This window comes from Amphibalanus amphitrite, unplaced genomic scaffold (genome assembly GCF_019059575.1).
Source record: "Amphibalanus amphitrite isolate SeventyFive unplaced genomic scaffold, NRLGWU_Aamphi_draft 001972F_arrow, whole genome shotgun sequence".
Taxonomy (NCBI): Eukaryota; Metazoa; Arthropoda; class Thecostraca; order Balanomorpha; family Balanidae; genus Amphibalanus; species Amphibalanus amphitrite.
Window position 1 is genome coordinate 1 of NW_024883465.1, and position 72,089 is coordinate 72,089.

The 72,089-nt window shown below is 48.6% G+C and overlaps 3 protein-coding genes across 3 annotated transcripts in view; 1 reads left to right on the forward strand and 2 right to left on the reverse strand.

The window, feature by feature from the left end:
- Positions 1 to 2,980: 2,980 nt before the first annotated feature.
- Positions 2,981 to 26,925, forward strand: LOC122375969 (the record flags this gene model as incomplete). Its single annotated transcript, XM_043355587.1, has 6 exons — positions 2,981 to 3,285; positions 10,173 to 10,372; positions 11,399 to 11,531; positions 11,901 to 12,037; positions 21,784 to 22,003; positions 25,978 to 26,925. Coding segments are annotated over 6 exons (1,075 nt in total), but the record flags the coding sequence as incomplete, so codon positions are not given.
- Positions 26,926 to 40,713: 13,788 nt separating this feature from the next.
- LOC122375970 lies at positions 40,714 to 42,701 on the reverse strand. Its single transcript, XM_043355588.1, has one exon. It carries the CDS (start codon positions 42,270 to 42,272, stop codon positions 40,815 to 40,817), a length of 1,458 nt encoding a protein of 485 aa, XP_043211523.1. The 5' UTR covers positions 42,273 to 42,701; the 3' UTR covers positions 40,714 to 40,814.
- A 10,789-nt stretch (positions 42,702 to 53,490) lies between these two features.
- LOC122375971 overlaps positions 53,491 to 72,089 on the reverse strand; it is a 22,076-nt gene continuing 3,477 nt past the window's right edge. Inside the window, exons 5-7 of the mRNA XM_043355589.1 lie at positions 70,796 to 70,968; positions 68,115 to 68,167; positions 53,491 to 65,861 (exon numbers count right to left, since the gene is read on the reverse strand). Of these exons, the coding sequence (XP_043211524.1) occupies positions 54,125 to 65,861; positions 68,115 to 68,167; positions 70,796 to 70,968 (11,963 nt within the window). The 3' untranslated portion in view covers positions 53,491 to 54,124. The remainder of the gene's footprint in view (positions 65,862 to 68,114; positions 68,168 to 70,795; positions 70,969 to 72,089) is intronic.

The following is a 72,089-nucleotide window of genomic DNA, read 5'->3' on the forward strand; positions in this document are numbered from 1 at the left end:
CAAAAATTATTTCATCACTTCCTTTCGAAAGCTCCAAATAGGCTAGGCTATTATGGTAAAATAGCAAACTTATATAATATCGAAACGCGAACGCCTGTACCAATGTAATGAGATTCCTGAATTGATCTCTGCCTTGCATGGGGCCACTTACCGACTCCGGCTGAATCCCTCGACACCGACCCCGCGTCCAACTCGGCGGAGTCGACGGTATCATGTCGCTTGACGCTGAGCTGACGACGCTCTCTCTCTCTCTCTCTCTCTCTCTCTCTCTCTCTCTCTCTCTCTCTCTCTCTCTCTCTCTCTCTCCTCTCTCTCTCTCTCTCTCTCTCTCTCTCTCTCTTTCTCTCCTCTCTCCCTCTCTCTCTCTGTCCCTCTCTCTCACTCTCTATGTATCTCTCTCTCTCCTTTCCCTCTCTCTCTCTCTCCCTCTCTCTCTCTCTCTCTCTCTCTCTCTCTCTTCTCTCTCTCTCTCTCTCTCTCTCTCTCCCGGCGCCACCATCTCACTGATTCCGTCGCCAATTAGTCGCCAACCCGTCCCACCCGGCGACCATGCGCTGATATAGGAGCGGCGCCGAGTCGCGCGCTTTTTCCTCCACCGACCCACGCTAAATCGGCGGGAAAATTGACGGCCGCCGCGTGCTCTGAATCGATACGCGGCCAACCCCTCCCCTTTGGCGACGAGTTGTCGGCAAACAATGTAGGACTGATGTTTCTCTGAGCTGGGGTGTGGTGACTCGTGACCCCCTCCCCCACCGCGTCCCTCAGTCTTGTTCCGCTCAGGGGTTGGGACGACTGAAGTAGTGGCGGTTCGACGAAGGGGGAGAAAGAGAAAGAGGGATGCTGGTCAGATCCAGCAGTGGCGCTCTCAGGACAGTCCTGGGGGGAGCTGAAGAGGGGGCGCACGCAGATGGCGAATGACTCCATGGTTGGTGCGGCAGATGACAAGAGTTAGATCAACTCGATCTGAAATGCTCTCAGCCCCAGTGAGTAAGAGAGCAATTGTGGTGGTGAGTTTGGAATCCAACCGGTCGTTTATGGGACATTTTCTGCTGAAATGGCGCCGTTGGATCATAGATCGATAGACAATCGCCAATGTGAGCTCTGCGGCCCGCGCCATGGTATGTACAGATCGACAATAAAGGCTGATGCCCGTGATTTGTGATTAAGCCCTACAGTCGAGCCATAACCAGTTATAACGTTAATTAATTACAGCTACAGGTATTTAATTCTGACCTGCATTGTTGCAAGAGATTAATAGATACAAAGCATAAACAGCATAATTTCATGTTGATGACACATGACTGCAGAACGGCTAGGAGTAAATTTGAGTGAAGGTCATAAATTGAAATGAAAAGAGGTAATGTTGCATAGCTCAGTAACGTCATCTACCCCACCTTGCAGACCCCGCCTTGCAGTGCCGGAAGCGGCTCCCACTCCCTCGCGTCTGCGGTGCTGTCGCGCCGGTTAATTAGAATTCTGGTCAAGTTTTGGGTCTAAGCCCGGCGTCACCCATAGTGCGGCTGACGGAGGCGGTGTCGGCCCGACAGCCGGCGACCTGTCAGCGGACCGCCGCGGTGACAGGCGCCGTCACGGCGGTGACAGGTGCTGCTCAGCCGACACGTCATGGTCCACCCAGAGAGTGATGAGTTCCTGGGAGAGCAGCCCAGGGTCGGGCAGCTGCCCCGTTCGCGTCTTAGTGAGCCAGGACTCACAGGACGAACACGTAGAACTTTGTTTTGCAGATGGGACCGCGCTGAATGAGAACCGTTGATAGTCGTCATTCGTCTGGGTAGAAAAGCAATCATTCGGTGTTTCCGTAACATTTGCAGATTCCGAATCATTTTTACATCCATATTGGGTGAGAGTAGGATATTCGTATTCCATCTCGGGCCTGGCTTCTAGCCGTATTGTTGCCCATCGAGTTGAAGAAATGGTTGGTTTCCGTAATTCCAGAGGGCTGGCAGGATGAAAACGGTGGCTGGCGTGTGTGACCGAGCACTTTTATGTTATGCAGCTGCATTGCAGGACGCAATGGAGCCGTCTGGGCCAGACCGCAGAGCTGTGCCTACTTTTCAATGACACACACTAAGCACAACCACATACCTATCTTCATAAGATATGTAATTATTGCCCATTCTCTTGGCTCATTTCGTTATTGTTGTTCAAGTAAATACTCAGATATTTCTCTAAGTTATTTGTCATCTTTTATGCCAGTCAAACAAATTTTGGATTTTTGATAATTAGAGTCCACTGTAAAGAAATGACCCGTCGCGAACGCAATGAGCTCACTTCCGCTGTAGTTTGAACCTTTTTAAGAAGACGTCGCTTGAAACTTCAGCGATATCATCTTCGGTGACCACTGAGCTGGATCCGATGCTGCTCCGGCCAATAAAACGGCCTTGCGATCCGCAGCATTATCGTAAAGCTCGCGGAGACACTGCCACATCTGATCAGAACTTGCGACGTTTGCAACTATCCTCCTCTGGCAAATAGACGAAAGTCAGATTGACGACGACTTTTGACCCCAGATGACCACTGGAGTGGAATTCTTGTTCTGTCGATTACTTTGAGATGCCAGATAGGACACGAACTGGTGCTCGGGCATTGGACAATGATAGTTATTGACTGACCTCAGTTAGGTTTCAGCTTAATCAATGCTGGGTTGTTGACACACATTTTTATTTATTGAGCATTAAAACGTTCCGCTCGACTCAGGAGCTCGCACGAATCTTTGGCTACAAATAATTATAAAAGACTTTCTTATGTGGCAGTTATACCGCCCACTGTGATCTCCGTGCTGGTCAGCGCACTGGTCATATCCCAAGCTCGATACTGCATCGCAGTGTATGGTGCTGGCACCAGACACAATCTCTCTCGGATACCAAAAAAAAATTAAACTACGCAGTAAAAGTCATTTTCGGCCGCAAAAAGTACGATCATGTCTCCGATTTGATGCCAGTTGCCAGTTGCGCTGGCTCAGCGCGGAGAACCTCGTCACCTACCACTCTCTGTGCCTGCTGCACAAAGTGCGGTGTCACGCCGAGCCGGAGGTGCAGGCGGGTAGTCTGGCCACCGTGGCGGAGGCGCGCGGCCGGGACGCTGCTGTCAGCACGAGGCAGGACACACTTCTGCACGTGCCGCGATCCCGCACGGAGATGGGCAAACGCCGGTTCACCTGCCGAGCGCCGGCTGCCCTCAACTCACTGCCATCGGATTTGCCCCGACTGCCCCCGGGGGCGTTCGGGCAACGCCTACGCAGGCATCTGCTCGAGGAGCGGAGCACTGGTAACTAGTCATCATGAGTGTCTCTCTGTATGTGTTCCCCTTTCATCTTTTCTTGCATTTTATCATCGCCTGTTTTACTGACGACGGGCAGTAATAGCCACATGTTCCAGTGGAATGTCCTAAATAAATTGTCTATTGTCTAATTAATCGTGATAAAAGCAAACGTTTATCGGCTTGCTATTCAAACAATGATTACCAAGTCATTAGCAAGTCATAGGTATTGGGTATACTATCATTTTTCATACCAGAAACTTAGATATATCGCTTCTTCATTATTTGACATCTCATAGTGGCATTGGAGCACGTGTCACCTCTCTTATCATTGGTTTATCACGTGACCTGTTACAATAGTACATGGTAGTGTACGTGTGTCTGTCATCATGGTCACATGTCCCGCACCGTTGTCGCGTGCGGCGACACCCAGTCCCACAGCAGACAGATGATCAAACGACAGACACGGGTCAGTCCTCTGGGGAGTATGTAGATTGTATAACAACTGGACTATGGATTCAATCAAACCACATGGGTGATTATTAAGGGGACGAGGGTTGGTGGGTTGGTCTTTGTTGGGAATTTTGTATTTTCTGCCTAACTGAATCAAAGAGACGCTTTGAAAGATGCGAATGAATAAATGATAGAAGAAACGCATTTATTCCTTAACCCTCGCACGACCAGGCCATTTCTCATAACACGAACGACCGGGGGGGGGGGGGGTTGTTACGACCCCCCCCTGGCGTTTCGAAACGGAAGGTCGTAGAGCTTAGCGGAAAAAACCAACGGATTGCTCTCAACGAGATATCGCGATTGGTGGTATATTTTTTGGTCCTAGGTCAACTGACCTACTTTTGACCGGTCAAAGGTCAAATTTTCGGCAAAATAGACCTTTTTCAACTTTCCGCGGCGATTGCGGCAAAACGGTGAGAGATATCGACTTGAAACCTTCACTATCGTGTTTCTTGATCAATTCTCTATCGTTTGGTATGTATTTCGTTTCCCTAGCTCTAAAAATGGTGCGTTGGGAGCGCCGGAAGTCGGCAAGGTCACAGTCGGCGGCAGAAATTCGAAAAATCAAATTTAAATTTTTCAAATCCGATTGTATTTTTGGATTTTGGAGGTCCATTTGCTCCCTATAGAAGCTAATTTTGTTGCATATTCCCATTGAGGTGACAAGAATTAGCAAAATAGTGGTTCGGGCGCTTTTCAAAAATAGTACCGGACGCTGTTCCTCTTGTGACGTCATAGCTCCGTGACCTGACCTGACCCGGTCAATTTTCTTGCACCACACGATAGCCAATGCTTGCCCCAACATGCATGGGAAGTTTCATCCTGATCCATCAAACAATGTGGGTATCACCGGCAGAAAACCTAGGGATTCGGCGCACACGTTTGGTAACTGTCGGCCGGAGGCTGTACCTCTTATGACGTCATAACTCCGTGACCTGACATGACCCGATCTATTTTTTCGGCAAAAGATGCGCAAAGGTTGCCCCAGAGGGTATTGAAAATTTCAGCCCGCTACGACAAGCCGTTTAGCGTGCACTTCGAAAAAACCTCAGGGGGGGTTGATACAACCCCCCCCCCCTAGGCGTTCTAGGGTTAACAGAATATGCCAAAGACAATTGAAAAAGTTTATCAAAAAAAAAAATAGGCTGTATCGTTCAACATAAAATACGTGGCCACTGGCCTTACTTAGAAAGTGACAAAAAAATGAGTGATAGACCCAATCATCATCTTATGCATCGGTTGACCATCGCACACTTTGCGTGCCCGTCATTTGTCAATTATTTTGTGCACGCCTCATAGCATGCCTTTCTATTTAAACAACACATTTTGATAAACACTCAATGGCGATATAAATTTCCTCAAGCCAATTAAAGTGATGGACACGACACAAGGCAAGAAAGACACGTTGCAGCATAACTGAAAGGTATTAAAACTTATACTTAGCTTGAAGCGGTGAGATAGAGACCACCAATTGAAAGCCAAGCCCGCTTTTTTATAACAGGGCCCGTTGAAATGGTTTTATAACTTCTCTTTAAGCTGTGTTGTATATTGCTGGGGATTAATTATTTCATTGACAGTACCTATCTTTAACAAGGTTTCGGCCGAATTTGGATCGACTACCAGACAAAACTAAAGGATCTTTTGACGACTGAACGTTTTAGTCTCATTCAGAGTATCAATAAAAGACTCTGACAATGGCTAGGCCGTGTGGAGCACTTGGTCTGAAGAAAGCATCTATTCCAATGTACGAGTATGTAGTTAACCAAGCATTTGAAACGTTGTGCTGCACGTAGATTCACATTCGGTACACCATCCCTAATTTACCACATAGCTGAGGGTGTTGAGGGGGAGAACAATACGACTTCTGCCCGAGGAGCCAGAATCTACTGGGTGTTTGCTTGCTGCATGTTGAGACCAGCAGCGGTCTTACGCCTAAGTCAGTGGAGCCTTACGAGTTGAATGTTTGTATTCCGTCAGTTCTTTAAGTTGTTATAAAAGGCAGGCTGACTGTAGTCGCCAAAACTTTGTTTATATTTACTTTTTACAATTAAATCATTTCAGGCGCCGATTGTGTAAAATGCACCTTTCGCACTGCTCCAAGGAACCTCAATTATGAGCACTTTGCTTCTGTAGCCCGAAGCTGAAACGAAGGTTGTTTGTCATCTGATCGGTTCGTATTACTTGCACCTACATGCGTCGTTTTGCTCAGCCACTGCACATTCAGAACAACACACATGCCATCCACCACTCGGTGACAGCAGCGGCGTGTCACCAGCGACGGTCCGTCGTGTGGCACAGCCCCGAGCGGCGGCTATCACCCGTCCAGTGACATATCGTAACCCGCAGCGGCGGCCGCAGCCGACTGATCGGTCCCCGGGGACGACCAGTGGTCACCAGCCGCCGCCGCCGCCACCGCCGCCGCCCCCGCCCCCGCCCGGCCGCCGTCGCCCCGGCGCATCGCTGAAAACAATCGGCCCGACCGCCTATGGAAAATGGTTGTTTGTTCGGCAGCTGGCGTCGGATCTATAGGGATGTCATTATCCGCTCGTGCCGACAGCAGCGGCGGAGGCAGGGTGCGTCGGGAGAGCGATCCCGCCGGACGGGCTAGAGAGTGATCCGACCGCCGGGGCTGCTGATCGGTCACGAGCTGACGACGAGGCAGCTTCCCGAGCGGGACGGAGGTCAGGACACACATGCCGCTGCATCGCTCAGCTACTGTAGAAATGGACGGACAGATATGTGGCTATCGAGCAGTGGAAGATCGGCTCTGTAAAAGTTGAATTCTGCTGGCGCCGAGTTTTTACGATGATGCGTGAAACTGAACAATTTTATTTTGGTTGTCTTTTGCTACAATACCGATAGCGTGGAAGGGTGCAGTGGTCTTGTAGTTGGCGCCTGGCGGCACTGATATATATTTGCATACGTATGGACTGTCTTGACGTGCCATCGATACCAATTGTTTTAATCCATTAAGCCATCAATCATAAACCGGTCTTAGCCTGTATATAGTGTTCCCTTGCATTCGCTCTTTCACCTCTCCTCATTCACCGAGGTTTCATCCGGCCCTGGAGTGGGATCGATCGACTATGCAACAGTCGCTGGCCGGTCCAAATCACAGCTCCGTGATCACGCCGGCTCGCTGTCTAAACTGATCGCCGCCGCCCGCAGATTGGACCAGCGCACAAATTGTGTTTGCCCACCGCCGATTTGACGCGCCGTGTGAACGAGGTTCCGGGCCGCACCCCACCGACGTCGGGCGGTTAAACCGCACCAATGATGTTGATTTGAGATAGGATCGAATGGGGTGAGCTGCGACGAGGAATGAAGTTTCTTTCCGTGTGGTAGTTGGAAGTGGATGTGCTGTTTTGAATGTGTAGAACGTAGATAGTGGCCAATATGTTCCCGTGGATTGTTCTCTATGAAATGAAATTGTGCCTGATCATAAACGGATTATACGTTTTGTCCTGTGTTACTTATCACAGTCCGGCCTTCAATGAGGTCAGACTAATCACATTATATTACACAACCCCAGGAGACTTATGGACAGTCCAACTTTTGTTGTGATAAAGCCAGCGATCCCTTTCGGCCATTACCGGCTGGCCGGGCGGTGACACAATGGTGGCCTGGGTCAGCGGTGGAAGGGCAGTGGTCGTATCGTGGCCGCCGCCGGGCCGTCCAATATCACCGGCTCAGACGGATGGCCGTGCTGCTGGTGGACCGTCTCGGTGGTCTCTGCCGGCAGATAGTCTCTGCTGTGTTACAGTGCAGACGGCAGCGGACAGCGGCGGCCAACCACCGCCGGTGACCTGACCCAGATGGCGCGGAAATATGACCGTCGTCGCATGGGCGTAACCACCGCGCTGGAACGCTGGAAATTCCAGCCCATTTTTGGGATGCTGAAATGCCGCCCCTGGTAGAGGAAGCCTGCAATTGCGGGACTCGCGGACTTCAAAACCAAGAAAAAACGGCACTGCTCGGTCCACTATACGCCTGACCTCAACGTGCCGCTCCTCACTAAAATAACTAGGTGCCCTCTACATGCCGCCCCTCCCAGATGTCCTTCCGCCCCTCCGCACCAGCTTCCCCTCAAGTTCCTCGGAGCTCTCTAAGTGCCGCCCCTCACAGAACCCCGCCGCACTCAATGTGCCGCCCCTCCGCATATAGGTCTATCGCCGTCTGTGCCGCCCTCCCCAGAGTACCTCGGCGCTCTCTATGTGCTGCCCTCGCCACAACTTCCCGCCGCCCTCAATAAGCCGCCCCCCCCCCCCAATGCTCTATCGCCATATGTGCCCCCACCCCCGAAGTGCCTTGGCGCCCTCTATGTGCCGCCCATCACCACAAACCCCGCCGCCTCCAATGTGCCGCCCCTCCCCACACCGCTTTACCACCGTCTGTGCCGCCCTCCATAAACGCCTTGCCGCCCTCCCCAGAGTATCTTGGCGCCCACTACATATGTGCCGCCCCTCGCCACAACACCTCGCCGCCCTCAACAAGCCGCCACTCCCCACAATGCTCTATCGCAGTCGGCGCCACCCTCCCAAGGCACCTTGCCGCCGCTACGTACCGCCCCTCCCCAGACGCCTTTATGCCCTATGTGCCGCCCCTCGCCACAACACCCCCCGCCGCCCTCAACAAGCCGCCACTCCCCACAATGCTCTATCGCAGTCGGCGCCACCCTCCCAAGGCACTTTGCCGCCGCTACGTGCCGCCCCTCCCCAGACGCCGTTCTGCCCTTACACGCCTCCCCTTCCCAGAATGCGTCAAAACGTTTAATGATTCGCCCCTCCCTATAACGCTCCATCGACGTCTGTGCTGCTCTCGTCAGGCGCTGTACCACCTCTCCCCGGAATGCTAGCCCTCGCTGGCCCGGGGGGCGTTTTTCGCCCCTAACCCTGGCGAATATTTGCGATAGCTCAGTCAGGGGTGCTTAAATTGCTGCTGTTTACATATAATAACTACGCATTGACTTCGCGAATAGTGCTGAAACGTCTCCGATAGGCGAACATCGTGCGGACCGGGGGATTCATAATTCCATGGCTAGGTATCACAGTTTGGTTGCTACTCTTAACGTGCGCAAATGAAGGACGTGCGCACGTTTTGGCGGGCTCTGTATGCTGCCCAACACAAAGTGTTACATTTTGGGCTCGATAAGTCTAAGGGATTCGCCTATGCGAATTCAGCCCATGAGAGCGTCAGGTGAGACGCTCTGATCGCAAACAACCATCGAAGTCGCGAAATGGCCCTGTATGATTGCTTGATGTAAACATTCCGAGCCAACAAGTAGTGCCCTGAGCGCGCAGCAAGACTCAAGAGTTAAGCTGAGCACTTGAAAGAGTCCTCGGTCTACTGTGGGGCCCTTGAGTGGGTGAGGTCTTTGGCTGGATCCCGTCCTGCAGGCTCACGCCTGGGATGGGTCCTCTTTAGGCAGGCTCGAAAACTTAGGGGCAATCAGAGGCCGGTGTGGGGCTCTGAGAGTTAAGCGTGACTGCTTAAAAGTTGCGCTTTCAGAAGGCCTGTGCGTTGGGCACCCAAAGACCAGCGTGGTGCCATCGTTTTATCGTTTTATCGTTTCGTTATCGCTGTTAAAAAGCAATTATCGTTATCGTTTTATCGTTTTATCGCTATCGCTGTTAAATTTTTGAATATTTTTATCGTTTATCATTTATCGTTATCGCAAACCTTTCTTATCGTTTTATCGTTATCGCAGGTTCGAAAATTAGTTATCGCGTAAAACACTGAAAATGACCTGACCTCATATGACCTTTAGGAAAAATCCGAGATATACAAGTTGTTAGTCTCCTAATGGATACTAGGTCCTGCAAGTTTCATTTCCCTGTAAAAGCTCCTCTGGCAGTGAGGGCGTTGCGAATTTGCGACATCCTGAAGACCGTGCAGAGGTTCACTTATGACGTCATAGGTCAGTGACCTGATCTGACCCGAAAATGCGGTTGGTGTCAAAAGATCCAGCTTGGATCAAAGGTCAGGTATGCCAAGTTTCAGCTCTCTATCGCCGGCGTGTTCGGAGCTATCGCGAAAAACCCCTATGGGGGGGGGGCGGCACCCGCCCCCCTCCCTCGGCCGGCGAGGTTTAATGCCGCCCCCGGAGGGAGTTATTTCCAGCCCATTTTTTAGGAGTGATTACGCCCCTGCGTCGTCGCCACACCACGAACACTTGACATCGTGTGTGTCATCATGTGTGAATGGATTGCACAATGCTGAGGGCTCAATAGAGTTTTATCACGAATGTGGTCGTTGAGACACCTGATCGGTGAAAAATAATGTTGTAATGTTAAAAACGCTCTCTTCAGATCATCATCACTTGTCTCAAAGCACATTTACCAGATATTGCGGTCGGTTTGATTGCTGTTTTTAATTTGTTTCAGGTGTTCCTGGTCTTCGACTCATCGATTCGCAGTTTCCGAGCCATGTGCTACGAGGCAGTTCATTCAATATCTCCTGTGATTACGACGCCAACGGACAGCAAATCTACCAGGTCAAATGGTACAAGGGCGAACAGGAATTCTACAGATACAACCCAGCAGGGAAGGGAAGGACGTTCGACACACCAGGCGTCAACGTCAATGTGAGTTCGGAATGAGTTTAGCATAGTATTAGGCTGTTGCAATTTGCAAACACTGTAACATACGTGCTTGTTAATGGCAAGGCTGTTTCTATCAAAGGCCAAATCATGACTCACAATTGAGGCTACAAATGGTACAAATGAGATGGTCCGTAAGTTTTGTTTTCTTCGGTGTTATCGATAAATAACAAATCATGCCTTCCGATAGTAAAAGCAAGCACGAATGTTCAGATTATCTCATTCTCATTAATTGAACAAATGATAATTTGAAATGGGAACAGGCAGACATTTAGCTAATCCATCCTTCATGCTCCCATTCTTTCCCTGACTTGATCCCGGGCAACGAGCAGGAGCAATCTTACCATGGTCTGTAGCTACATATCTAATGTGATCACGACGTAAGGCATTTAACTACTCTTTCCTCGACTGCGTCGCGTCATAGCCCTGGCCCTAAGTTGACGCCTCGGAGCCCGTCACTGGGTTGATACACGAATCTCCTCTCAAGCGGGGGCGGTAAAGTGCAGCGTGCCGTGCTCCTCAGTCGGCTCAGGCGCACCTAATCGATCACCTCGGCGGGCTAATGCACGCCCTGCTGGCGGTGATAACTAGCGCCGTAAGCGGCCGGCCCGTCCCGGACGGCACAGATATACCGGGGTGCGGCGACAGGGGCCGGAGGTGGTCAACACATGTGGTGAACGAGGAACGGCGCTTATGTAATCGGCACAGAGCTCTAAACAAATGCCGTTTTTCTTTTCTTTTTTGGGTTTTTAAGTTCTTTTCATATCATTTTAAGAACGTTTTTCGAGATATGCTATGTGTCGCGGAAATCAAAAACAAATAAAATGCGAAGAAAAAACGTCTCCAAATTTCCGTAAATGATTATGTAGTTGTCATTTTCTCATTATTTTTGTCATAGTTTGGTTTGGTTTTGGTTTTCCATTTGTAAAGATTTGCCATCACTATGCGCATTGCCTACCACGCCCTGCCCACGGCACCGTGCCCACCTGACATGTGTTCAATATCTTTCAGGTGGACCGGGCTACCAGTCGCAGTGTCCTGCTGGAGGGCGCCGACAGGGCCACCGAGGGGGTCTACGGCTGCGAGGTCACCGTCGAACAGTCGTTTGACACCGTCATCGCAGCCGGTCAGGTCACTGTTGTGGGTGAGTCGGGTCACTGTTGTGAGTATGTCGTGGCACTGTGCTGGTGTGTCGGGTCACTATTCATGGTATGTTTCCCCCAAAACACATGATCGAGAATTGGACTAGGAATGCTTGGAGCATGCTTTTGAGTTTTGTGTATAGAGCAAAGCGACACCCTTGGGAGAGAACTTACCTCTTAGCTTGAAACGTGCTCCTAGAATCTGAACTTTACTCCTGAGTTCAGCAGAAGCAAGGTTCAATAAACGGACTCCAGTTACTTGCATGGAAGAACGTCCTGTCTACAAACTATTAAAGCCAAATCAGAAAAGTGACAACAATTACATAAAAAAACATACAATGCCCGTATAACGCGGTTATATTTTGTTGCAGATTTGCCTCAGGGAGGTCCGGTGATCAGGGGCCTGTTTCTGGACAGCATGGACGAGGGTGACCGAGTCTGGGTCAACTGCACCTCGTACAGGTCAAGGCCAGCCGCGCAGCTCACTTGGTATATCAACGGTGCTAGGGTGAGTGAAAAGAACTACACAAATGGTGCAGACATGGCGTCGGACCAAGTAGGCATACGCCTACAAACGCACGGGCAAGACACATGCAAGTAGGGTGAGCGTAACAACACTAGCTGAATAGTGGTTACAGGCTGGCAAATATACACCAACCATGAACCAGCTTATAATTATTTCGGATGCTTTATTCGCGACCGAAATGAATTGTTTTGAGCTTGTGACCCATGGAAAGTCATCCGCAACCTTCCTCTCTTGCCTTGCCGCTGGACTAGTTTGCAGCCGGGGTAGGTCATCCAATATTTGCCCTTCAATTATTGTTGCTATATATAAATGTCGTCTCATTAACTCATTAACGACGATAATTCCGTGGGCAAATTTCGGCAGTTTTTCTTGATGCCCTGTGCTTCTACATGCACTAGAAATGCACATACGGTGTATTGAAAAATAAAAATATTTTTAACATATATTTCTGGACTGGCAACTATAGTTGCCACTCGGCGTTGGCGTAGTCAAAAATTGCCGCTATCGTAACTTTTCATTAAACAAATACTAATCGCCGGGATGCATTGAATCTATTTATGTCCCAACTTATCCCACACGAGCCTTAATCCAATTTCCAAACAGAAAAAAGTGGTTACGCCACTTCAATATAAATTTTTAATAAGATAATTACGTCTAAGTAGTGGAATCTACACTATGCCCTATGGTATAAGCCTGTAGCCTGTGCCCAAAGCAGCTGCAGTCCTTGGTATCCAGGAAACACAGTTCATTTATCCATCAATAAGTGTTTTTCTGTACCAAAGCAGATGCTCTTTACCAGTCCTTTTTAACCATTTATCTTGACATGCATAAATAAAATCTGCTCGAAAACAATTCAACAAAGAATGCATATTATCTCATACGTAGTTCTCACCAGATCCCTATTTACTCGTACATGGTTGATGGCAGGTATACCGTCCTATCACAAAACTTTCTACCGGGTATGATACATTTGTAAAAACTCGGGGTACAAAGCAACTCGATTATTCATGCCTATTTGCGAGCACGCTGATTACAGGCCTACCGGAGCCATGGAATTGTATAGTATATTTCTGATTCCCGCATACGTACGTACTTCTGCTGTCCTTACCTAACCAGTAAATCCGTTCGCCTTCGAATGTTTTTTAGACTGTTCGGACGAGAGTCTGGACAAATTGGATCCCTTTCGTGATCACGACTCGAGCACACACTGGCGGTTGTACTTCAGAATAAGAAGGGGGATATGTTGATTGACGAGTAAAAGTGGTGTAAGTACAAGGCGACCACCACTACTTGCACTTGAACACATTCCACGTGTCATAAAAATATAGTTCAATTTCATCTAGTTTAGGACAACTGAACAGGCCCACATCTATCTATATTACTATTTGAGGAGGGCGTAGTTTCTGTCTATTACGAAGGTCGCGACATGGTGCTACGTAGCGCGGGTTACAGATCACACCGTTGCACCTACCGCGCTGAAATTTGCGCAAGTTATAGAACAGGGATTGACAACGTGCCTTTGAGCGGTCTCGGCTCGATCGGATCGATAGCGAGCGCGTGGCGCGTGCCCAAAAAGTGCAAATTCGCGTCATAGACTTTACATGTATAAATCGGCTGGCAAAAACGGGCGAAAATGGCTAAATTTGCCCGACACGGGTCCGTTCCCCGTGCAATATCTCGGTAGCCGTGCGCCCGATCGGCACGGGGAAAACAGCATCGTGTAGAGAATCGAACGGGCAATCGAATAGTGTGCGGTGCAGGGGTGGCACGCGCCACGTGCAAGTGTGAGGGCAATTTCATTTCAAAAAGTGCCATTTTAAACGGATTTTGGAATTTATATTAATTTCAGGTGATCGTCAGACGGAATGAGTTGAAACAGCGCCTATTAGCAATAAAAATGTACCATCGCTCATGGAAAAATTGTGAAAAGCTAATTGATCAAAAACAATGTGGAAAAAATCGCTGAATTAAATGGTATTTGTCCAAAATGTGCCACTAAAAAGTTACACGGGATTTGCTGCTTAACCTGATACGCTTGACAATTGAAAATGCTATCATTAGAAAGAGCATTCAATTCTCTCCAAGATCCAATCATCACGTTTGCATGACAAGCAACAGTATTCTTAAAAATATAAATGTTTTAAACCTCTGCAAAGCGATTTTTAGCGAAAAATATCTACGCCTTTCATTTGTCTGAAAACTACGCACCTCAATTATAAAGCACATTTGGCAGATTCTGAAGTGGAAAGCATGCTTATCAGACACGGGCATCTCGATGCGGTGGATATTTTTCCACAAACCAAAACGTTTAGCCGTCAAAAAGCAATCGACCGAAATGGATAGATAACCCAACCGACACAAGAACAACCGAACACCCGCCGATCGAAAATATCCCTTTTCGCGTTGCGGAGCACGCGGGTCACCCTAGTATTTTCTACCACCTGAATCCCCATTTCCTCGTTTCCAGCTGGCAGTGCCAGGAATCAGCACTGCCCCAAGTCAGGCGATGTCTCGCCTTTGGTTCACAATTTTCATTCAGTCCCATGAGACAACATCAGCTACGTGATCGTAACCTAAAGTTTCGTGTGCTGTTATCCTCGCACGAAACCCAAAGCACAAAGCCGCCTCCACCGTCTCATTCAGCTGAATCACCAGCATCTGCTGTGAAAGTTCAGATAGCAAGCAGCTTCATCGGAATCAATTCGGTATCACGACTGTGTCAAGGTCATAATCGGCGTCAATGGGAGCTCAGCGGAGGAGGTGGGGGAGCTTTCGTTTATGGGTCCCTGTTTGTAAACGTCATACAGCGTCTTTACGATGCTAAAAACTTAATTTGTTGATGCAAATAGGCTTAACAAGCGGCTGCGCCACTTGCTTCGCGACGTAGCCAGAAAATACGCAGCAGCCCGTTTGCTTTCGAATGGTGTTTGATTCATACCGATGAGCCATCTGGAAGCAGATATATAAAGGAATATTCTGATGGCTTAGTTTGATAAAATTTGGGTCATACGGGGTCAAGTCAGGTCAAGTCGGTCATCCCTGGTCACACTGGGTCAGGCCAGGTCACCTTCGGTCAGGCCAGGTCGTATAGGTCACCACGTCACATTGTATCGGCCTGTGCCACACTTCTACTAATTCTACCCATACCACTACTCCTACCACTACCCCTACCACTACCCCTACCACTACCACTACCACTACCCCTACCACTACTCCTATCACTACCCCTACCCCTACTACTACCACTACCCCTACCACTACCCCTACCCCTACCACTACCACTACCCCTACCCCTACCCCTACTACTACAACTACCCCTACCACTACCCCTACTACTACCCCTACCGCTACCCCTACCACTACTACTACTACTACCCCTAACACTACCCCTACCCCTACCCCTACCCCTATCCCTACCCCTACCCCTACCACTACCACTACCCCTACTACTACCCCTACCACTACTACTACCCCTACTACTACCCCTACCACTACTAATACCCCTACCACTACCCCTGCCACTACCCCTACCACTACCCCTACCAATACTACTACCCCTACCACTACCCCTACCACTACCCCTACCCCTACCCCTACCACTACCCCTTCCCCTACTACTACCCCTACCCCTATTACTACCCCTACCACTACCCCTACCACTACCCCTACCACTACCCCTACTACTACCTCTAACACTACCCCTAACACTACCCCTACCCCTAATACTACCACTACCCCTACCGCTACTCCTACCAATACTACTACCACTACACTACTGCCACTACCACTGGGTCATGTGAGGTCACAGACCATCAGATAAACTGATAAACTAAAAAAGAGTTCCTAACCGTGCTCCTACTCGTGTAATTCCATTATTCTTAATCGTATTTGGTTGAAATGGCGCCTTGTGACAAATGTGGCGCATTGCGACAAAAATGGTGCATTTGTAATTGTCGTTTTGCCATGCTTCCTTCCACCGATTTGCACCTTTATCGGACCATATTTGACAAAGCTGTGCAATTTGCGGCAAAAATGGGGCCTTTTGACAAATGTGGCGCATTACGGCAAACGCGGCGCATTTGTGTTAGCGCAGTGAAAACTGTCTTTATTTACCGAAAATCAACACCTTCATTCGCCTCTGTTTATCAAAATAAATAAGCTGTCAATCTGCAAATGAGAGGCACCCGCCGCCGATCGTCATGCATTTTAGTTGCAAAGTTCGTCGAACCCGGCTGCCGATGCCTTGAAGACCGAGCAAATATGGAGAAAATGCACCTTTTTCCAGCGCGTGCCACGTGCGAACCATCCACCCCCGGGATTCGAAACACGACACTGCACGTGCCCGTGACGTCATCAACACCGTGTGCAAATTTCAGCCCCCTCGACCGCACCGTTTGACCTGCGCACGGCGTCAAAGCACCCCTCTGCAAGGTGCAAACAGACAGAGTTTCATTTCACAAATAGTATAGTAGATACCTACGTGCCCCTCCAAATTGAAACACGAGCTGGTCACACGATTTAGCATCATGGCACGGTGCCTGCAGATGAGCATGCCTGAGTTTGGTTATGCATACTGCAAGTGGCGCGACTAACGAACGCTAGGAAAAACCAGCAAAGCATAGTCTTCGACATAGAAAGCGAGAGCGACTCTGGTTTATCCAGAAAGGTGATAGGTGATATCACACGCAGCAGGGTTTGAAAATTCTCGTACCTAAACTTCTCGGATTTCGGTTTGTTATAAATGCATTACTGTGCAATCGTAGGCAATCTTTATCGTATAAATGCCGTTTTAGTTCTCTTTCTTTACAAAGAAAACGAAACAAAATCGGGCAAGTCGGACTCTGTGAGCTATGAATGTCCGTAATGTTTCCTGCATCCGCCAGTGGAGGAACAGGGAAAGAGAGCGAGAGAGAGAGAGAGAGAGAGAGAGAGAGAGAGAGAGAGAGAGAGAGAGAGAGAGAGAGAGAGAGAGAGAGAGAGAGAGAGAGAGAGAGAGAGAGGAAAGAGAAAGCGAGATTGCATCCCATTCCACAAAAATATCTTCAGTAGATGATAAACATAAACAGATTTAACAATGTCGAGAATAGACCAAGAAAACAATGGATGGGGGTAGGGTTCACTATGGTAATGTATAGACATGCATGTATTTTTTAATTAATTTCTGCCTTAATTGTTAATTTATTTGCAAAAGTCCATGTAACTATGTCCCAAGGTATACACGGGGACAGTCTGGTTGAATAACATATGTTTCGTTACAGTATATCCGTAAATACATTTATTTAACTATGAACCGCTCATATTTTTGACTACGCTAACGCCGAGTGGCAACTATAGTTGCCAAGTACAAATCTAGTACAAATAACTACAAATGAGTAGAGTGCTTTCAAGTTTTGAGACACTGGTAGCCTGCCTACATCCTTTCTGGATCAAAATAAGCCGAAAATGCTCGGAAATACCGGACACTCTGGAAAAACAGCGTCGTTTTCTTCGGGACCGTCAAGCCAATATGGCGGCCGTCTCTGCAACGTCTGACTATTTCTTGATTTGTGAAGCATGTTGCGCACAGGACGTGACTAAAACCGTCTGATCATGATGAGAAGGGACTATGCTGATTAGGCATCCCACAAATGCTGTTCTGACGTCATTAACTTGCCTTCAGCAGTAGGTTTTTGTAGATGGCAACTATAGTTGCCACTCGGCGTTAACCCGCGACCTGGTGGGGCGGGGGGGCTATTTTTTGCCCCCCCCTCCAGACTTTTCGATATATCTCCAGAACCACTGCGCCGATCGTCACCAAACTTTCAGTACCCTCCCGGACATCAATTTTACACATTGTGACCAAAAATTTTTCCAAAGGCTATGATAGGTTGGCCGGAAATGACGTCAGAGTGACGTCATGTTCTGCCGTTTTCGACCAAAAAAATGGTTTCGCGGGAAGAGCTGTCAGGCCTATAGCTTTGCAAATACAGAAAAATGATACAGATATAAAAGCTGTAGAATGGACAGGGCTACAAAACTGCTATCTCGGATTTTTGAAATTTTTGGATTTTGACCCCCAAAAATCAAAAAATAGATTTTTTGAATATAATAGCCAAAAAATCCAAAAAGTTTTTTGAACTTCGAAAAAACCGGAATATATGTGATAGTCCTTACCGCCTTCTATCTGCATACCAAATTTGAGATCGATACCTCTTTTTTTGGCCAAGTTATAGCGAAAAAACTGTTCAAAATTGATGACGTCAAATTTTCAAACTCAATTTTCAGCAATTCTAGACCTCGTAGCGCAAAACAAAGACCACCATTAGACTCCCCGTGACGAGCTGCATCGAATCAATACCCATTTTATGCAAAAATATCAACTTTGAAATTTGACCTTTTTTGACCTGACCTTGACCTGACCTTCACCAGAAAGTGACCTAAACCGTACCTGATGGTCTTATAACCAACACCATTGAGTTGGAAATGAAAAACTGGCCATAAAACATGCATCGCATAACCTTAGTAAAGTTGGGTTCATGTGGTGACCCTTGGTGACCTTTGGTGACCTGACCTGTGACCTGACCTGGTATGACCAGTGACCTCTAACAGCAACATATCTACTAGGCAACTGACGCCCTATCGCTGATTCCCGACAAAATGCGTTTTCCTCGGTGTTATAGCGCATTCCCTAGAAGACCCGTGAACGGTGAAACATTTCATCTTTGACCTGACCTGTGACGTCATCGGTGACCCCAAGGTCAATAATATCCCTCGACAAATTTGACAGGCCTTTCGAACGCCGTTTGAATTTTTCGGATCCGTCCAGTAGTTTCGGAGATACGAGGGGGGCAAAAAATAGCCCCCCCACCAGGTCGCGTTATAAACAGACCCCACCAGGGCGCGGGTTAATGAGGGTAGCAGAGATCACACTGTAAGAGCAAGTCACATTTAAACCTGCGCTTTGGCAGAGCTTTCTGGCCGTTTATTCAACGCCTTTAAATTGCAAAGCTTTAAAAAATTAAATTGAAATATTAATCAACTGAACATGTTTTACGCAATTGTCTATGCATTTCGATTATCTAATTTTTATATTTTGCAATTTGAAATCGAAGTTATTGTCATTCTTGATTGCTTTGAATTGATTTGAACCAGCCACGAGCTGCCATTTGCCGTTAGGATGAGAGTGGCTTAGCATAAATGGCTGTTTTGATATGGTTTGTGTAATTGATTTATTGGTCAAACTTTGTCAATAAATAACATCGATGAACTGCTACTCGATGGTGAATGGTAGCGATCGGCGCTCACACAACAATATTAATGGGTATTCTAGTCAATTTAGTCTAATACATATTGGAGTAATCGAAGTACATTAATCAAAACCTGCTTCTATTAGCCATACTTTTTCTTAATGATTATTTAATCTCTATACCTACCCATATAGCCGTTGCTCGTCGAAAACTATACCATTCTGTTTGGGGTAAATTGTGTTCAGGGAGAGTGCACCCTCATCTTTATATCTGGGTGCGTCATTGAACCCTGCCTGATGGAGTGTTTTGAGCCGCTCCTGTTGACCCTCCCCGAGACGCTCACAGGCGGTCGGACAAGCTAAATTATCGATGTAGCCCGTTCAGAAACGACATATGGTTATAACGTATGGCATATTTATTTTCATTATTCCGACTTACCTTTCACATAGTATACGATTTGTTTTTTTTTTCTAGGTGATTGAAGACATTCGGATGAAAAAGTAAATGAGCATTATACATATAGTACCGATCTTCATGTGCTATATCTGACACATGGCAACTGATCAGCTACCACAAGAGCAGGTTATGCCAACTATAGATGCGTTATTTGGGTGAAATACATACAAAAGTCAGACGTTACTTACAGAACCTACACCATGGTACGCCGTTGTCTACTGCCTTGGTCTCCGATAGTCAGGTGGTTTCCCACATCACACACGCTTGTCACCGTCCGTTGGGCTCTGCGTCTCACCTGCTGCGAGCCTAGCTAACCTACTCCCCTGTTCTCAGTGATCTCGCCCCTCCCTCGCCCTCCCAGTTCACACCTCAGCTCACCCGCCATCTGCCTTTTGCCGCTCGACCACAAAGAGCGGCCGAGTCCCGGCGGGGACGCCGCTGACCAGCGGAGAGCGGCCCGCTAATGACCGTCGTCCATTACCCCAATTGGTCGGCGGCCGCTCAGTGGCGGATCATTCGCCGCGACAGCCGAGTCGTTCGGTCAACAGATGACTCGTCAGGTCGCCGGGGAGCAGCCGGCCGGCCGGCCGCCGCGCCGCGCCTGCCGCCGACACGAGCGCGATTGGGCCGCGCCGGGCCCTGAAATATGGCCGCGCATAGGCCCGCTTTGCTAGATCTGCATCGGCGCTGGTATATTTATTGTGGTGTAACAAACACCCTCGTATCGCCAGCCGCGCCATGATTTATGCACTCGGTATATTTGCTTTGTGTACCGATGACTTGCGTGCTGATGGCCTGTTGGCTCTGACGATGGATGAAATGAATACCCAGCAATGGTGTAGCGAATTAGAGGGCGTTTAGCATAAACACAGCACACAAAACCATGAACGAAGTCGCAAAAAGGGGTAGCGATGATTCAAGCTTGTTTCTAAAATGTTCCATCTTCGGTTGGCAACTTAACAAATTATCGTTTGTTAAATGTGCCAACTGCAGCTCGCGTGATCTGCCCGCCATCACTTTGTCACATGAAAACATTTAGACGGCATCAAACCCATCACAGTTTATGAGTGTCACGTAGTGTTTTCTCCTCCTCCCTCCTCTCTCAAATGGAAGGAAACTGGGTGTTCTTCTTAATTCATTTCTTCCCCGATTTTCCAAGTCACACTACCCATAGGAACCCAGTGTCCCAGCGGAAAGCTGTGTCAGTTGTCAGCGCCACATCATCCTGATACTTCACAGTTCCCACAAAGCCGGTTATCGCTAACAATATTCCAGACGTTATTTCTCAGTACCTACCAGTATAACGCCTTTTGGGCGACTAACGGAGCGAGCGAGAGGGTGGGCCTTGCACGTGCGAAATTGCGAGGGGGTACCTCCAACTGACTTGTGCACGGCACCCTACTAACTGGTCTCTAGCGATGTGCCAAATTTGGGCACAATCGGCCCAGCCGTTCTCGAGATCTGGAAGCGGCACCCTGCACGTGCGCACGTGCAAAATGGGTCCCAACTGACTTGTGCACGGCACCCTACTAACCGGTCCCTATCCGTGTACCAAATTTGAGCGCAATCGGTCCAGCCGTTCCCGAGATCTGGAAACGACCCCTGCACGTGCGCACGTGCAGCAGCACCCCAACTCTGGCACATGGATATGCAGTGCCTAGTGGGTGCCTACCTACATGCCAACTTTCAGCGCAATCGGCCAAGTAGTTACCGAGATATTGCAACAATTACAAAACTGACACCTCTTCGTTTTGCACGTGGCACGTGCATAAGGGGTCACCCACATGCATCGGGAATAGTCCAATACTTGGTAGCAGGAATGAAGCTACCCTACAAAAATTACCGCGTGTAAATCGGTCAAGTGGTTGCTGAGATATAAGCCTCGCAAAAGCGTGACCACGGCCGGCCGGCCGGCCGGCCGGCCGCTCATACTCAGAAATTTCCGTTAATCTAAGGAAAGACTACGCTCGCTTCGCTCGCTCCGTAATTACGTGAACACAGCATACCTCCAGAAGAATTATAACAGGCAGTTGCTCTCTTCCTCAGCCGGATGTCAGCCTCCTGCGGCACTACCCAGCGATGGTAGACGAGAACGACCTGCAAACGGTCACACTGGGGCTGGACTTCCGGCTGAGGGGCTCCCACTTCGGCTCCACCGGCCTGGTGATGCTCAAGTGCACCGCCGAGATCGAGACTGTGTTCTACCAGAGCGCCAACGTCCGCATCGTCAGCAGGACCATGGCCATGCGGTCCCCCTTCGGATCAGGTATAAGGGAGAAGTGCTTGAGGAAATCGTCTGTGGGTTGATCGTAGACGTAGTTAAGGATGTGTATGTACTTGTCCGATGGTGATTTGCATTCTTGCTTGGTGTTATGAGTGCATTTAGACCCTTTATGTGATACGGTAGATTTCGTATCAAAGCAAAGATACAAAATCTACCGTATCGCATAAAGGGTCTAAATGCACTCATAACTTCAAGCATTAGGTCATGAAGCGGAGAGATAAAGTAATATCAACATTGTCCGAATAAGATGAAATAATGGCATGACAAGTCAGTTTCCACAAGGAAGTTGACTTGCACTTCTACAATCACGTCGAATTGCTCCATCACTTTCAATCGGCCCTTTTATAAAGTGAAAGATTTATGACTGACTTCAGTTAAGCGGCACTATGCACCTAGAAAAAAAAAACGCTCCAACCTAAAGCTCCATTGACTCACCAAATCTAAATGTCCAAGTAATGAGTAAGCAAGAATGCACCGGCAGCCAACTGGCAATGCTCAGAGGAGTCACCGTGTCCTCAGCCCCCTCCCTGGCCTCCCTAACGTCCGTCCAGGCTCCAATATGGCAGCGGCCATGTGTCTGAGTGGACAGCTCGAATCTGTCTGGTCGTCGCGCGGATGGACGGAGGCTGAGATATGACGCGGTGCCAATACTGACGCCCCGGCGGCGATGGGCGCACATTTGTCAGACAGAGGCGGCTGGGCGCTATATGGGACAGCGCGCCACCGCAGGCCGCCACCGGGTGGTGTCCGAGGCCGGGGGGTCACCAGCTGCTGCCTGAGCGAACAGCTGCTGTCCGAAGGGGCAGCTGTGGACAGCTGTTGTCCGAATGGGTAGCTGCTGCCTACAGTTCGAGCGAACAATTGTCCAAGCAGTAGGTAACTGGCTGTGGTTGTGTGGCCGGCTGGCTACCACCACGCTCGCTGGACTCTCCATGGCTGTTTCCCATTTTGTGCCCTAAAGAACATCCTGTTGACCCTGAAGTAAGTTGTATCTAAACAGAGTCGTAAAAGTTTTATGAGGTCTGTGGCCTCTAGTGCTGTTGCCGCTTTAACCTTGCTGCCCTTGTCCAAAAACTCTCCTTCTACATAGTCTTTGGCATGCTACTTCGCATGCCGCCTCTGTCGGTTCAGATGTGAACAGAGCTTTGACATCAGATGGTATCATTGCCTTATCGTCAGCGAGTGTAGCCGCACGTAAACGCTCTATAAAACCTGACATGATGCTCAGAACTGCCCACAAGAGAAGATAGGATGCTAGTTAAATGTTTGGACAGCGCGTGCGTTACGCTGCTTACACTGTAAACTCATTTCATGTGTAGCATATATATATGCTACACATGATGGGTCGTAGCGGTGCTACCTGCTTAGTGCTTATGCACCGTCGGATAGCCCAATAAGGCAATGGCGGTTGGGTCCAACGGGTACAGCTTCAGATACGTTTTCATGTCTACTTTGCGCTGTTGCTCTAAAGTCTAAACCCTTTAGTGCCCTCTCACCTCTCGTATTTCAATGAAGATCACAACTTTAACGAATAGTGATTGCTCATTACTGAAAACTCCAACCTTTGGATACACCCCGGACAGATGAACCACTCGCTTATCTCCATCCTCCCGTCCCCGGCCACGGCTCCTATCCACCGGTTTCCTCCTTCAGATCGTGCAAAGAAATTTAAAGACAAGAAAAATAAGGTGTGTTACAAAACCATTGACAATGACATAAGAAAACATCATACAATGACACCCATCACCAGTTTCTTATCCATGTGGGATGACAAAATGTGGCCATCGCACATCAGTCGTCATCGCCCGAGGAGTCGCTGCCACTTGGCATCGGAGATTCTTCTTCCGGTGATGATTCATCTAACGATGGTGTTTCACTCTTGTTTCTCTTAGAGCGCAAACAGAGCACTGCACAGCATGCACCTAAGATCAGCAGCAGGAGCAGTCCATAGAAGGCGATCGACATCTCGTCACCCTCATCGAGTTTCAGTTTGGACGCTCCCGCGGCGTCGGTCCCTACCACGGTGGTGTTTCCGTCGGCGGTGCCTGTCCCTGTGGTGTTCGTTGAATCTTTTCCGTCATTGTTTGGCAGCACCTTCAGCTTACTCTGCGGCCTCGTGACGAACCGCACGTTAAACTGAAGCATCTCGATCATGTATTTGGTGAGCTCGGCGGATTGCAGCCACTGGCCCTGCTTCCCGATGATGACGATGCCGATGACGTTCGTCTTGGCCCGCAGCATGAGCGCGTTGGACTTGGGCTCGTTGGTGACGAAGGTTGAAGAGCACTCTGTTCGAATCTTGCCTTGTTCAAAATTGCCCCAGTAGAAACGCATGCCATAAATGCAGTCCTCATTAGATATGTGCTCCAAAATGTCAGAAAACTTGTGTCCACTCAGCTTGACCTGGGTTACTGTTCCTGTCTCAAATACGCTGACAGTGGCTGTGGTAGTTTTATCCGGCCCCTTCAGATACATAGTAGCATATTGGTAAAATTTGAATACTGCGGTACCATAGTTCTTGTTTTCCAAGTGCATGCCTTTATTCTTGAAATTGTACTGACCGTCGCCGTCTACTTCAATCATCGCTTTGGCTTTGTCTTGTGGAGGGAACATGGCGCCCTCCACTCCACCCCAAAGTCCGGCTATCATCCGTTCACACAGTGATCCTGTGAATCCCTGCGGGCAGTGGCAGGTGCAACTCTTCTGTACGAAGCCGAAATTTTTGCATTTTGGTGTTGAGGTACATGAGGCTGACCATTTTTTAATACATCCATATATGGTGTTTATCAAGTAAAGGTCCAGGCTAGACGGAGGATACCCGGCGGAAGGCGCATAATCAAGTATGTACTGATACCGGGGGTCTTTTGTAACGAATGCCGCCCGAGAATCTTCATCAGAATAGTCTGCTTCCCCGCTACCCATGGCTGAGAAATAGTCGTATGGCATAGGTGCACTCGTCTGAAAGCCGTCTGCGTCACATTTACGGCCTTGTAACCATCTGGTTTTCAGAGAGGTATCCGGTGACTCCGGGCTGCCCAAAGTAACCTCGTAATTGTGATAATTAACTGTTACAAATTTATCACGATCAGCTCGGCCTACAAGCTCCGCAAAGCCTAAGGCATGGCCAAACTGTTTGGTTATTTGCCATTTGTCGCAGACTGGTCCAACTATTAGCATCTGGTTGCCCTTTCGCACTGGGAATAGATTACCTACTGAGGAAGCACAATGATTCTTACCATCATTCGTTAAGCATATGGCGCCGTGAGAGACTCGTCTTACACATCCGCTGTCGGTCATCCTGGTGAACTTGAGGCATGTGTGATCGGTCCAGGATTTAATTGACTCTGGCACCAAATTTCCCTGTTGGATTCTGTTTTTGGTGTCAAAATAGTAGAAAACCTCGGCATTTCCGTGGCCGTCTATCCAGAGCTGCTTCGTGGCGACTGCAATTGTCGGACTGCGCTCCATTGCGTGAGCCAGCTCCGGTAATACCATCGCAGCTGGATAGAGGATGTCTCCAAGTCGGGCCCATGGCACACCACCCGGGTTTTCGACAACAGCATAGCCATGCTTTCTCAACAGATAGGATATTTCTGCGTTAGTAAAATTTATGAACGACCCAAAGAGAGACTTTGTAGTTTCACTGCCGGATAGGGTTACGAATCCCTTCAATAAAGATATTATGTAAACTATCTGAATTAAGTATTGAAACAGAGACAAAGTCATAGTTTGAAAAATGGTTGGAAGTAGTTTTGGTCGTTTTGGTTGGAAGAGAAAGTTAGAGTAGTACCTTTTACAGGTAAAATGATAATCCTTGATCTTACGTCACCTGCATTACTTGATTGGCACTCCCACAGAAGAAAAGTTTCTATGTAAGTACCTATGTACCCCACTCAGATAAGTACAGGGGTGATGCAACGCGCCAAAGCAGTCAAGTTTATTCCCTTTTGTTTCAGGAAGTACATACCGTCCTCTGGTACTACAAATCGTCCTGGCTGCCCTCGCTTCATGCTTCCTCTGGCTGCATGACGGCTGAAGGCTGTCATCTCACCCACGCGATAAAGCCGAGGGCAACAAAGCACGATGGAGCGGGTGACGTCTTCGACTCGGACAAGGCTATCTGAGGCGATCGAAGAAGTCCGTTTTAGAGCTGTAGAGAGAGGGCGTGGGACAGCCGTCTGCTGCCCGGATCAGCTTGCCTTCGATGGAGGCTCGCAAAGTTACAGTAGAAAGTAGAAAACTGGACACGCTCTGTATGTACTGCATGCTGTACATATATGGATCGGATGTCAGTTGCTGTAAGGTGGGGATTGATGCGGGTCTGTCAGTGGGACGATGTACAAGTGTACGCGTTCCCTCGATACTTCTCAACTGAATCAATATTGTGAGCTTGTTTGTGTGAACCATGTTTGTGTACTTTGGCTGTCGGTGTTGCTTCAGGGAGGGTTCGTTGTATGTCATGTGAACGGCGCCTAATGTTATTGGTGCCCTTGAAACTCGTTCGTAATGATCTCATCACTGTATAGTGGGGCATAGTGGGGCAGTCTCGCTTTGCATTGCATAGTGGGGCAAATGCCGGGTCTATGGAGGCGTTGTGAGAAACGAACTGGACCAGACGAATCGCTTCAAATCGAATCGAAATGCTGAGTTGGCAAGACGAAGAGTCCTGACGGCAGTGAGATATCTCGCCTAGTTTCAAGTCTATGAACCTTGGTCATAAGAGCATAAGAGGCATTTGGGACTCGTGATGGAAGTGTGAGCTCAGGAGTGCGTGTGTGTGTGTGTTCAATGAGTTTTGATGGTCTGGGCGATATACCTAAAGGACGTGGGTGTGTGCAAGTTCGTCCTGATTTAAATGTTTTGTGTATGTAATATTATGGAATTTCAATGCATACATTTTGTGAAGTGAGTTATATTGGCTTTATATTGAAGTAGTGCAATTATATTGAAGCTGTTGTTGCTAACTATACGTCATCAAAACCCGTTAGTTTTCGGCATCAATAACTAATTGAATTAATTTATGTTCTAGGGCTTCAAATCTTGCCAATTTTTTCTCATGGTGTTTTGATTGAAGCATTATTTTTGCGATGTACCGGCGGAACGGCGTGGGTTCGCCAGCAGCAGGGCTGAAATTCACAGCTGTGGAGACCCGGCGAGCTGAACGGTTCGCCGATTTCTCGGGCGATATCGATGTCTTTGTGGAATCGGGGATAAGCACCACACAGCACATCAGGGACGGGACGACAAATGGGCCTCACAAAGCCCGGCAGGAGTGCGTCATGCGCGCTGCTCGCTTCGATTGATCGTCGAAGATCGTCATAGAAATATCAGTTGCGAAAATAATCACCAAAGGCTATACCTTGGAAGCAAGCTTACGTCAGACGACAATCGGCCTACGTGGCTCACGGACATGTGAGGCGTAATTTCTGTATCAGCCTTTGTGTCCCGACCGAAAAGGCGACGACCAATTTCGCTCGCCACAACTGAAGAGGATGGTAAAATATAGGTCATGCACTAGCTCCCCACCTGTTGCTAACTATGCAATATCGTACGTTCCATGGTAGTGGCTGCTAACTAGTCAATTATTTAACGATCTGCAGTTTGAATACATTTGACAGTGGACGATCACACTGCCACGGCTCCACGGCTCCAGTTTTATTCGCAGCGAAATGCGCAGAGACGCGGTTCAATTAGAATTCATTGAACACGCTTCTGCCGCTCTCAGTCCAACGCCGGATCTCGTGCTGTAATCGTACGCTGAAGTAAAGTGAACAACTTGTGCAATCGGCTGATGGAAAGGTGTTCGAGGCAGTGACTGCCAGTCTGTATGAGGATGTTTTGGGGCACTGACTGTCAGTGTCAAGGTGTTTCACAGGCCAAAGACGCCCAATATGGAGATTTGAAGCGCACCTGTCGATCAGAGCCGGGAATCTGATTTATACATACATACTTAGCCTATCCCCGACGTCGGTTGCTGTGAGGCAAGCTATATCGAACAGTAAACAGGTGGCATAGGGTGGCTATTGACGAAGCACCGTGGTCGGACCACAAATCATAGCCTATACAATAAAAGCTATAGGAACGCATAAATTTAATCGTCAGTCAACTTCATTTTCATTTTCAAAATGATTACTGCAGTTATGAGCCAGCATTTTAGGAACCATCACCACTTAACTCTGAACCTTCTGACTGTAAGTGCATCGCCCCGCTTTCTGTTGGCCAGCGAGACAGATAAGCGGGTGTGATACCTATGACAATGCCAGGTTCTGATAGATTGTAGAGACTGGGAACGCCTCAATCACTGCCTCTGTTGTTTTGCAATCAGTCAACAATTTGCACTCCTCAGCTCCCTAGGAAGTAAACAAGTTGAGACGCAGGTGTGCCAAACTCAAGTCCATTTGGCTCTGTTACGTTGAAAGCGTTCTAATTGGTTTTGGTGATGGCCAGAAGGATGACAATAAGGATGATGGCCAGAAGGATGATAATATTGAAGGATGACAATATGCCAGGACAAAAAGCCCTTGGCACTCTGCAATATCGTATGTTACTTTGGTCGTATATCGTATACAACCAAAGATCACGGTTCGTGCCATGAGAAGATTCAAGGTAGTCAAATCTGCTCTGCTTATGTATGTTAGAATGCCTTCGCTATGGCAGGGCCGATAACGCTGAAACCAGTTACCGATATTTGCAACTATTTGTGGGATTACGTGACAAAAGATCGTAAGACAAAAGATCGTATGGAAAAAGCTCGTAGGAAAATGATCGTAAGATAAGATCGTATGTTGTAAAAGATCGTACGACAAAAGATCGTAAGCAAAAGATCGTAAAGTAATTGATCGTATGAAAAAGATCGTAGGAAAATGATCGTAAAAGAAAATGATCGTATGTTGTAAAAGATCGTACGACTTAAGATCGTAAGCAAAAGATCGTAAAGCAAAGGATCGTATGAAAAAGATCGTTGGAAAATGACCGTAAGATAAATATCGTATGTTGCAAAAGATCGTACGACCTAAGATCGTAAGCAAAATATCGTTAAGTATGAAAAATCTGTCTTTTTCGCTGATCGTATGAAAAAGACCGTAGGAAAATGATCATAAGAAAAAGATCGTATGTTGTCAAAGATCGTACGACAAAATATCGTAACGTTACGTTCGTAAAGTAAATAATCGTATAGAATAGTGTTGTAGGTAAATGATTGTAGCATAAAGCCCGTTAGTCGCATAATATTCTACGAAAAACCGTCATGTGCATGTACTGCTGTGACCTGTGGGGTGCCCCTCGAAGGCATTGATAAATCAATAACAATCCTGTAGGGGTTGTTTCAAGATTTGCATTTTGCAATCTTGGTTGCGAAATATCGACAACATTTTAGGAGCAAAAGGTGGTGCCGCAGCCTTTTGCTTTTCAGCCCCCACCCCCTCCCCTACCGAGCGCCGCGAGTGGAATTGCGAGGGACACCACAGGTCTAACAGAGGCACCACAGGCCTGGCAAGGGCATCATCAGCCTCGCAGGGACACATTGGGACTGTCAGGTGCACCACGTGCCAGTTGGGGGCACTTTAGGCTTGTCACGGGCACCACAGTCCTGTCAGGCTGTCAGAGCCCAAGGGCACCAGCGGCCTAGAAGGGGCACCACAGGCCTGCCAGGGGCACCACCACAGGCCTGTAACAGAGGTACCACCGGCCTTGCAAGGGCACAATGGGCCTGCCAGGGACACCACCAGCCTCTCGTTGGCACTTCAAGCTTGTCAGGAACACTAAAGGCCTGCCAGGACCCATGTGCAAAAAAAAATACTGAAAATAGGGCAACACCTAAATGAAGTGGTCGAAACCAAAATTCGAGATCCGTTGAGGTTTTTATTTCGGGTATAGGTAGAGGCACCACTTCGATTCACGACCCTCCCCACGGAGTTTTCCTGGATACGCCCATACATGCGTGCGTGTGCAGTATGCACCTGTGGGCTTTGGGGTGCCCCTTTGGGGGTGCAGAACCATTATTAGGGATGCAAAAATGATATACACATCCACACTCATGTGCTAGAGCCTCAAAGAAAGGAACAGGACAGCTGAGTCCTTTCTGTCAATGCGGAACTTTAAGCATCAGCTATTAGCCATCGCTCTGAAATAACATCAATGTATGGTCGAGCTTACGACGCCACTTACTACGCGAACGCAGAAATTGATAAGCTTTGTATGCGCTGCAGTTGGGCTGCACCATGTGAATACCATATTTTGACTGTACGATCTTTATCTCATACGATCATTTTGCGTACGATCATTTACCTCGACGATCTTTTGCGAATACGATCTTTCGTCCATACGAACATTATACTGTACGATCCTTATCCCATACGATCCTTTGGCATACGATCATTTTCCTTGACGATCTTTTGTGAATACGATCTTTTGTCCATACGAGCATTGTGTCATACGATCTTTATCCATTACGACTTTTTGGCATACGATCATTTTCCTTGACGATCTTTAGCGAATACGATCTTTTGTCCACACGAGCATTATGCCGTACGATCTTTATCAATTACGATCTTTTGCATGCGATCAACTTCCTACGATCTTCTGCCATACGATCTTCTGCTTTACGATCTTTTGTCCGGTTACCGCCGGCCGGGCCCGCGACCTGACAGCCTGATGGGGTGGACAGGAGCTGAACTACAGCCTGCTGTAGGTGTCGCGACAGTAGCAGTGGTACCCGACCAGCTGCTGCTGGAGTGCCCCGAGGCGGTCGATGTAGCGAGAAAACGAACCGTCGGAAAATAAGGCACAACACAGCGAGCGTTGTTAGCGAGGCTTTGGCTGTCCACCATTAAACGGATCTCAACCTGAGCGCTGTTTGCATCGATTATCTCAGATTTTCTCAGATTCTCAGATTTATTTGTGCATTACCTCATTCAGAGTATTTTCACACATCGCTAGAAGATCTCAACTATCAACTCCCGCAATTGCTCGAAATGAATGCAATTTGCAATTTATATTGCATTGAACAAGTGTACCTAAGTGTTTAGCACTTATAGATTACAAAATACCTACATGTGTTGGTGTTCCAGCTGCGAGAAAACACTACCTGCAGTATTTGATGCACTGAATAAATTATGAAAGGAAATAGTCCTTATACGGGAAGCAGATGCCTAATCAAATCTCAGCTGAATCTTGACAAATGGTAAATTTATCCATCGCCCGTATTGGTGTTTTTCCAGCCGGTGACGTACAGGGGGGGGGGGTCCATTGGATCCCCTTGTCCTTTCGCCCCGGATCGAGCTTGAGCTTCGCAGAAAAAACGAGCGTGTTGCCCGTGACGAGGGAAAGCCGATGATACCTAATTTTAAGGTCCTAGGTCATTGGTTGACCTTCCAGGTCCGGTCAATGACCCAAAAATAGGAAAAATCGGGACTTGTTAGAACGTCGCAAAGCGTGGCTCATATGGGGTTTTTCGGGGCGCCGATCACCAATATCATGTTAGTTTCTGATCACTGATGATGACTCATGCATTTAGGCCAGGTTGGGCCACGACAGGTCAGGTCAACCAGTAGGGGTCCTGCCGAGTATTCGTAGTAGGTGTCAACCGCCTCTGACAGCTTCGTAACATGTTACGAAGACACCAAAACTACTTCGTAAATGTTCATATGGTTGCTAAATTCGAATTCAGCTCCAAAAAAACTAGCATAGAAACATGTAAAACTCGAAAAAGTGAAACGGGGTCATCAAAGGTCAATGACCTGACCTTCGGGTGACCTTGACACCCACCCTAATGCATGGTGGCAACATCATATCACATGTTTGAACGTTTGAAACCACGAAAAGACCGCAAAAGCGCGGCTAATGCGAGCCGACATACGCCGAATCGCGATTCCGGCCAAACATGGTCTCGAAAAGTAGGTCACAGGTCAAAGGTCATTTGGGTTAGGGTCATGAAATTTTCAGGGTAGGTGTAAAATTGGTTAACTCGATGGTACTGAAAGTTTCGTCTTGATCGGCCGATTTATCCGCGAGTTATTCGCAAAAAAACGAGGGGGGTCCGTTCGACCCCCCCCCCCCCTATACGGGCGAGGGTTATGATACAGTGAAATTGTCTTTAATGTTGCTTAACCCTCGCCGGCACAGGGGGGTTGATGCACCTCCCCCCTAAGGTTTTTCGCGAATAACTCGCGTAAAAAGCGGCCGATCGCGACGAAACTTTCAATACCCTCGCATTGATCAAGTTTACACCTACCCTGAAAATTGCATGACCTTGACCCAAATGACCTTTGACCTGTGACCTCTTTTCCGTGTATAAATACGCCCAACGGTATGATAAACTCATCGCACTGACGAAGGCACCCTGATGCTGAAACGTCTGGTCACTTGAAATATTTCTTCGTTATTGCCATAAGGTGTGAATAAGCTTAAAGGGACTATCCCACCTTCTAAAATGTTGTTAAAACCAGTTAAATTGTGCCCTACTTTATAGATTGGATGACCAGGAACACGGTTCTGGCATTTATTTTTCATAAAACATCTTAGGCTTCCCATATTCCAAACACAAACTTACAAATATGTGACGTCACAGCCCAAAATTACCTCCTTCCCCAGGCCACATTACTGTCATAAAGCTGATTCTTTTTTCTCTGTAGGCACCACGACAAAGTTCAGACCAAGTTTTAAGCGATTTTTCAACGAACAAACCCATTTAAATCAGAATGACTAAACGAGGTGACGTCACACTAACGGTCGCTCCATGAGATAGGGCCTTGTACAAGGCCCATTTTCAAATGAAGGGAACGAATTTCTTCAACACCAAGAGGCCGCGGGGGTTGCAACCTAGATAGATAGTGGTTTCTGAACCTCGCCGCAAACTTGGCTATCTCAACTCAAACCCCATGTTAAAGGTGGGATAGTCCCTTTTACGATGTCTGATAGGCTACAAGCGTCCTTCATTAATCCGCGCCCCGTTTAGGGGGGGGGGGGGAATCGGACACCCTCTCCTTTTCAGTCGATATCTCCTAAAGTATAGCAGATATCGCCACCAAACTATATGTCCGTGAAGTTGGCGACGTCGCCAGCGACTTTTCCAGCGACGAGCACCGATTTTAGCCAAAACCTCGTCCAAGGTCAATTGGACCATGAGGATCACGAAAATCGAACCCATTCACCCCTAAACCTTGACCTTCAAGGTCAAATTCAAGGTCAAAGGACGGGGAACTGAAAAAGTGCCACTAAATATTGTCTGATTTTCAAAATTTTGGCACCAAAATGTAGCGCGTGCAAAGTTCTAGCCGCACATCGAAAACCATTTTCATCAAGGTCAAACTTCAAGGTCAAATTCAAGGTCAAAGGACGGGGAACTGAAAAAGTGCCACTAAATATTGTCCGATTTTCAAAATTTTGGCACCAAAATGTAGCGCGTGCAAAGTTCTAGCCGCACATCGAAAACCATTTTCATCAAGGTCAAACTTCAAGGTCAAATTCAAGGTCAAAGGACGGGGAACTGAAAAAGTGCCACTAAATATTGTCCGATTTTCAAAATTTTGGCACCAAAATGTAGCGCGTGCAAAGTTCTAGCCGCACATCGAAAACCATTTTCATCAAGGTCAAACTTCAAGGTCAAATTCAAGGTCAAAGGACGGGGAACTGAAAAAGTGCCACTAAATATTGTCCGATTTTCAAAATTTTGGCACCAAAATGTAGCGCGTGCAAAGTTGTAGCCGCACATCGAAAACCATTTTCATCAAAGTCAAACTTCAAGGTCAAATTCAAGGTCAAAGGACGGGGAACTGAAAAAGTGCCACTAAATATTGTCCGATTTTCACAATTTTGGCACCAAAATGTAGCGCGTGCAAAGTTGTAGCCGCACATCGAAAACCATTTTCATCAAGGTCAAACTTCAAGGTCAAATTCAAGGTCAAAGGACGGGGAACTGAAAAAGTGCCACTAAATATTGTCCGATTTTCAAAATTTTGGCACCAAAATGTAGCGCGTGCAAAGTTCTAGCCGCACATCGAAAACCATTTTCATCAAGGTCAAACTTCAAGGTCAAATTCAAGGTCAAAGGACGGGGAACTGAAAAAGTGCCACTAAATATTGTCCGATTTTCACAATTTTGGCACCAAAATGTAGCGCGTGCAAAGTTCTAGCCGCACATCGAAAACCATTTTCATCAAGGTCAAACTTCAAGGTCAAATTCAAGGTCAAAGGACGGGGAACTGAAAAAGTGCCACTAAATATTGTCCGATTTTCAAAATTTTGGCACCAAAATGTAGCGCGTGCAAAGTTCTAGCCGCACATCGAAAACCATTTTCATCAAGGTCAAACTTCAAGGTCAAATTCAAGGTCAAAGGACGGGGAACTGAAAAAGTGCCACTAAATATTGTCCGATTTTCAAAATTTTGGCACCAAAATGTAGCGCGTGCAAAGTTCTAGCCGCACATCGAAAACCATTTTCATCAAGGTCAAACTTCAAGGTCAAATTCAAGGTCAAAGGACGGGGAACTGAAAAAGTGCCACTAAATATTGTCCGATTTTCAAAATTTTGGCACCAAAATGTAGCGCGTGCAAAGTTCTAGCCGCACATCGAAAACCATTTTCATCAAGGTCAAACTTCAAGGTCAAATTCAAGGTCAAAGGACGGGGAACTGAAAAAGTGCCACTAAATATTGTCCGATTTTCAAAATTTTGGCACCAAAATGTAGCGCGTGCAAAGTTCTAGCCGCACATCGAAAACCATTTTCATCAAGGTCAAACTTCAAGGTCAAATTCAAGGTCAAAGGACGGGGAACTGAAAAAGTGCCACTAAATATTGTCCGATTTTCAAAATTTTGGCACCAAAAAAAAAATTTGAAAATCGGACAATATTTAGTGGCACTTTTTCAGTTCCCCGTCCTTTGACCTTGAATTTGACCTTGAAGTTTGACCTTGATGAAAATGGTTTTCGATGTGCGGCTAGAACTTTGCACGCGCTACATTTTGGTGCCAAAATTTTGAAAATCGGACAATATTTAGTGGCACTTTTTCAGTTCCCCGTCCTTTGACCTTGAATTTGACCTTGAAGTTTGACCTTGATGAAAATGGTTTTCGATGTGCGGCTAGAACTTTGCACGCGCTACATTTTGGTGTCAAAATTTTGAAAATCGGACAATATTTAATGGCACTTTTTCAGTTCCCCGTCCTTTGACCTTGAATTTGACCTTGAAGTTTGACCTTGATGAAAATGGTTTTCGATGTGCGGCTAGAACTTTGCACGCGCTACATTTTTGTGCCAAAATTTTGAAAATCGGACAATATTTAGTGGCACTTTTTTCAGTTCCCCGTCCTTTGACCTTGAATTTGACCTTGAAGTTTGACCTTGATGAAAATGGTTTTCGATGTGCGGCTAGAACTTTGCACGCGCTACATTTTGGTGCCAAAATTTTGAAAATCGGACAATATTTAGTGGCACTTTTTCAGTTCCCCGTCCTTTGACCTTGAATTTGACCTTGAAGTTTGACCTTGATGAAAATGGTTTTCGATGTGCGGCTAGAACTTTGCACGCGCTACATTTTGGTGCCAAAATTTTGAAAATCGGACAATATTTAGTGGCACTTTTTCAGTTCCCCGTCCTTTGACCTTGAATTTGACCTTGAAGTTTGACCTTGATGAAAATGGTTTTCGATGTGCGGCTAGAACTTTGCACGCGCTACATTTTGGTGCCAAAATTTTGAAAATCGGACAATATTTAGTGGCACTTTTTCAGTTCCCCGTCCTTTGACCTTGAATTTGACCTTGAAGTTTGACCTTGATGAAAATGGTTTTCGATGTGCGGCTAGAACTTTGCACGCGCTACATTTTGGTGCCAAAATTTTGAAAATCAGACAATATTTAGTGGCACTTTTTCAGTTCCCCGTCCTTTGACCTTGAATTTGACCTTGAAGTTTGACCTTGATGAAAATGAATTTCGATGTGCGGCTAGAACTTTGCACGCGCTACATTTTGGTGCCAAAATTTTGAAAATCGGACAATAGGCACTATTGTCCGATTTAGTGGCACTTTTTCAGTTCCCCGTCCTTTGACCTTGAATTTGACCTTGAAGTTTGACCTTGATGAAAATGGTTTTCGATGTGCGGCTAGAACTTTGCACGCGCTACATTTTGGTGCCAAAATTTTGAAAATCTGACAATATTTAGTGGCACTTTTTCAGTTCCCCGTCCTTTGACCTTGAATTTGACCTTGAAGTTTGACCTTGATGGAAATGGTTTTCGATGTGCGGCTAGAACTTCGCACGCGCTACATTTTGGTGCCAAAATTTTGAAAATCGGACAATACTTAGTGGCACTTTTTCAGTTCCCCGTCCTTTGACCTTGAATTTGACCTTGATGTTTGACCTTGATGAAAATGGTTTTCGATGTGCGGCTAGAACTTTGCACGCGCTACATTTTGGTGCCAAAATTGTGAAAATCGGACAATATTTAGTGGCACTTTTTCAGTTCCCCGTCCTTTGACCTTGAATTTGACCTTGAAGTTTGACCTTGATGAAAATGGTTTTCGATGTGCGGCTAGAACTTTGCACGCGCTACATTTTGGTGCCAAAATTTTGAAAATCGGACAATATTTAGTGGCACTTTTTCAGTTCCCCGTCCTTTGACCTTGAATTTGACCTTGAAGTTTGACCTTGATGAAAATGGTTTTCGATGTGCGGCTAGAACTTTGCACGCGCTACATTTTTGTGCCAAAATTTTGAAAATCGGACAATATTTAGTGGCACTTTTTCAGTTCCCCGTCCTTTGACCTTGAATTTGACCTTGAAGTTTGACTTTGATGAAAATGGTTTTCGATGTGCGGCTAGAACTTTGCACGCGCTACATTTTGGTGCCAAAATTTTGAAAATCGGACAATATTTAGTGGCACTTTTTCAGTTCCCCGTCCTTTGACCTTGAATTTGACCTTGAAGTTTGACCTTGATGAAAATGGTTTTCGATGTGCGGCTAGAACTTTGCACGCGCTACATTTTGGTGCCAAAATTTTGAAAATCGGACAATATTTAGTGGCACTTTTTCAGTTCCCCGTCCTTTGACCTTTAATTTGACCTTGAAGTTTGACCTTGATGAAAATGGTTTTCGATGTGCGGCTAGAAGTTTGCAGGCGCTACATTTTGGTGCCAAAATTTTGAAAATCGGACAATATTTAGTGGCACTTTTTCAGTTCCCCGTCCTTTGACCTTGAATTTGACCTTGAAGTTTGACCTTGATGAAAATGGTTTTCGATGTGCGGCTAGAACTTTGCACGCGCTACATTTTGGTGCCAAAATTTTGAAAATCGGACAATATTTAGTGGCACTTTTTCAGTTCCCCGTCCTTTGACCTTGAATTTGACCTTGAAGTTTGACGTTGATGAAAATGGTTTTCGATGTGCGGCTAGAACTTTGCACGCGCTACATTTTGGTGCCAAAATTTTGAAAATCGGACAATATTTAGTGGCACTTTTTCAGTTCCCCGTCCTTTGACCTTGAATTTGACCTTGAAGTTTGACCTTGATGAAAATGGTTTTCGATGTGCGGCTAGAACTTTGCACGCGCTACATTTTGGTGCCAAAATTTTGAAAATCGGACAATATTTAGTGGCACTTTTTCAGTTCCCCGTCCTTTGACCTTGAATTTGACCTTGAAGTTTGACCTTGATGAAAATGGTTTTCGATGTGCGGCTAGAACTTTGCACGCGCTACATTTTGGTGCCAAAATTTTGAAAATCGGACAATATTTAGTGGCACTTTTTCAGTTCCCCGTCCTTTGACCTTGAATTTGACCTTGAAGTTTGACCTTGATGAAAATGGTTTTCGATGTGCGGCTAGAACTTTGCACGCGCTACATTTTGGTGCCAAAATTTTGAAAATCTGACAATATTTAGTGGCACTTTTTCAGTTCCCCGTCCTTTGACCTTGAATTTGACCTTGAAGTTTGACCTTGATGAAAATGGTTTTCGATGTGCGGCTAGAACTTTGCACGCGCTACATTTTGGTGCCAAAATTTTGAAAATCGGACAATACTTAGTGGCACTTTTTCAGTTCCCCGTCCTTTGACCTTGAATTTGACCTTGATGTTTGACCTTGATGAAAATGGTTTTCGATGTGCGGCTAGAACTTTGCACGCGCTACATTTTGGTGCCAAAATTTTGAAAATCGGACAATATTTAGTGGCACTTTTTCAGTTCCCCGTCCTTTGACCTTGAATTTGACCTTGAAGTTTGACCTTGATGAAAATGGTTTTCGATGTGCGGCTAGAACTTTGCACGCGCTACATTTTTGTGCCCAAATTTTGGAAATCGGACAATATTTAGTGGCACTTTTTCAGTTCCCCGTCCTTTGACCTTGAATTTGACCTTGAAGTTTGACCTTGATGAAAATGGTTTTCGATGTGCGGCTAGAACTTTGCACGCGCTACATTTTGGTGCCAAAATTTTGAAAATCGGACAATATTTAGTGGCACTTTTTCAGTTCCCCGTCCTTTGACCTTGAATTTGACCTTGAAGTTTGACCTTGATGAAAATGGTTTTCGATGTGCGGCTAGAACTTTGCACGCGCTACATTTTGGTGCCAAAATTTTGAAAATCGGACAATATTTAGTGGCACTTTTTCAGTTCCCCGTCCTTTGACCTTGAATTTGACCTTGAAGTTTGACCTTGATGAAAATGGTTTTCGATGTGCGGCTAGAACTTTGCACGCGCTACATTTTGGTGCCAAAATTTTGAAAATCGGACAATATTTAGTGGCACTTTTTCAGTTCCCCGTCCTTTGACCTTGAATTTGACCTTAAAGTTTGACCTTGATGAAAATGGTTTTCGATGTGCGGCTAGAACTTTGCACGCGCTACATTTTGGTGCCAAAATTTTGAAAATCGGACAATATTTAGTGGCACTTTTTCAGTTCCCCGTCCTTTGACCTTGAATTTGACCTTGAAGTTTGACCTTGATGAAAATGGTTTTCGATGTGCGGCTAGAACTTTGCACGCGCTACATTTTGGTGCCAAAATTTTGAAAATCGGACAATATTTAGTGGTACTTTTTCAGTTCCCCGTCCTTTGACCTTGAATTTGACCTTGAAGTTTGACCTTGATGAAAATGGTTTTCGATGTGCGGCTAGAACTTTGCACGCGCTACATTTTGGTGCCAAAATTGTGAAAATCGGACAATATTTAGTGGCACTTTTTCAGTTCCCCGTCCTTTGACCTTGAATTTGACCTTGAAGTTTGACCTTGATGAAAATGGTTTTCGATGTGCGGCTAGAACTTTGCACGCGCTACATTTTGGTGCCAAAATTTTGAAAATCGGACAATATTTAGTGGCACTTTTTCAGTTCCCCGTCCTTTGACCTTGAATTTGACCTTGAAGGTCAAGGTTTAGGGGTGAATGGGTTCGATTTTCGTGATCCTCATGGTCCAATTGACCTTGGACGAGGTTTTGGCTAAAATCGGTGCTCGTCGCTGGAAAAGTCGCTGGCGACGTCGCCAACTTCACGGACATCCAAACTATCGGGACCCTCCGGACATCAATTTTACACCATGTGACCAAGTATTTTTCAAATCTTATGAAATTTGACCAGAAATGACGTCAGAGTGACGTTATGTTCTGCCATTTTCGACCCCCCCCCCCCCCAAAGGCTTTGCAGGAAAAGCTGTCACGCCTACAGTTTTGTAGATAGGGAAATCTATTGAATACAAAAAGGTGTAAGATAAACAGAGCTACAAAACTGCTATCTCGGATTTTAAGACAAATTCGAATTTTGACCACGGTTAGCACCGGCGGCTGCAGGCCGGGCCGCCCGGACCACTGAGCGGGCCATGTGGCGGCCGGCCGACCACGTGGCGCTCGGGGCTATGCCGGCACTGAGCTGGCTCATTGTGTGCGGTCCCGTGATTGGTCGTGTGGGCTCCTGCCCTCAGGGCGCCGGCGAGGTGACCTCGGGTCGGCGCACGAGGCTCGAGGGAGTTCGTTCTGGATGCTCGGCGGGGAAGTGCTCGCTGTGTGGGTGGAAGTGGTGCTCTGGCTGTGGTGTGGTGGTGGTGCACAATACAGCAAGTGAAATATCTTAACTGGTGTGGAGAGGAGCTGGACCAGTGGAAAAGGGGACGGGACAGTGAACAGCAGCGAGTCTTCTCAGCGTGCGAGTAGCCGATCATTTCCTTCCATCCGGGACTCATAATACGGCCTCTTCCGGGGTGTGTGAGGGAGGCGGCCACAGTGTATCGCCATCGAGTCACTGAGCTTAAACTCGTTCCCCGGGTCTTGCCATCGAGGCTCGGGTGCGGGGTCTCCGCTCAGACAGGGGTGCGACCAGTCGGCTCCGGCTAACCTTGCCATCGAGGCGCCGGAGTATCGGTTGATCTGTCCGATTACAGTGGTCTCGCCATCGAGAGGCTGGAATCGGGCAGCGGCTGGCGTCTTCCTCACCATCCTTATCTACCCATCGCTCTCCTACAGTCCTTGTCTATCATCCGGCTAAATAAGTGTCGTTGGCGTGTGAAATACCAGAGGACACGGGGCGACAACCACCAAACTTTATAAGTGACTTTTTATATAATACCAAAAAAAAAAGAAGAAATAAATCATTTTTCAATCAAAATACGTGTTATAGTAATAATAATCTGCTATTGAAATGCCAAATTTGAGCTCAAGCTAAGAAGCCAATATCATCTTTTTATAATTTCTACAAACTTCACGTCATGTCAAACGTATAGGCGGTACAGTAAGCAGTCGCTCCAATTTATTGCTCCAGCAGTCGATGGCCGAAAAATGACTTTAATCAACGGGTGCCGCGCTGCACCTATCAGCCATCAGTCGTCGTCACTACTGGACGAGCTGCTTTCCGACTGGGAGCCGAACAGCTTGTCCGCAAGGGTCTGCGGTGTCCGACTCTTCTTCGCGCGCCACCAGCACAGGACCCCGCCGGCAGCCAGCGTCAACAGCACCACTGGCACGCCGATAATAGCCGCCAGCACCCCTCCGTTTCCGGCCAGGGACTTGGCCGCGGCCACGGCGCTTCCACCTAACACAGGGTCCTCGGTGGTGGACGCACCGATGACCACTTTGGGGCCACCCTTGGACTGCAGCAGCTTCAACACGCTCTGCGGCCTGGTCAGGAACCACACCCGGAACTGAAGCATCTCGATCATCCACTTGGTGAACTCGGCATACGGAAAGAACTCTCCCAGCTTCCCGATGATGACGATGCCGATGACATTCGTCTTGGCCCGCAGCATGAGCGCGTTGGACTTGGGCTCGTTGTTGATGAATGTGGAGACACATTCAGTGCGAACCCGACCGCTGGCGAAGTCGCCCCAGTAGAAGCGCATTCCGAACTCACAGTCTCTGGAATCCATGTCCGTGAAGAAGCCAGACACCTGGAACGCCTTCATGGAGTACGACCGAGCCACCTCACCCGGCTCGAACACTCTCACGCTGACCATGGTGGTCTTATCCCGTCCCCTGAGGTACATCGTGGCGTACTGGTAGTAGATGAACCTGCTGAGTGGGTAGTTGTTGTTGTTCGTGTGCATGCCTCTCTTCTTGAAGTTATAAAAACCGGCCCTGTGGTCGTCAATCACCGCTTTGGCTCTGTCTAAAGGCGGAAACAGCGATCCGTGCTTCTTTTCACACCTTGACCCTTGGAAACCTGCAGCACATGCGCATTTACAGTTTTTCTGCAGATATCCGTGATTTTCACACTTCGGAGCTGATTTGCAGGAGGCTGCCCATTGCTTGCCGCATTTGTATATCATGTTGATGAGAAGCAGATCATAGTGGGACTGGAGATATCCACCAGATCTTGTGTAGTCAAACATGTACTGGTAGCGGGGGTCCTTGGCGGCGAAGATCATGCGAGAGTCTCCGTCTCCAAAGTCTGCCTCACCGTACTGCATCACCGACCTGTAGTCGTAGGGGAGTGGCGTAGTCGACTGAAAGCCCTGACCCTTCTTACACGCGGCGCCCTGCGACCAGTCTTTTTTCATTGAACTTTCCAAAGACACTTTGCTGTCAAACTTGACCTCAAAGTTTTCATAGTTGACCGTAATGAAGCTGTCGCGATCGGCACGAGCCATGGTGTGCTGCAAACCTAGCGCGTGACCCATCTCATGAACAGCCGCGTATAGTTCACAGCCATCTCCAATTGACATCAGCTGGTAGGCCTTCGTATACGAGAAGATATTGCCGACTGCAGACCAGCAGTTGCCCGTGTTTCGCACACAAACAGCGGCGTGCGAGGCTTTCTTAGAGCACTCGCCGCTGGGCATCTTAGTGAACGATATGCATGTCGACTTTGACCAGGCGTTAACTGCTTCATCGAACAGCTTCTGGTTTGCTTTGCTCTTGGAGTCATAGAAGTAGAATACTTCGGCTTTGTCATTCTTATCTAACCATATGTACTTCTGACTGGCTGCCCATGTAGCACCACGTTCGACTGTTTGAGCCAGTTCCGGTAATACCAACGAGGCTGGATAGACGATGTCGCCAAGTCGTGCCCACGGCGGACTACCAGGATTTTCAACGATATCATAGCCATGCTGCTCCAATAAAGTGTGTATGTCTCGGTTTGTATGATTTCCAGATTGCTCAAAGTAAGAATAATAGTCTAGGTTTGTGTCCTTCCCGCTCGATATTGCTATCCAAATATTGTTTGTAAACAATAGCCAAAATATCTGTACAAGAAAATAAACGTAGGCATGCATACTTTAAAGTCAACAAGACAGTTCCGCTGTCTACCTTTCTATGTCACCTGCGACTGTATGTCGGCACCTCCCAAATAAAGGATAATTTGTGCTTGCTGCAGATCGTGCATAGAAACTCTTCAAAACACGGATAAGAATGGATGTGTATTACAAAAAAAAACATTTACAATTACATAAGAAAACATCTAGAAATGACACGCATCACCAGTTTCTTATTTCGTATGTGATGACAAAATGCGGCCATCGCTCGTCAGTCGTTATCGCTCGAGGAGCCGCTGCCACTTTGCGTCGACAGCTCGTCTTCCGATGACGTTGGCATTTCACTCTTTCTCCTCTTGGAACGCAGCCAGAACACTGCACAACATGCAAGGAGGATCAGCAGCAGAAGCAGTCCACAGAAGGCGATCGAGATCGTGCCACCCTGACCGACTCTCAATTTGGACGCTCCCGCGGCGTCGGTCCCCACCACGGTGGTGTTACCATCGGCGGTGCCTGTCCCAGTGGCAACTGCCGGGTTAAACGAAGCAGATGGTGTAAAGATAAGTTTCAACTATCAATTGATTGCCAAGACATAAACAGACAAATAATTCGAGAAAAAAATGTTGGCCGCATTTTTATGTGTCCCAATTTAGCCTCGTGCCTGTCCCTTTTCTCCCGCGTGTGTCCCTATTCTCCCCAAAATGAGTGTTTTTGTTTTTTTTTCTCCACATATAACCACATCACTACATAGGGTCGGTTTTTAACCCTATTAGTGGCAGGCTCCTGGCTACCCCTATTAGTGGCAGGGGGGGGCTGTTTACGACCCCCCCTTGATATCTCGAGATCTAACGGGCCGATTTTCAAAATTCAAACGGCATTCGACTTCGCTCAACGTGATCTACATTTCTAAAAAAAAAAATTAAGAAAATGTCAAAAGGGGGGTTGAGGGGGGTAAAAACGGGCAAATTGCAGATACATTTTAGACTGCTTATCACGGCCAGGTTTCTGAACCAATCTTAACGCAACTTTTGCCGATCGATAAAGAATGAACCAGGAATTCACATGGATCCTAAAAATATGCATTTTCAAAAATCATAGGCGGATACAGATCATTGAGATTGGGGGTACACAAAAAGTATAGCAAATAAGGTTTTTGTTGGTACTGTTTCTAAAAAGGGTGGTAATGGTCTTGTTATGTTACAATTTTCTTATGAGAGAACGACTACAATTGTATTGGTCATGCATAGGCGGTGTCAGGGCACCTATGTTGGGAGGTAAAACATAACCCCCCTTTTTGGACGCCTGGATCCGCCTATTATAGCAAAAACGTGTCAAAAGAGGATGCACAATAACTTTGTATATGTTATCACATGATAAAACTGGTGCATACAGTTATAATACATCAGCATCGTGATCATCGCCCAAATGACTCGCTTCACGAATAGGACCCCCCAATTCCCAGTGCTCTGGAGCCGCCCTTGGTAAAGTTATGAACTTGAAATTTTCAGGGAATGTGCCCAATTTAGTTTTAGGAAAAGTCAGAAAATTTAAGCATCGTAGCTTCAGCGGTTTCGGAGATATTCCCGAAAAACCTGAGGGGTGGATGAAAACAACCCCCCCCCCCCCCTGCCACTAATAGGGTTAAGATGGCATGCTGCATAAAAGTAGCCATCATAAAGTGCAGCATCTTTTATTGGTGCTGCACAAAGTAGCTTTGCTGCAATACTTTTCAAATAACACTATACATTCTTAGGTGTTGTTTTTATCCGCTGGGACTGAGAGCGTGAGATGATGTTTTTCGTACTCCAGCGTAGATGGGTAGCCATACGACTTCCACGGTAGACAGTGATGACATCAGTCATCTTTTGCAAGCTCGTTAAAGAATTTGGGCTATACGGGGACACGAACCCCGGGCCTTTGGATTAGCGCTCCAATGCTCTACCTCTGAGCTATACAGACCAAGTACTTTAACGAGCTTTCTGCCAAGTTTTATGCGGATCATTCTTAGGTGTTGTTTTTATCCGCTGGGACTGAGAGCGTGAGATGATGTTTTTCGTACTCCAGCGTAGATGGGTAGCCATACGACTTCCACGGTAGACAGTGATGACATCAGTCATCTTTTGCAAGCTCGTTAAAGAATTTGGGCTGTACGGGGACACGAACCCCGGGCCTTTGGATTAGCGCTCCAATGCTCTACCTCTGAGCTATACAGACCAAGTACTTTAACGAGCTTTCTGCCAAGTTTTATGCGGATCATTCTTAGGTGTTGTTTTTATCCGCTGGGACTGAGAGCGTGAGATGATGTTTTTCGTACTCCAGCGTAGATGGGTAGCCATACGACTTCCACGGTAGACAGTGATGACATCAGTCATCTTTTGCAAGCTCGTTAAAGAATTTGGGCTGTACGAGAGTTTTATCGGACGGAAATGATACACGTTATGTTAACCCGCGCCCTGATGGGGTCTGCCGAGCAGCGCGGTCTGATGGGGGGGGGGGGCATTTTGCCCCCCCCCCCCTAAGATCTCGAGAACGACGCAACATAGCGACAAGCGGCAAACGGCGTTGGACAGCCCCAACGGGGAACTACCTTGTGACCCCATTTCATTGACCTCGGTCTAACCGATGACGTCACAGGTCAGATCGAAGGTCGAATTTTCACCGTTTAGAGGCATTTCAAGAAATGCGTTGTAAAATCGAGTAAAATGCATTCCATTGAAAATCATCGATGGGGACATGTTCGTCAAACACATATTTTGCTATTTGAGGTCACTGATACCAGGTCAGGTCACAGAGGTCAGGTCACTGAGGGCCACAAATTAGAAATATCATGTGATACATGTTTTATGGTCCATTTTATATGCCAAATGCGATTATGTGGGACAGGTAGCCCTTGGGGTCAGTTGAGATTATGTTCTGATGAAGGTCAGGTCAAGGTCAGGTCCAGGTCAGGTCAAATTAGGCCAAATTTCAAAGTTGATATTTTTGCATAAAATGGGTATTGATTCGATGCAACTTGTCACGGGGTTGTCTCCGGTGCCTGGTGGTCTATCCAGTGCCTGGTGGCCAATGGTGGTTTCCGTTTTGCGCTACGTGGTCTATAATTGCTAAAAAAAATGAGTTCAAAATTTGACGTCATCAATTTTGAAGTTTTTTCGCTATAACTTGGCCAAAAAAGGAGGTATCGATCTAAAATTATAGGTATGTATATCGAAGAGCGCAGGGACTATCATATTTTTTCCGTTTTTTCGAAATTCAAAATATTTTTGGAATTTTTTCGAGTTTTTCTAAAAAAAATTATTTTGGGGGGTGAAAATCCCAAAACTTCGAAAATCCGAGATGACAGTTTTGTAGCGCCGTTTTTTCTCTACACAACCACATAAAGTACTTTAAAACTGCTTGTTAACTGTAGATTTGGTGAGCGTTTCAAGATGTCATGTTTTTTGCTCATTTTTACTCGAACATGACCCCAGTTTGACCTCAATAACTCCTGACCCGAGGTGAGCTGTGACTTGAAATTTTGTGTGAAGGTGTCAAATTAATGCCCGGGAAGGTGCTGAGAATTTGGCGGCGCTGTACGCTGCCATTTTTTTCTCTATTTAAGAAAAAACCCAGGGGGCCCAAATGCCCCCCCCCCCCATCAGGGCGCGGGTTAATTGAAAAGAGGTGACTGCTGTCAACTGACCGGTGTGCAGCGTGCAGATATTGATACTCGGCAACTGTTATTTTTGTTGTGTTGATTTTCCAAATGAAGGAATGTTTAGAATTGTTCTGCCTATTTTGCCTATTGTTTATGGTTCAAACGGCATCGGTGCTGGCGAGATTATCGCTTTTATGGCACGTAAAGGCAGTATGTTCAAATTACCCCACAGGCCCACAGTAGTGGGGCAACTTGAACACACCGTGACTTTGGTGGAGAAGTGAGGCTATGCTATTCAAGGTATGCTCGGCTCGTCCAAAAATGAGGCTTGCATGGTGAAAGCAAGTGACATTTGCGCTAACTGAAACAGTTTTCTTCTTCCAGGGTTGAGCTGGAATTTGGTACGACGGAGAAGACGTAAAAATATGTCCAAATTACCCCACCCTACCCTACGCTATAGGATATCGCAAGAGCTGTGCTTCGCCTCTGGTCAAGCCTCTGGTAAGGCACCACAGCTCGCTGCTGGTGACCAACGCTGCTCACTAGTGCCTACATACTCGCATCATGCAGTGTCTAACGATGTGTCTCGATGTTAGTCTTTGCCCGAGATAGAAAAAAAACACGTTAGTCCTCGTCACTAGTATTACTTTCTGAGCTGCTGGAAGAGTCATTTTGAGATGAGGACTGGGGTGCACACTGGTCCTCCGAAGTCTCGGGTACCAAACTTGTCTTAGTGCGCCACCAGTACAGCGCACCGCCGGCAGCCACGGCCAGCAGCACCACTGGCACGCCGATAGCAGCCGCGAGCACCCCTCCGCCACCGTCCAGGGCCTTGGCCGCGGCCGCAGCGCCGGCGCCCAGCACCGACTCCTCTGTGGTGGTGGTCGAGCAATTCTTGCAGTGCAGCACCTTCAGCACACTCTGGGGCCTTCGTAAGAACTGTACGTGAAACTGAAGCTGCTCGACCATGAATTTTGTAAGGTCGATGTTATTGAAGTACTGGCCCAGCCTTCCGATGATGACAATACCAACGGCATTCGTCTTGGCCCGCAAAATGAGCGCGTTTGACTTGGTCTCGTTGGTGATGAATGAGGAGGCACACTCGGCGCGAACCTGGCCACGGGCGTAGTCGCCCCAGTAGAAACGCATTCCCCCGTAACAGTCAGTATAATGGATGTCGCCCAATAAGGAACGCAGTACATATCCCCTCATATTTGCTAGAAGCACATGAATTGGTTCAAATACGCTTATACTGACAGTAGTAGTGTTATCCGGCCCTTTCAAGTGCAATGTAGCATATTGGTAATAGACGAACGTATTGGAAGGGTAGCTGTTGTTATTCGTGTGCATACCTTTATTCTTGAAATCGTAAGAGCCCTCTTTGCTGTCTTCAATGGTTGCTTTTGCCCTGTCCAACAGTGGAAACAATGGTCCAATTTTGCGTTCACACCTTGCTCCTTCGTATCCAGGTGCGCATGCGCATTTGCAGTTCTTCTGCAAGTAACCGATATTTTCGCATTTTGGGGGCGATTCGCACGAAGCTGCCCAATTTTTACTGCATTCATACACTGTATTTATTAAATAGAGGTCATAGTGAGATTGAAGATAGCCACCAGATCTCTTATAATCTAGCATGTACTGGTACTCGGGCTCCTTTGTAACGAAAACCGGCCGATAGTCAATATCTCCGAATTCTGCCTCGCCGTAGTGCATTAAAGACATATAATCATAGGGAAGGGGCGTGCTGGACTGGTACCCCTGTCCTTCATTGCACCTCTTGGCATTAAGCCAATTTTTCTTAGCTGCAGCTTCCATAGATGGCTTAGCGTCAAAATCGATCTTAAAATTTTCATGATTGACCGTTATGAAACTGTCGCGATCAGTGCGAGTCATCATGTGCTCTAAACCTAGAGCGTGTCCCATTTCATGGGCTGATGAGTATTTATCACAATACTTCCCAATTGACATCTTCTGAGGCCTCTTAGTTTTAGACGAATACACATTGCCGAGCACAGACCAACAGGAGCCTTCATTTCGCACGCAGATAGCGGGATGGGACACTTCGTTTGAGCACAGGCCATCGGCCATTTTGGTGAATGTTATACAAGTTGAGACTGCCCAAGAATGCACTCCTTTTTCAAAGACCTCTTTGTTCACTTCGGTTTTGGTGTCAAAGAAATAAAACACTTCAGCCTTGCCGCTCTTGTCAATCCATCTATAATCCAGTTTGACCATCGACGTGGGACCACGTTCTTCTGTTTGAGCCAGCTGCGGTAACACCACCGACGCTGGATAGACAATGTCGCCAAGTCGTGCCAATGGTGGACCACCAGGATTTTTGATGACATCATAGCCCTGCTGCTTAATCAAATTTGATATTTCCTGATACGTTAGATTAATGGACGGCTCAGGGAAAGAAAACTGGCCGGGTTTTATTTCATTTTCAACCGAAAATGATAGCTGGACTATCCATAAAACCGATACGCGAAGTAGCCAATACAAGTGATATACGGTACACAAATGCATAATCTAGGTGCATAATCAACAAATAGTTCGCAGCTTTTTGAACGGTGAAAACGTAATTTACACTTCACCGTCACCTGCCGTAATTAATTGGTACTTTCAAGACAAAGAATGTTTCATTGCGAACGAGCAGGCCAGCCATAGAAATAAAGACTAGAAGGGACAGCTGCCTCTGCGGCACACGTGAATGCGCCGCCATTGAACCACAGTCAAAGGCTGTGGTTGTTTACATGGGGCCTATAGCGAAATCGTGTAGTTGGGTGGTTTCGTGCTTTATTGTATTGAATTGAAGGGGTGCAGGGGTATTTCGGGTAGTGCCCCAGAAACAAAATTCATCAGAAAAGACGATGAAACACATTTTGAGTAAGTGGTTTGATGTTTACTATGATATTAGGGAGCTCAACCCGCGCCCCACTGGGGGGGGGGGGCTATTCATAGCCCCTCCCGTTTTTTTCTGCAATAACTTCCAAACCGCTTGACGGATCGACGCCAAACTTTTAGTACCTTCGGCTGCATCAATTTGACACCTTGTGTCAAAATGTGAACTTCGTAGCTACCATAGGTTGGCCGAAAATGACGTCAGAGTGACGTCATGTTCGGCCGATTTCGACGCAAAACATTGAACCACGGCAATCGCGCCCAAGAGCTCAGTTTTTAAGCTAGATCCAATTTCTTTGCATGAGAGGACTCAAAATAGACTGCCCTATCAAACTGCCATCTCAGATTTTCAAAATTTTGAAAATTTTGAAAATTATATATAATAAAATTAAAGATTTATATTTTTTCAAAAACTTTTTGCTTTTCGAAAAAAATGAAATAGGTATATGTGATTAATTACATGCTTATGACTTAGTGTAGCAAGTTTTAGCTAAATATCTTTAAAAATGGCCAAGTTATACTCATTATTGCAAAAAATTCACAATTATTAATTTTTCAAATCAATTTTTCAGTACGTATTTGACATCGCATACCAATATAAGTAGCACCATCGTGTTCCGGAGCTCAAGTTGCATCAAATAGACATCTTTTTTTTTGTTGAAAAATTTTAACTTCAAAATTTGACCTTTTTTGACCTGAAAGTGACCTGAACTAAGCTAATTTCAACTCAAAATGACCTCGAATGACACAGACGGCATCAAATTCGAAATCCATGGTCTACATGTGTCACGTGACCAACGCATGATATAATATTTCAGTGACCTGTGATGACCTGACCCTGACCTGAAAATCAAAGTACAAGTTTGGTACCCTCAGGATATCTAGAGCATCTGTTCACGAGTGTATAAACCAAAAATTAGCCTTATCTGACTTGTAAGACGGCGGCCAAAGCCCAAAATGTGAACAAGCCAAAATGCTAATAATTTTTACTTTGACCTGACCTGGGACGTCATCGGTGACCTCGAGGTCAATGAAATTAGGTTTCTCTGAACAGTTTTTCCTGGGCTATGAGACGCCATTTGAATTTTGACGATCGGCCCAGTAGTTTCGGAGTTAGGAGAGGGGCTATGGAGAGCCCCCCCCCCCCCCCCAGTAGGGCGTGTTATACGCAGACCCCAGTGGGGCGCGGGTTAAATATGAGCACCTCCACGTGGATGGGACTTGTAACAGTTGTGCTATTGAAGGACATGCCATAGGGCCGGTCGGCCTGTCCCGTTGGACAGGCTCAGCCCCGGTGACTCACCAAGGTGCCCGCCCAGACCAACGTGTCCCTCAATTCCTATCATCCTTCCGGCCCTGAAATGGTCTCGTCAGACCGAAAGGGCCTGGGCCCAACCCAACAAAACAAACACAGCTCTTTTAACGCTCTTTTTGTAAACTGTGCTAAGATTTGACCTAGGCCAGTTAATTCTACAACTTTTATGTCAGAACATTTTTATGCTTCTACAGCTCTGTTGGCCTGACAGCTCTTCCTGCGAAACCTTTTTTGGGTCGAAAATGGCAGACCATGACGTCATTCTGACGTCATTTGCGGCCAACCCATCATAGCCTCTGGAAAAATTGCTCACAACGTTTAAAATGGATGCCCGGACAGGTCCTGAATTTTGGTGGCGATATTTGCAGTCATTTAGGAGATAGCTACAGAAGAGGACAGGGGACCATTTTGCCCCCCCCCTTTCTACGAGGCGCGGGTTAACGTCCTTTCAACTCAGGCTACAAGGGCCCTTTTTCCACTTAGGGGCCCTTTCAACCCACTCAGCCAAGGGCCCTTTTGACTGCGGACCCCCCCCCCCCGAGAGAAATCCTAGATACGCCACTGATGCCATTTGTATCATAAACTGATTAAAACATGGCATTTGTGTTATTTACTTTCTAATTGACTGTAATTGAAGTCTTTTCACTCACTTTTATGATTATTTTGTGTTCTGTGTAATGCTATCTGAGTGATCCGTTGCCATAGTCTGCTGGGTCCTATATTCCTGGCTGTATATGCATTTATGGTTGTGAAGTTTGATTAACTTCAACTGTTGCCTTATGGGGGCCTTTTTGAGGCATCTGACCTGACCTGGAAAGTCACATGATGATGTACCTAAACTGATAGAATATTGATCTAAAATATTTCATTTATGTGCAAGATCACATTTGTGCTCGTTTTTATGATAAGTTATGCTTTATCAACAGTATAACGCCTTTTGGGACGACTAACGGAGCGAGCGAGAGGGTGAGCCTTGCACCTGCGAAATTTCGAGGGGGTATCTCCAACTGACTTGTGCACGGCACCTTACTTACTGGTCCCTGACCGTGTGCCAAATTTGAGCGCTATCGGTCCAGCCGTTCTCGAGATCTGGAAACGACCCCTGCACTTGCGCACGTGCAGCAGCACCCCAACTCTGGCACATGGATATGCAATATGCATTGCCTAGTGGGTGCCTACCTACATGCCAACTTTCAGCGCAATCGGCCTAGTAGTTACCGAGACATTGCAACCATTACAAAACTGACACCTCTTCGTTTTGCACGTGGCACGTGCATAAGGGGTCACCCACAAGCATCGGGAATAGTCCAATACTTGGAAGAAGGAATGAAGCTATACCCTACAAAAATTACCGCGTGCAAACCGGTCAAGTGGTTGCTGAGATATAAGCCTCGCAAAAGCGTCCGCACGGCCGGTCGGCCGGCCGGCCGCTCATACTCAGAAATTTCCTTTAATCTTAGGAAAGACTCCGCTCGCTTCGCTCGCTCCGTAATAACCAGTATAACGCCTTTTGGGGCGACTAACGGAGCGAGCGAGAGGGTGGGCCTTGCACGTGCGAAATTGCGAGGGGTACCTCCAACTGACTTGTGTACGGCACCCTACTAAGCGGTGTCTAGCGATGTGCCAAATTTGGGCACAATCGGCCCAGCCGTTCTCGAGATCTGGAAGCGGCACCCTGCACGTGCGCACGTGCAAAATGGGTCCCAACTGACTTGTGCACGGCACCCTACTAACCGGTCCCTAACTGTGTACCAAATATGAGCGCAATCGGTCGAGCCGTTCTCGAGAACTGGAAACGACCCCTGCACGTGCGCACGTGCAGCAGCACCCCAACTCTGGCACATGTATATGCAGTGCCTAGTGGGTGCCTACCTACATGCCAAATTTCAGCGCAATTGGCCAAGTAGTTACCGAGATATTGCAACAATTACAAAACTGACACCTCTTCGTTTTGCACGTGGCACATGCATAAGGGGTCACCCACATGCATCGGGAATAGTCCAATACTTGGAAGAAGGAATGAAGCTACCCTACAAAAATTAACGCATGTAAATCGGTCAAGTGGTTGCTGAGATATAAGCCTCGCAAAAGCGTCCGTACGGCCGGCCGGCCGCTTATACTCAGAAATTTCCGTTAAAGGGACCCTCCCACCTTCAAAAAAGTTTATGAGTTGGCATGAAAGTGATGTCGCTCGGTTCAGAAAGAGCGAAAACGAATATCTACCATATTTCACCGAAAAATATTCACCGGTTTTTAAGATATTAGACTTTTACTTTTGTTTACTTTTTGGGATCTCCGCTGTTCCCATAGAGATCTTACATACATAAGATATAAGATATAAGATATAAGATGTATATAAGATCTCTATGGCTGTTCCTTGCGATTTTATTTGGAAGCAATAGTTTGGCAGCTGAAAGTGCGGCACTTGTTGCGCGCAAAGCAGCATATACCACCGCGTGCTACAAAACGTTTTAGTCAAACATTTAAAAATCGTTAGATATCTACGCTGACGTCACACATTCAGAGGGGTGTTCCTATGCATTAGCCCCTCTGAATCAAAATGCTGCAATTTTGAAATTCAATATTTCCGATTTAAGGCATTTCTCGATGTTGTGAGTGCCGAAACCGGTACCTAATTGTGAGCCAGGGACCCCATTTTGGCTATCTCAACTCAAATCTAATGTTAAGGTGGGAGGGTCCCTTTAATCTCCGCTCGCTTCGCTCACTCCGTAATAACTATCAATGTTAATACATTGAGATAAAACGATGCCACACTGACGATTTGAACTTGATTTCCAACCAGCCAAACAGCATTATTTTTCCAAATAAAGACCACCATCGTGTTTAGAAAAAAGCACAAAAATAGATGTCAAGCCATCACATCCGACCACCTTGACCGAATTCGACCCACCCTACTTCACATACCAAACCGTTCAACTAAAGATGCTTGTGTTTTCTTAGTAACTGTATTCTAACATCACACACATCACCAACAGCATTCCTACATTCCAGCATTCCTGTACATTCTCCGCGTAAATGCTTTGAATGAGTGGAACATACGGGGCCAATTTCACGTAGAATCAAAAAGATGACGGCTGTCCTATGGCAAATTTCGGGTGAATTTCACATGTGTTTTTGCGAAGCAGTTATGCCCATATCCGCTGTTTCAAGTTCGTAAATGTTGGACTTTTATCACTCTAATGCAGTGAGGTCAGTTGTAACACTTTTATTTAAGTTCTTAGATAACTAGTTAAACTCCATTAAACCCATGTCACAGTTTACAGTATTCACAACAAAAATAATCGTTGGATATATCACTATGTTGAATAGTGGTTATGATAACTAGTTATTCCACGTATATTGATTAAATATAATAACACACAAACGCTACTACCTTGGCTCAAAGAACCATTGGACCATATTCGCATTCTCGCACACATCGTGCCAACATACATCTTCTCCCCGTAGATGACGTGCCTAACACGCTGGCACTGGCAGCGTCCAAGAGCCCTCTGAGGCCCTAGTGCATTGTTTCGTTGGACTCGTGGACGGCTCGGTTCCTGTTGGCACTGTGTGTAAGACAGACTAGTACAGGGCGTGACGCGCACGGCTGACCTCCGCCGGCACCGGGCGGCCGTACTCGTAGGGCCGTGCGCCCAGGTTGCCGGTGGAGCCGGCGAAGGCTGGCGGCACTGCTGAGCGCCAGGCACCTGTGACGCTGCTCAGGTCCGGCTCAGAGCGGCACAGGTTCGGCTCAGAGCGGCTCACCGCCGAGCCGCCGGGCCGAGCGGGCGCCGCCGGGACCCACGGATCGAGCGCGCGTTCCTGGCTGGCCGAGAGGTCGGGCGGCGGCGGCAGCTCGGCCGCTGACGATGCGGCCGGCTGGGCCAGGATCCTCCTGCGCACGGCGGCCAGGTGCTGGCGGTACTGCGACGGTGTCATCCGGCGGGGAGAGCCGGCCGGCGCGGGCCGCGGCGCCGCGGAGGGGACGTGGCCGCAGCAGGGCGGCACGTGGATCTCCTGGTGCAGAATGTGGGTGACGGAGGGCGCCTCCCGCAGCCGGCCGCTGTAGTCCGTCCCCACGGAGTACTCGCGTGTAGCTGTGTCATACCTGTCAACTAGATCCGCCAGTCTGTCCTCTAGAACAGTCGACGGCACGACGGTAGTTTGCCGGTACGCCGGTGAAGCAGCGGTCATCCCTGCGTGGCGGCGTGGCTGGAGCGGCGGTAGCGTCTCCATCAGGACTCGCGCTCGTGCTCGCCGCCGCGCTACCAGCGCTCGCATTTGCTGCAGGCTCTTCTGCAGGCTGTCCTCGACCTGCAAGAGTCGACGATGACGCTCCGTCTCGCTGTCCCGATAGTAGGCGCTGCTTCGCGCTCGCTCTTCGCGAAGCGATTCCAACTCGCGACAGATCTGGCTTTCTAGACTGCCAACACGAGAGCCAGAAATGTTCACGTGAGTCGTGCTGTATTCTGGGTAACGATCAGCATGCTCAAAGGACAAGCGCTGCCTTTCTGATGAGTCGTGTGATGTATAGAAGGGGCGCGAGAAGGAATCACGAGTTGGTGATGTGTGGATGCTGTAGGCCTGTGTGTGAGAACGCAGGCTAGGATTGTTGAAAGAATGCCGAGCATCATAGCCATAGTAGCTTGAATGAGGTTCGTAGTTGGAAAATGAAGACGCAAAGCGTTGATTTTCATTGGGAAGTTGAGAACGCTGTTCCTGACTTGAAGAAGAATCGCGACCGTGTTCCCATTGGTAGGCCACATCTTCGATTCCATCTGTCTGTGACGAAGCATCCCGCAGTGTCTGCGTTGAGGCATTCACCAACCGCTTGGTCTGGCGCTCTTCGACCAGAGGGATACCGACATCCTGTCCGATCAGGTCCCAATTGGCCGTCTCCAGCTGCGTGGACGGCGTGTTCTGCGGAAGGTACCGTCTCGCCCGCCTTCTCACTTCATCCGGCATCGTAAGACCGAACTCAGTCTGAGTTTGCTGGAGAGGCGATCTACCCATCACGAAGTCTGGCTCCTCGTCGGATTCTTCCTCCGTGCTGCTGGCATCGCTATCTGACTGAGTCGTCAACTTCTGGGGCATCTCACCGTCTGGAGAGCCATGCACCACCTCCAGCTCACCCGAGCCGTGGAGATCGTTCCAGGAGACACATTTCTTTCCACGGCCTCGATCATCGGACTCTGAGTCGTTTTGACACTCAGGAGACGCCAGAGGAAGCCGACCAAGCGCGATGATGTTTGCAATGTCTACTGGCGGTCTGCCACGCTGAAGGAGGCCGTCCGCGCTGCTGCAGCGCGCAAGTCCGGCTCTGCGTCGTCGTCGGACGCAATCGGCAGAGACGGTGCGCTCCAGACGCACCGCAGACGCGCGATGCTCACTTCGTGGCACAGCAGCGCTCAGTCCGATGTCGGAAAGCTCGGATGTGCTGTTGAGATCTGCGGCAGATTCGATGTACAAGTACATGATATCGGAGGTGCTGAGCGGTTGCGCGGTGGCAGGCTCTTCGTCCGCGGCGTGTTGCAGCTCCACGTACTGCTGCCACATCTGCACCTTCTTGTCTGCAGTGGATGCCCCGAAGGACGATGGCGATTGTGACGCCTGATCCTTGTCACCAGTACCGTCTTCGTCGTCGTCGCCGAAGTTATGCCTGTAGCGGGCAAGATGACCGAATGTGGTGGTTGCCACCAGCGGATCCTCGCGGATGTCGCCTTCCGTTTCGGTGATGTTGGTGAGAGATTGTGTAAGAGCGCGCAGAGGTCGGGATACAGGTGGTTGTGGGACAGTTTCTCGTGGTGAGAGTGCTCCATCCAGCTCGCCCAGTGAAGTGCGTGGCTGAATGTCCAGCTTCAGTTGCGGTTGTTGGCAGGCGGGAGGAGATGTTGAATCCCAGTCGTCTGCCTCAGATTCGTCAGACAAAGTCATACCCTGAGCACGATTCAAAATCATCGGTTTCACTTGGGACACATCTGCAAATGCTGTCAGGGGTGTCTCCTCCTTGTAAATGACATCACGTACGCCTTTCTTTTTCCCGGTCGACTCAAATTGGCTAGCTTTTCTTGAATCCCTACGGGCCTGTTGGATTTCAGGTTTGTCAATGAACGTCTCTTCCTTCGAGTGAAAAAATTCATCCCTTTTCGTGTTTGTCTGAGGAGCTTCACATTGCCCAGTTCCATCTTTCGTTCTTGGTGCGTTTTGTGGGGCAGTGGTGTTTTCAAGATCATTTGATGATGCCTTCGATTTCAATGCGTCCACGTCATCACTTTTCTTTCTCAACGAGACCGAACCTTCATCACTCGATCGGTTTGTTTGACTTTGACTGGTGGTGGAAATACGGGGTGTTTCACAGCTGGAATCCTCAGAGTCCTCCTGAAATCGCACATCGCTTGGCATTGTTTTGGAATCACGTACCTCTAAAGAGACCTCTGTGAACTCTTGCCCAAGGTCATACATTGAGCAGATCTCGGTTGCAGCTGGTTGTTGTGTTCTCATGGCGTCCACCGTTGTTTCATCTTCAGTGTCAAAACTGTAGAACATCTCGTCTTGATCGCTTTTTCTCAGGTCCTCCACTGATTCAATCGTGTCCATTGATAGTGTTTGTTCGTCTACCTCCTCCAATAGATGTCGTTGAATCTCATCAACCACTGAAGACGTCGCTGACCGCATTGTGGTTTTTCTTTCTTCCTCCTTCACTTCTTTGTGTTTGTCGTCTGTGGAATCATCAGGCATCGCCAGATCACAATCAGGTCGCTCGTTCCGCCGTCTTGATTGTTCATCGGCATGTGTTGTTTGTTTATCGTAAGGGATTGTTTCGAAGTCTTCCGGCAGTCTGCCTTGTAAAGTAGTTACATCTGTTGTCGCAGTGTGTTCACTGGCGCAGACATGTTTTCTCTCATCTGACTCTTGCATCTCTTGTAGCTCTGAGACGGACATATGTTCTTTTTGTGCAGTTTCATACACGTCAGTGGTTTTGCGTTTCTGGTGCTCAGTCGATGCATCCTTCCTATCATTCATGCTGGAGGCACCTGGGCTACATGTTTCGTGCACTTGGCTACTTCCGGTGACATCTGGATCTTCTGACATGTCCGATAACACCTGCCAAGTATCATTTTGACGCCTTGCAACACCTGTCGTGTCTTGTGCTTCAAGCGAAGCACAGGATTGTGCATTTCTCTTCTGATCTGAGCCTGGCGACTTTTCCTGATCTTCTATAGCGACAGGCGTTACTTTCCTCGTATCAGGCTCATGTTGAAGATTACCTTCTGTTGTTTTAATTGCTGGATGGGCTTCGTCTTCATCAGCTTCGTCAGCTTCGGCAGCTTCGGCAACTTCGGGAGCAATGGCAACGTCGTCAACGGCAGCTGACTGAAATTCTGTTTCTACTTCATGTTTGAAGACTTTTTCCACCGATGTCTCGACGCTACCTACAGGCAAACCACATTGGTACGAAAGACGTCTGCCAGTGATAGCTTCTTCGTCGCTTGCGTTCACATTCGATTGGTTTTCTAGGCTCGACGTAATCTGGCCTTTGTCTTGGGTATCATCACTTTGAATACCAGAAGCGTGGACGTCACTTGGCGTTTCTACCACCTCGGTCGATATTCCTTGGCATTCTCCAGGAGTATCCATGACATCGCGTTCGTTCTGTCCCTCGAATTCTCTTGACGTCATCCATTCCCGTTCACTTCGATGGTGTTCTTTTGATGCTGTGTCTTCCTCGGTCTGTTCGTTTGATTGTATCATGATACTCTCTTCGATAATGGCAACTGCCGGTGTAACCCCCTCTCCGTCTTTTTCAGAAACTTTGTCATTTTGGGGCAACATCTGTTCTGAGCCGCAAAGATACGCTGATTTCTTGCAAACTGCGGGCTCGGCATCCTTCACGTCGTCAGTGTCGTTCGACTTTTCATCTCCATCTGTAATGTGACTTCTACCTTCTGCTGGAATTGGATCCGTACAGGGTTGACTTGCATGCACCTTAGTTGACTTATCTCCTGTGCTCACAACCTGGTCCGAAATGCTTTGGAGCAGCTCTTCCAGGTCCTTTTCATCAGATTCATGTGTTTTGCTTTGAACGCAGGGACCTGTGATAATGGCAGCATCTGTTAGCAGTTCATCGGTCAACTGCTTTCTTTTTTGCTTTGCGTCAAGTTGTGCATGGTGTTTTCCATGCACATCAGTGCTGTCATCCAGCATGCTATTTGCTTTGCTTAGTACTCCGCGCACAATCATTTCTGCCATTTTCACGGCATCTCGATCATTTCTCTCATCCAAAGGCATCTGATCGAGAACCAGCTGTTCTCCGCAGCTTTGCTCCCCTTTTAACATTCCTGTGTCCTTTTCATTTCCAAGCGTCAGCATTTCTAGGCCGGTTACATCGAGAAGGTTCAAAGATGGTGCTTCGGAAGCAGTGCTGTCCTTGTCTGAGGCTCTCTTGTCAGGTTCGACGTGTTCGTTTTCCTCATCTTCGTCTGCAACTTCTAGTTCTCTTTCATGGCTTACATCAAAGTGTTCCAGAGCTTCGAGATGTAAGACAGTTGCTGGTTTAGTATCGTCAGCATAGCACAGCACGGTTGTTTTGTTTTCTGCCACCTGAAGATCCTGTTCATCAGCTGTGATAGCTTCTACCGCTTGTTGTTGTCCAAAGCTGCCTTCAGGGGGGCTCATGCCGGGCGTTGACGATTCGACAGCAATGCCGTTCTTTGCTGACTGATCATCGATTTCTATCGAGTGACACAGAACCGTCTCAATTCCCTCAGCTGAGGCAAACACTTTTGCTTCACTCTCTAGAGATTCTGTAGCCCCTTGAGCTGCGCCATCCCCAGAAACAGCGTCAGAATCCTCTCCATCGCCCAACTGCTCCAACTCAAGTGTGGGAGCTTCATACGTCCCATCACCGTAACAGAGGAGTTCCACCAGCGGCCCTTCCTCTGCCGTTCCATGTAGCCCTTCTTCATTCACGTTTGCTGTTGCTTCCACCGGCTCATCTGTATCGATGTCTGAAGTTTCTTGCCTTCGTTCTTCTTTGAGTGTTGCTGTGAATTGGAACTCTGGCTCTGTTGGAGGCATCTCGCTGAAGTCGTGACAACAAAGAACACTTTCTTTGACACTGAAAACTTCTTCATTTGTAAGTGCTTCCTCGACAGTTTCTGCTGCTTGGGGTGGGACAACTCGTTTTTCATCTCCCACTTCTTCATCAGTCGAGTCACTTGCATCATCATGTTCTAACTGTTCGAGTTTTAAATCAAGCGCTTCTGAATGGTCATCAGGGTAGCAAAGAATTGATGTTTGTGTTTCCCTTGCTGGTCCGTGCACTTCTCCTTCGACATTCTCGGTGGCTTTAATTACTTCAACTCTGTCGGGATCGGAGACGGATGCACCGTTGTCGAGAGTCGATGTCGGCGTTTTTCTCTCGGATAATCCCTCAGGATCGATGTCTGTTGCCGTGACTTGAGGCTCATCTAGTTGTTCCAGCTCGACATTAGGAGTTTTTACCCGATCATCTGGAAAGCACATGCTCCAAATGGGTGTTTCGGCTGCTGGTCCTTCCATATCTCTCTCGAAATTCTCTGCAGCTTTGCCAACCTCGACCTGGTCCAGATTGGATGCCTCTGCGGCATTTCCCGGTGGTGGTGGCGTGTTTGACGGAGCGCCCTGGGGATCGATCTCAGCTAACGTGACCTGGGCCTCTTCAAACATCGACGACCGATTTGCACAAGTCGAAGGCTCGCTCGACTCGTCGATTGGAGAGTCGTTAGAGGCTTCAGGGTGCCCTGGCTGCGATTCAGGGTGGATGTCACACGGCCCGCAATCAGTTGATGCCATGTTTGTAGCCGGCGTCAACAAACTGACAGCTTGACTTTCTGAGTGGGAGTGACTCGAGCCATAATTATCCCTTTCCCCTACTTCATTATCGTTACCTGTCCATGGCAGTTTGGGAATGGTAGTCACATCACAGGGCTCGATTTCTTCCCAGTGTTCACTTGCCGACATCATTTCTAGTGGCCTTTCTACCGTGGTGGTCTCGGGAAACATTTCCACGAGCTCTTCTTCAAGCATTTTCAACTCTTCACATTCTTCCACTGACACAGCATGCGACAGCTCAGGCACAACAGATGAAGTTTCAGTCCAAGCTTGTTTTGGGATCGATTTATCTTGCGAGTCAAGAGCTGAGGTAGAACCCTCGTTGGGTGCATTCGCTTGCTCAGTATCAACTCCTCCCTCACCTTCCGAACGAGCTGAAATCATTGTTTGCTCTTGCTCCGTTTCTACACTTGTGTCCACCTCCTCCTTCGTCTCTTTGGCCGCTCCTCCTGCAGCTCCGTCAGGCCTCTCGGACGTCTCAGGTAGCCGGGGGCTACCGGACCGAGGCTCTGCCATCGTTCCACTCTCGTCGCCTTCAGCGTCCACTTTGCTGAGCAAAGCGGAAGAAGGCATCACCTCCAGCCGGCCCGACACCTCCTCCAGCTCGCGGTCGGCCTGTACGTTGCTAGACACGCTGGCCCCCGACCTGCTGGGTGTACCACGGGGCCCCGACACCGGCTCCGAGACGTCCGCGCCTTCACGGACACCACACGGCGTATCAGCAGCCTCCGGTAAACTACCGTCGCTGGAGAGTTGTATAAGATTTTGTGGGGGTTTTCTTTCCTGTTCATTTGTTCCAGCTTCATTGTTGTCATCGCTGGCCGCCCGTCTGGGAGAACCTGCCTCGGAAGGAGAGCCAGCGGCAGGAGAGTTAACTTTGTAAATTCCACTTGCACCGGTCAGATCCGATCTCAAACTTTCGTCATCAACATCCCTCGAAGTATTTTTCGAATGACTGCTGGAGCTGGAGCTGCTAAGAGAGCTAGACGACTCGTCAAACGCCTCAACAATCTCTTCTTCGATCGTCTCTAGACTCGGCTCTTCCTCGGTAGTTTTGAAAAAGAAAAACTGCTCCTCAACCGGTGTCCTCGGTGACCTGGGACTGCCGGTGGTCACCTGAGTCTCCACCAGCCGCTGCTGCTCACATTCTGCGTCGGCGTCAATGAATTTTGTGTCGTCTCTTCTCAGCAGAGCGCCCTGCTCCTCAACCTCAAACACGAAAATCGCTGGTGGATCACAGGACCACCTCTCAACTTTGTCCGGCGAGAGGGAGTGCTCACACACTGGAGAGGCCCCTTCATCGAGTGGTCCTGACTCCCCAGCAGGGGTATTGACCTCCTGCACCGAATTCCTGGTAGCTCGGTGGTCACTAATGCTCTCCGGCGACGTTCGTCGATCGACAAACGACCGCACGTCAATATCTAGACCGCCGGCCGCCGGGCGGATCCGGCTTTCATCAGCCGCGCTCACGACAGACGCCGCTTTGCGATCCGGGCCCGGTCGATCGCCGCTGGGGGACGTTTGTGGGCCGCATGCCACTGCGACCGTGTCAAGTGGCGCTGCCGACTCTATCAATTCTGGTGACGTCATCGCCAGTTCCTGTGCCGCCGCCGACGTCGCCGTCACGTGCTCAGTGCTGACATTTGTGACGACGACGGTACTGTGGTGACCGCGTGACACACTGCGGTCGTGGCGGCTCGATATCTGTACCTCCTCGTCCTCCACGTTGGTGATAAGTCGGAATGGGGAGGGCGGGACGCGGCGGTGCGTGCCGACGGACGGCGCGCTCGGCGGGAGCCCGTCAGCGGCCGGTCTGGCGGAATGGAATCCGTCCGACGCCGTCACGGAGCCGCGTCTAGGCAAACTTTCCGCCGCCGTCCCGACGCCCGGTGGCTCTGCAATATTTATTGGCGCCGCGACGTACACGGTCGCTGCTGGATCCGACTCATGGACCGACGCTGAGTCGGCGACTGGTGCGATGTCGACACGATCTGAGGCTGGTGGTTTGGAGGTTATTTGCTCCAGGCTGGGTGGCTGGTCAGACTCCCATGGTTCCAGACTGGGCGGCTGTTCCGAACTCTGCCTTTGGAGTCTGGGCTGATGGTCTGTATCCCAGAGCTCTAGACTAGGTGGCTGCTCGGTTCGGTGCTGGTTAACATTTGGAGCTTCTTCGGGTGCCCAGTCCTCCAGACCTGGAGGCTGCTGCTCCAGACTGGCTGGCTGGTCTGGCTCCCATGGTTCTAGACTGGGTGGCTGCTCTGATGGTTGTCTTTGCATGGCTTTATCTGTGGTCTGCTGAGAAGCTATCGGTTCGTTTGTAGCCCAGTACTCCAGACTGGGTGGTTCTGATCCTTCCGGTCCACTCTCAGCTGGGTAGAACGTCTCATTTCCTTCCGTCTCGACGAAAGGAGCGTTACGAACTCTTGCCTCTGCGTCCAGTGTGGATGTCACCACTTGGCGACACCTGGGTGATGCGTGCAGCACCTCGGTCCGATAGTCCCATACCTTATGAGTCCGTGAGCTGTGTTCTGTCGTCTCTAGAGGACGTCTCGCTCCGTCCGTGCTCTGGTCAGTGACCTCCACACGTCGTCTCTCCGCTCTCTCGACTTCGGCTGGCACCTGAGTAACACTGGCTGACCGGCTGGTAGATACGTGAGTTTCTCCTGAACCGCGCACAAACACGTTCACCTCTTCGACAACCTCGTAGGTGAGAATCCGAGGACCTGAGTTTGTCGTGCTCCGGTGAGTCTCTGTCGTCTCCACTCTTCGAGTGAGTGTTTCTCTAGTAGCCTCATCTCTCACCACCTCGTTGATCACCTGGTCATCGTCCGCAACTGTATCCTCTTCGATCGGTTGCTGGTTTGGAAAGCTGACGTTTAGGTCTCCTGCACTAGAGTCACTAAACACCGGTGGTGCATCGCTCAGGGAACCAAGTAGGTCGATCTGAGGGGACAGTTCGGCGGCATCACACGGGTCTAGAAGCGGCGGGGGCTCATCTTCATCGAGTGCTGCCGTCACACGCTCCCCCTGCAACCCAGTTCCATCGTCCGACTTTTTACTGGCACCATCGGGTCCATGTCCATCTTCAGAGCCCGCATCTGAGCTGCCGGATCCATTGGAGTCTTTCGAGCTGTCAGAACCGTCTGAACTGGCGGAGCTTTCAGAGCCGGCTCCATCACTGTCCTCCGGTATACACTCGACTGGCGGTCCGGTCGCGGTGCGCTCCCTCACCTCTGGGGGCAGGGAGTACAGCAGTCTCTGCTCGGGCTGCGGTGGTGGCCGGCCGTGCACGGTCACCGACAGGGCCGAGCGGTACAGGCGGGACACGTGCGCGCCTGGGGGCCGCTCGGCCAGCTCGGGCAGGCTGCGGGAGCGCACCAGCAGGCTGACGGCCAGGCCGGGCCGACGGCGCGCCTCCTCCAGCAGCAGGTGGCTGCGCACGTCCAGCCGCGACACGTACCGCTCCCACATGTCGGCGTCTACCCAGCCGGCAGCCGCCGGCGCCTCGGCCGCCGCCTGCCGCGCGCACCACCGCCGACGCTCGGCATCCCACGCCGGCAGCCGTCCGTCGCCGACCAGCGGTCGCCCGATCACTGACCGCTCACCGGCCGACCCCGACGCCGACGCTGCCGCCCCGACCGAGCTCTGTTTACTGGCCATTGCCGGGGCAGCGGGCGGCCGCGCATGCGTCACAGCCGACGCGCGGGAATCGATGACCCCGTCCGACTCACCGGCCGACTCGACGATCGTGTAGAGTCGACCTACGTCGGTTGTCGAGCCGTCCAAAGGGTCCTTCTCCCCATTTACCTCTCCCGAGTCGATAGTGAACTGGAATGGGGGAGCGACGCCGGCTGACGATTGTGTGGGCGGGCCCGGGGACTCGCATTCGTCGGTTAGCTCCTCTGGTGGCGGCGGGGACGGAAAATGAATAATAGGATAGGCGGACGGAGCGTTTGATTGGGTGCTCCATTCGTCAGGATCTCCAGGGGCGGAATGGAAGCTGAGCGAATCGCTCGCAGGATCGACGGACAGCAGACTGGCGGCGTCTGCCGAGGTGTGATCGACGGCGGAGAGGAGCTGCTGGTGCTCCTCCTCAGAGTCGGAGGCGCCCGAGCAGGAGAGCCGCTCCTCGGCCCGGCGGCGGAGCTCCGCCCTGCCGCTCCGCGAGTGGCGCCGGTCGGGACTGGCCGCCGGGCTGCCCCACTCGCTGTCCGACGACTCGGCCTGCCGAACCATGCTGATTTTGATGATAGTGTTTGGCGCCGTTCGGCGACTTCCTGCCACTTTAGGCTGTGATGGCTTCCTTTGGCTTCCTGGCACTTGCAGAGGTAGTGATGTTGGGTGATGTGCCGCTGCTTCCAGTGGCTGTTTCCGGTGCTCGACCTGACGGACCAGAACTGGGGCAGCCACTATCGGCGGGTGGGACATCGGTCGGAAAAGACTGTCGATGCGCTGCTTTCCGGTGGCTAAATTCTCGACAGAATCGGCATCAATCATGTCTAGAGAGTCCTGAGAGAGCCCCAAATCGCTTGGCTCCAGACTGTCGTCAGAGAAAGTCGGCGGAGCACATACGTCAAAGCTGCCACCAAGGCCTTCATCGACAGAACAGGAGAGGATGGCTGCCGCTGGCGTGCAGGCAGGCTGCAATAAATCCCCCTGGCTGTAGGGGACCGACGCGGCCGGGGTCGGGTCAGCGGGGCGCAGTCGGAGGCGGGGGAATCGACTGACGTTCCGCGCGGAGCTGGACTGTGCCGCGGTGGTTGCCGAACGGCCGCCGCGTTCGCCACTGCTCCTCCGTCGCTGCCTCTCGGTCGAGTCATTCCCCTCATCCACCTGGTCCATAATCCGGCTGCGCTTTTCGTACGGACGTGAGTCGGTCGACGCCTCGCGGCGCCGCTTCCGTCTGCCACAGCAGCACCAGTCGGACTCCGTGGCATCTCCGGGAGGACCATCGCCGCCCTCACCACCTCCACCCCCGCCGGGATACAGCCGCCGCACGACCTCCCTGACCACCTGCCGGCGCGAGCGGCGCTCCTCCGACAGCCGCTGCATGTTCCCCGGCACACTCGCTGGCCGATACAGACCCCGGCGCTGCTCCCAAAGGAGAAAGTTCGCCCAGCAGCGACGCTCGCGCTCGCACACGATATCGCGCAGTTCGTCCCAGAGTTCAGAGGAGTCACTGAGGAGGCTCAGAGAGGAGGAGGTGGTGGCGGGGACGGGACGACGCGAGGTCTCCTCGGCACCGATCGGGCTCGGTCGCTCGGCGGCGGGTGTCTCGGGCAGCTCCGTGGCCTGCGCGCGGGTCAGCACCTGCCGCCGTCTGGGAGGGGGCGGCGCACTCTCCTGGCGAGGTGACGGAAGGTCCGGTTCGCTGGCGCTCAGGCGCTGGTATGAGGGGCGGTGCAGACTCGATGTCAGCGTCCGGTCGGCTCGGCGCAGTCTGAAACTGGGAGAACAGAGAAGATAAGCACTCGATAGCGTGACTGGCTAGCGGCGAAAACTAGACGAATTGAGAAGGATGTCAGCTGTCGGTCTAGGGTGGAACATTTAGTCGAATATAGCACGTAACACGGTAGAACACGGTAACACGGACTCGTAAACGGTATTATTGCTCAAACTTAGCGACAATACGCTTATTTCGGGACGAAGCGATTTCGAGGCTGAATGGTTATCACTATTGTCGTTGCCACTAAATCATAACTTAATGGTCTCGTCAGCCGATAGCAAGATAGCGTGCCAAAATCGTCAACTCCGTAAAATATAGGGCCTTTTGTCCGTCTATAAATGGAGAGTGGAAACCAGTAAAATAAAATAATAGTTAAATAAGACAGGCAGCATACAAGAATATCACGAATTGTAAATCTAAATAGTCATTTAATGATCGGCATCTCTTTCATACGAATTCCCTAAATGCCGACCCTACGTCCCCGTTGGACCCCACGTCGCACGAACATGCGGCAGTTTTGGCCGGCGGTAGCGCCCTCCCTCACCTTAAAAGGTACGCATACTGCAGCATCGCCGGTACAGTACTCCCTCCTTTCGGCGTTTGCAAAACATGCATGAACTGCGTGGTATAACATTCCTAAACATGAGTGATCCTCGTTTCTGCCACTTCACATCGACTTTTTATCGATTTCACAGCAATAGTCTTGCCAAGGTAAGGCTGCCAAGGCCGTGCCGGTTCAACCTGTCAACTAAGCGTTGATCGATCTAACGAAACGAGGCATCGCAATCAAGGTCTGTGGTGGAATTTTATCGACTTAACAGCCAGACTCAGCATTCTTTTACAAATTAGCGTCCCGCTAACACTAGCATGAATACTATACCTTTCGGTGAAAACTAAACAACAAATAATATATCGGACAACGAGGCAACTACGGGTATTTTAGAAGTGCGGAATTTCCACCATCGACCACACTCGCCCTAGCTTAGACCGCTTCCACCACCACCACACTGCACCACTGAACACCACATGGGAGCGCGGTACGCCGACACCACAGGAGCGGGCGCAGCCCAGCTCAGCTGTGGTGGTAGGTGGTAGCGTGTCGTCATGGGCGGAGGTACGGTTGTCAGAAACCCTACATCTGTTCGCCTGTCTGTTCGTCTGCCTGTGGGTGTGTTTGTCTGTGAGTCTGTCTGTGACTCTGTCCGTCTGTCTGTCTGTCTGTCTGTCCGTCTGTGAGTCAGTCTGTGAGTCTGTCTGTCTGTCTATCTGTCTGTCTGTCCGTCTGTCTGTCCGTCTGTGAGTCTGTCTGTCTGTCTGTCTGTCTGTCTGCCTGTCTGTGACTCTGTCGATCTGTCTGTAACTCTGTAGGCCTGCGAGTCTCTCTGTATATCTGTTTGTCTGTTGTCCACAGGTCGACTCATTGGTCGATCGGTTTGATGGTATAGATCAGCGACCTTGGTCCGAGCCGCCACAAGTGCTCTTAAAAGCTGACTGGGCACCCGCTGTGTCACCAGCTGAACTATAATAACCTCTTCGAAAGGCTGTCTGATAATTGGCTCAGGGAACAACTGCAGCCCTTAATTTGCGGACCTTTGCTTTGACATGCTTGCACCTGACATTTGTTACTGCTGAGTGGACCAACTAAGCAGCGTCAACCTCACTCTTTGTTTGCAAGCTATATGACCAACAACGTTGAGATAAAATAATTACCTAAATCGCAAGTTACTAGCCCATTTTGCCGACAGGTACCATAAAAAGTTTCTACCGTCAGTTTCTTACCGTTTGAATAGATCCGGCCAGTATTGGCGACTGTCTATAAGCCGTTTTCACGCCTTGAACCGGTTAGTTCAGCCTTTATGTGCTCGTTTTCTCACCACGTCAGCAATCAGCAACGAAGCTACAGTTCGCTTGACTGTCACTAAATAACACCATTAGCCGTCACCAATTATCACAAGCCATCACGCAAACCGTCACTAGCCGCCACCAGTCACGGTCGCGTCACCAGAGGTCCGTTCTCCATCGAGTGCCGGGAGCGTCACGGGACAGCGCGTCCCCGGTGTCATCGTGTTCGACACCGGTGACAGACTCCGAGCCGAGCTCTGCTCTTCCGTGCGGCTGCGGCGAGAGACGGCACGGCACGGCGGCGCACAGTGGACTAGCGGCGGCGCACGGTGGTCCAACTGGGACAGCACGGTGGCCAAAACTGGGCGGTACGCTAGTGCGGCGATACTAACTAGGTATGGGGAGACTCACCTTCGATCGGTGCCGGCGACATCTGCGTCTGAGGGGACACCTGAGTCGGCCATCTGTAACGGAACAAAGCCCGCCGGTCATTTGTGAGGGACGGAGCAGACGCGGCCGTATGGAGCGCTGTCACGGGTGACACCGTCGACGGACTCTGAGGACGAAATGTGTCGCCAGAGACAGCCGGATAGCGGTGGACATCGATGCTTCAGATCGATATAAGTGGTGCTAATTGTCAACCAGTTGTGTTTCGCGTCTATGTCGGTTGACAAGGGCTGAAAGGGACGATACTCATTTGCCCTTTGCAGGACAAGGTGATTGTGAAAATCACTATATCGCTGTCACTGGTCCCTTGTGGGAGCTTATGAGTGAATAATAGGCCCATAGGGTTCGCGCCTCGTGGTGTTGTGGCCACCGGGCCAGCCTCGTCATCACCCGGTCCGCCGAGAACCCGCGGTGCTAGTGGGTCTCCTACAGTAGTCGTAAAAGTGACTGTCTAAATAATTCCAGTCCGCTAGCACGCGACGTGTCGTGTAGGCGGCGACTTTCTGACTCCGACGAGATCAGTTTCAGTGTGGTTGGATTTCTAGGTCAGGACTAATCGACGCGTGTTAGGAGTCTGCGGAGCAGGTTCATCAACTGAGCAGGGACTTGTGCAAATGTTATTCAGGAGTAATTATTCGGGAGTAATTAGGCACGTTTGGGGTATGTGCCATATAATGCATTAATGTGCCCTTCGTCGCATGTCACTTGATACTGGGAAAACACCAAAAAGCGATCAACCTTAAGTTAATCAGTTAATCAAGATAGAACTTGATAAACATGGTGAAACTTCTATCAATACCTACAGATATAATGTTTGACTGTTATTTAGGTCTAGCACAGCGCCAAATGAAAACTTTTAATCTTCCTTTTTATTAGCAATGTGTCGTCAAATTTTCGTCACAAAAACATTTGAGCAGTAAGCTCAAGGAATATCCTAATTCTCAATGCAATGTGGATCGTCAAAAATATCCTGACTCGGATCTCTTGCTAGCTAAGAGATACTTCTAATGCAATCACTTTTTATACACCCCTGTCATTTCAGAGTTCCAAACAAAAACTCGCGTATATAGGCAATCTCAGACTCTCAGTCGCTCGTAAAAGTAAATAATACGATCCCGAAATACATAGGCACGTCTTTATAGAGTCTCGTCAAATCTATATCAACCGAGGTCCAACAATCAAAATGTTTGGTACGATTATGGTTACGTAACAGGCACGTTTAACTGTGTGCTATGCGGCACAGCCTACCATCCCAGGAAACTGACAGACCGCGGGGCGAGGCATGTCTTGACCATTCCGTATTAAACAGCACTTTCGTTATTTGATTATTCCGACTCTTTTCCTCAGTAAACAAGCAGAATGTTGACAAAAATACAGTACCACAGCCATCAGACCAAGCCCCGTGGCCTGTTCATTAACCCGCGCCCCGCTGGGCTATTCAGCCATACGCGCCCTGCTGGGGGGGGGGGGCAGATTCTGCCCCCCCCCCCTGTCTAACTTCCGAACCGATGGTCGTAGAAAGACGGGAAAAACGGCAAACGAAAGCTCTCAACAAGGCGGATCTTAAGAGCCCAATTTTTTTTGCTTAAGTAGGTCAGAGGTCAGGTCAAGGTCAGGTCAAGGGTACAAAATGCAAGTTTCTACAGTATCGGCCTTGCACCGTAGTTGCCGAAGAATGGACTGAGACTGATTGCCCAAAACGTGTTCTTAGACTACCAAGACAATATTCGTTGCACACAATGTCATTCAAAGGTCAAGGTCAAGGTCAAGGTCAGGTCAGGTCAGGTCACCAAAAACAAAATATAGAAAAGGGCATGTGCGACACATGTTTTATGGGTCATTTTACTCATATAATTCAATAGGCACACTCAATAAGTGATATGGACCACCTCTGGATGAATTTCAGGTCGAGGTCAGGTCAAGGTCGGGTCAAGTGAGGTCAAATTTTGAAGTTGATTGTTAAGGCCTAAAAAGGTGTCTATCCGATGCAGTTTTTCACGGCGAATCGAATGGTGCTATTTGTATTTCCGTACGAGGTCTAGAACTCCCAAAAGAAAATCATTTTTCAAAATTTTTGTGTGTCGTGACGTCATAAAATTTTGAATAACTCCCACACTTTTGAACCGATTCTTCTAAAAATTGGTATGTAGGTGCACATAGACCACTTCTTTGACATATATTCCGGTTTTTTCGATAAACTCAAAATTTTGGATTTTATAAATATTTTCCAAAAAAAGTCAGTTTTTTGGAAAAAAATTTTGGTCAAAATCCAAAATTTTCAAAAAACCGAGATAGCCATTTGATAGACAAAGTAGAATCACGTATAACCTTTTTTGTTACGTCTTGATTCCTTTAAAAATGAAGAAGTTAGCGGCGTTTGAAATTTTGCCGTTTTTAGGCGAAAATGGCAAACATGACGTCACTAAAACGTCAATTTCTCAAAAAATTTCCGACGGATTTCGCTCAAATTTTCAGGGAACGTGTCAAATTGATGTATGATAAGGTACTGAAAGTTTGACGTCGCTGGCGTAACGCGTTTAGAAGTTATTGGCGAAAAACGGGAGGGGGGCAGATTCTGCCCCCCCCGCGGGGCGCGGGTTAAAGCCCACGTTGTTGAACGCCGGAGTCTGTCCACTGAAACCCACCTTGTTGAGTGCCAGCAGACCGCGGAGACGATCGACCTCGGCCTGCAGCTCTTTCACCAACAGTGTGCCGGGCTCGTCATTGACCACGGGGGAGTTGACGATGGCCTTGGCCCTCTCGGCGAACCTCAGCGTGCTCAGAGTGTCGCTGTAGCACGTGCTGGCCGGGGACACGGCTGAAACGGAGCGGCCTCACAGTTACACACGGCCAAATGGTCGGATTGAGTGTCCCGAGCGACTCTGGTAGTACAAATTGCATCACAACGGCCGTCATCTGCATTGTTTGGTAAATTGAGTGCGTTGTTATCCGCTGAGTGCGAACCTGCAGTGCACAGTTGTGAACAGGTTCTAGAACAGACAGAGTGACTCATTTTGGTGACGCCAAACATCAGTGTTAGGATCTGTAGGAACACGTGTGTTGGCAATTACTAATTAGATGAATGATGTCATTAACACAGAGCTGGGAGCAGATGGCCGATGGGCCATCCAATTGATAGACACTCGTCGCAATTGTCAATCGGTACAGAGCGGCTATAGATGAGCTTTATATAATTTGAATAGTACGTTCCCAAGTATGGCTGCTTATGGATGGTTGAGTTGAACTGTAGGTTGATTTAATCAAATCTTGAAGCTACAAAATAAAAATTATACGCGCAAAATGCATTTCGCTGTTTGTTGGATATATTATGAATGAACGATTCGATCATTTAAGTTAGGTATTTCCCCGTGCCAGGTTCAAAGCTGCCGCTGGTGAATGTAACACAACAATGATAAAACTTCAACAGCAACTTTATCATCGAATCTGCGTGTGCTGACAGCCTCCATTTACGTATCAGCGAAGTACGGCAGGCGTCTCAGCGGGGCGGGGCTGGGCGTTACTATGTTTGCCCTGCAATGCACCAAGTGGTCGCCTATGTCAACAGACGGCCTTTATGTGGCCGACGACCGTGTCCAGCCGCCGTCCACGCCTCGCCAGCCGCGTAAAAAGGCCGCGATCGACCGACCCCGTTCCCGGCCACTTCAACCCTTCCTACCGGTCACTATTTCCTCCCTGCTCTGCCTCCCCATCCTCTACCCTCCCCTCTGTGATGCCTCCCACCTCTGCCTTATTTCCCCTCCTCTTTCCTCTCTCCTTGGGGTTTGGCCGACCGACACTAAGCTACCGTGTCACGTAGCAGTAAACAGCACCTCAGTCTGCCCCCAGTGAGTCAGGTTATCACCGTTTGTCCACCAACTTACAACACGCCACCTTCCACCCTGTAGTCGGCGGAGCCCTCCCATTCCCCTCGGCCCTCCC

Bases quoted from the DNA above. Each gene is read 5' to 3' on its own strand.
- LOC122375970 (XM_043355588.1), bottom strand. From the start codon at position 42,272: ATGCCCAGCGGCGAGTGCTCTAAGAAAGCCTCGCACGCCGCTGTTTGT.